The sequence below is a fragment of the Hirundo rustica genome, chromosome 2, assembly GCF_015227805.2.
Source record: "Hirundo rustica isolate bHirRus1 chromosome 2, bHirRus1.pri.v3, whole genome shotgun sequence".
NCBI classification, from domain to species: domain Eukaryota; kingdom Metazoa; phylum Chordata; class Aves; order Passeriformes; family Hirundinidae; genus Hirundo; species Hirundo rustica.
In genome coordinates, this window is record NC_053451.1 from 14,038,442 (window position 1) to 14,099,389 (window position 60,948).

General features: G+C 39.0%; 1 protein-coding gene and 1 long non-coding RNA gene across 11 annotated transcripts in view; both read left to right on the forward strand.

Moving 5' to 3' along the window:
* The window catches only part of ROBO2 (roundabout guidance receptor 2), an 865,503-nt gene extending 843,321 nt beyond the window's left edge, over nt 1-22,182 (forward strand). For 5 of the 9 annotated variants that reach the window (XM_040055477.2, XM_058419278.1, XM_040055479.2 and 2 more), the window contains 4 exons: nt 6,932-7,102; nt 13,496-13,759; nt 18,141-18,341; nt 19,329-22,182. In XM_040055477.2, coding sequence (XP_039911411.2) covers nt 6,932-7,102; nt 13,496-13,759; nt 18,141-18,341; nt 19,329-19,330 — 638 coding nt within the window. In that variant the 3' untranslated portion in view covers nt 19,331-22,182. The remainder of the gene's footprint in view (nt 1-6,931; nt 7,103-13,495; nt 13,760-18,140; nt 18,342-19,328) is intronic. The other 4 variants (XM_058419279.1, XM_040055488.2, XM_040055490.2 and 1 more) reach the window with 2 other exon arrangements.
* A 9,231-nt stretch (nt 22,183-31,413) lies between these two features.
* On the forward strand, nt 31,414-40,607 carry LOC120749101 (uncharacterized). 2 transcript variants are annotated; one of them, XR_005699532.2, is made up of 5 exons: nt 31,414-31,555; nt 33,123-33,281; nt 36,206-36,347; nt 38,045-38,256; nt 39,255-40,607. It is a non-coding gene; the product is annotated as an uncharacterized LOC120749101 (long non-coding RNA). The 2 variants fall into 2 exon arrangements; XR_005699533.2 differs by lacking the exon at nt 33,123-33,281.
* The last annotated feature ends 20,341 nt before the right edge of the window (nt 40,608-60,948 follow it).

Below are 60,948 nucleotides of genomic sequence, written 5' to 3' on the forward strand. Positions count from 1 at the left end.
CTGCATCAGGTCGAGTCTGTTTGGAAAATAACAATTTCATGTGTGCTTTTGGCAAGCAAAATCAAACTCTGTCACTCTCTGTTGCACTTAACACACTTTCTGCCTGTCAGACCTCCACAGACTTCTTTGGTTTCTTTTCTTTTATCTGAGGAGTGCACAGGTTTTTGTTATTATACCCTGCCACTTCTCTGACATTAAAAGGTTTGGTTACTGCAGCATCACAAAATAATCCACTGTTCTTGGGCTTTGTGGTGCAGCATGCTACTGAATTCCAGGATTCATTTATTGTACTCTTGACCTATTTTTGCAGGACATTTTTAATATTTGACGCCACCATTAGTTAATTAGCCTATCAATTAACCAATAAGCAGGTCATTATTGATTTGCTACTTAACAATTTCAAACACAGAAGTGCTTTCTTGGACATGGATTTAAAAAAGGCTACTGTACTGCTACAAATTTTATGTGGATTTACAGAAATTCAGCTCTGCTAACTGAGTAAAGTCAGGGCCATGATGCATCCCTCCACAAGTCTCTTCAGGCCTTTGAAAACCAGTTCTCTGCAGATTCTTGCAGGTTCACTGGGATGTTTTTTGTTTGTTTTCTTTTTTCCCAACACATAGCTGTTGCTAAAAGCACATTTCAGGTATTTTGAGATGGGTGTGGTGCCTGTACTATCTCAGAAGAGCATGCTGTGTCCACACTGCACCATGAAATTCCATGCAGCAGCTCAGGTCCCAAAAGCACTCTGGCAGCTCTGCACCTCACCTGGGTTTGGTAGCTCCCTTCAACAGGGCTGCCCTGTTCCTGGAGCAAAGTACTTGTTGCTGGCTCTTCCCTTTGCCTCCTGCTCCACTGCACGATGCAGAATGACCCCGGGACATTTTAGAAGTACAGAACGCCACCATCTCCATCTGAAACCTTGAAAGAAACAGAATTACAGTGCTTTGGAAAAAAAATGAACCGAGCAACAGCTTTTGAAATTGATGGGTAGCTGATTGAGGCTTGATTCATGCTTCAGAAAAAACAAAAAGAAAATACAAGCGAAGAGCAAATAAGATTTATCCTTCCTTCACTATTTTGCTCTTTATATTATTTTATTTTATTTTATTTTATTTATTTATTTATGTTTATATATTATATGTGTATATTTTTACATTTTATTTTTATATATTTTATTTTTTTTAATGTATTTTAGTTATGTCAAGATTTCTGTATTTCTTTCATGTGGGTTTTCTGGTATCTGGTTTTCTGACTGCATTTTAATGATGTTGTTATCACCTTCCTCTCCTGCAGTGGTGGCAATCCATAGTTAGAAGGTACCATGGGGCCAACGCTGGTCTAGCAACTGACTCAGTGTTAGATCTGAGCATATATTTGCTCTGCTCTTGAATCTTAATTATTTCTAACCTTTAAAAAAAGTTACTTTAATCCACTAGAGTGAACTACTTTAGATCAGCTATTTTCAGGCCATTAAAACTGCTCATTTATTTTAAGGTTTTGATTGAAAAATTGCATGGTGCCAGTCTTGTTCAGAATAGCTCTCGAAGCCCACCCAGGTATGACTTTAGCCATATCTACTGAGACTTACATATAAGCAGTCCAAAATTAAACCTTGGTTTGGCAAATATCGAACTAGATACAGATTTGTAACAAGTCAAGTAAAACAAAAATGAGAAAACCAGACACATTCAATTCAGTCACAGGAAAAAAAAGCATTAATTCTCAAAGGAGTTTATTGTAGAGCCTTTGGATTTGTAGAGAATGTCTATTATTTTGTTTATAGGAGCAAAGCTACATGGAGCAAGCTACAAATGAGATCCCACCTAACTCTGATAGTGCTCTGTTGTACCAAACTCTGTCAGATAAACTTTGGGGTTTGTGTTGTGAAAGGACACAATAAGAGGGTCTTTAAGCTTTAGGTGAATATTGTTCTTCTGTGCCAATCTCTGTCAAATGCATTTTGGGTTTCCGGATGAGAAAGAATATATTAAGTGGGTCTTTAAGCTTTAGATGAACAAAGAATATCAAATGTGCACCACTCACTAGCCCCCTACATTTGTTTTTAGGTTCAATGGTAAATGGATGGGGTTCTGCGTCTGATGAGGACCGTAACTTTTCTAGTCATAGATCTAGTGTAGGTAGCTCCTCAGATGACTCCATCTTTACCAGCGGCACTTTTGCACAAGCACTGGTTGCAGCAGCAGATAAAGCTGGGTTTAGGCTGGATGGAACCAGCCTGACAAGACCAGGTTTGTAGACTCAAAGTTGATGCTTTCTGCATGAAGGGTGTCTCTGCCTGTCCTTCTCTCAGTGAAACTGCGTCTCAAGCTTGTCTAACATGCATGGGATAAGGTGGATGGAGATACTTTAATCACTATATTTTAAATGAAACCTTGCATTATGTTTCATTTTTAGTGATTTGAAGTAGTGGATAGCACAAGCTTTTAATCTGCACCTTTGGTCTGCTGCAGTTTCCCTCAGTGCTGACTCTGCTCCGGATTTACTGACATATACTCATTTAATATTTCAGTGAAGAGATTACTAATTCTGCCTTGAAGCCTTTGATGATTTCGTTTTCTGAAAAATCTCACAATCATTCACGTTTCCAGTCATGAACATCATGTTTAAACTATTGTCTCTATCCCTGCTCTTCTGTTACATTTCGTCTTGCAATAGTGTGTTTTTCTGTGGAGTTTTTCTGAGCATGGGATGAATCGGTGTGCTTTCATTGTTAACGAATACAAACTGTTTAAAGTTTAATTAATAGCTGATTTTAAAAATCCTTAATACAATAAGTTAATACATTTTTATAACATTTAATTTTGGTTATGCTGACTGAATCTGCCGAGTAAAATGTAACACAGGTAAAGTGGATATCATATTTGAAAACAGCCAATCTTCTGAAAATAATGAAAACTAAATATATTTTAGTTCTTATTTTTAAAGCTTCATATGTTTTATTTCTACTAAAAAATATAAAGAAATGTTATCTTTATTCTGGTAAAAAAGGATTCATTCGCATTTCCTTAGTCTTGTCAAAGTAGCAGCAATAACTAAAAATCCACAAATCCACAAATCTAATAGCAGAGTATGAACTTGGGTCATAATTTTTGTTACGTTTCCTCAGCTAAGTCTGGATGACAGGTCCCATAATATTTCTATTATTTAAATTTTTTAGACTATTAGTCTGGTATGAAGTCTCTCCTTCAGTAAAATGTGTGCATTTAAGAGAAAGTTTCACACGTTGGGGCTGAAAACTGTTGGCTTTCTGCGTGCAATAACTTCATGGCAAGGACTGCCTTTTAGGAACATTAAGAGTAAAGGAAAGACTTGATGGCAAAGTCCTAAAATCCAGCTTTTTTCAAATCACTGGGACTTTTACCACTGTCTTTGGTCAGACACTCTCATCCCTAAAAGTTTATTTCACCATAGCAGAAGCCCTCAGTTGTTTCCTTCTATTAATGGAAAATTGAGTAAAAAAAAAATAAACAAGAAAACTCATGTAGACCTTAACTTATCTAGTATGGACACATCTGGCCAAACTATAACTTAAAATGTACTCTTTTCCTTGAAGAGTCTCCCAGGTTCTGAATGAAAGGAGCAAATATTTTCCAACCTTTTTTTTTGGTGGTGTTTGCTCCAGTAAAAGTTAATGCAAAGATTCACCAAAACTACTGTCACTTGTATCAAACATTAGAAAAGTGCAGTTTCCACCACAAAGACATTCATAACAGAAGTAAATGGACACACAAACACAGACACTTTAGGATAGATATGATTTTTTATTGTAGTTATATGAGTGGGAACTAGAAGGAAAGGATGAGAGCCCTCTTGTCAGTTGTATTTTCCTAGCTTGATTAGATCACAAATGCACTTCAAGTGTATGTGTGTAATTCCTCAGACAGACCATTGGAACACAGGGCACAAAAAAGGATCCAGCAGTTGTGGTAGAGACTTTATGATTATTACCTTCTTACTCTCATAATGATCCAGCAGGCAAAATGGAAATAAAATAAAAACCCACGTGTAAACAAACAGCCCTCCCTTCTTTTCCTGGCAGAGACCCCAGGAAATAGAAACAATAGAAGCACCCCCGCCCCGGCTCACTGCAGTGTCATTAGGATGTGTCACCTCACAGGGCAGCGTGGCTGGGTCAGACATCCCTGTTAGAGCCCTGCTGCCCCACAGCAGCCCCCAGAGTGCAGCACAGTGTCTGGAAGCGCAGAAGCAGCAGTGTTATCCTGCTCATTGCTCTGAAGGGAGCCTGAGGGTCCTGACTCTTTATTCCTCTGCAGTCTGGACAGTTATTTTCACCCATTTAGAACAGCTGTGAAATGCTCTCAGCGGTAGATACTGAAGGAGATGTCCAGCTTGATAGCCTCACGTGGGAACGTTTGATTGCCAAGCAGGAGAGGCACTGGTGAATCCAGATGCAGTGTGTCTCTCCTGCCAGACACTTAGATTCCACTTTCCAGAAGTCATCATGTGATTTGCCATGAAGTTCAAACAGCTTTCCTTTTTAACACCCTTGGGAAATTAAATTAAGAATTAGTGGATTCATCCTTGTCTCCACTTAAACACACTAAATCTGCTGCAGAAAGTCTGACAGTGCTCAGCAGTTCTTACTGGAAGGGCTGCATACAAAAACAAGATGCTGTAATCTGTTATTAAGTGCATTGAAAAATGTGCTATGGGAGTCTGCACATCATTTATGTTTGCCCCATGTATGATTTAGGTCAGTGCTATTTTGCCTCATTTTCTTGAAGGGATAAAAGAGAATGTTTGGTGCTTATTTCTTTTTAAAACCAGCATTCTGAATGAATAATCCCATTTCTTTAATCAAAAGAGTAAGTGTGAAGAATCTGCGTCCTGCACTCACTGGTTGCACTTGCATGTTGTGAGTTTATTTTTGCAAAACATCTGCGCAGAGTGCTGTGAGCTAGGATGGAATTTCAGGCTCACATCTGAATTTCTTTACATTAGGAGTCTTTTTTAATTTTTATTTTTAAATGAAATTTTAATACTTTGTCTGTGTTCATCTGCTGTGTTATCCTTATCTGTGAAACAAGGGCTTGATCACTTGTCTTTGTCTGGCTGCAGCTGTGCCAGCTATAGAGGTTAATGTTCCCAAATGCTTATTCCTTGCTTTCTCCCAGATCCAGAATTAGCTGCTTGGGTGGGTGTTCTGTAACCCAATTTCAGTTAAAATGAGCTAGGTTAGCAAAGGCATTGTTTTCAGACTACAGAAATTCAATGGTGTGGTGGGGGGTTTTTTGTTTGTTTGGCTGGTTGGTTAGTTTTTTGTTGGTTTTTTTTTGGTTTGGTTTGGTTTGGTTTTTTTTGTAGAGGAGGATTAGGGAATGCCCAAATGAGGGCTTCAGACATGGTAAACTCTGATAGCTGGCAGAGATGTGCAGCTGGGGACAAGCCTGCCTGAGAGCAGTGCCCTCCTCAGGGTGCACAGCAGTCAGAAGGTAGAAGATCAAGCCTGAGACAGTCACAAAATCTCTGAAGTGAAACAGTGAAATATTATCCTAACATGTATGGATTAATGTGAGACAACATGTTAGAGAGATTATGGCTACTTTTTCACCTTGCCCTCTTGGCACTTGTTTCAAATGGGATGCTGAGCTGCATATTACTCCCGATGAGGCTTTTCTAGATCAGATTGCATGTGACAGCTTACTTAGAAGTAAGCACATCTGTTGGAAAGTTTTATTAGAAAACATAACCCACTGCAGGGTAGGCCATGGTCTAAGTTAACCAGAGAATAAAAAGACCTCCTTCCTCTTGTGGGCCCTGTTGACCAGAAAAATAGCAATCACCCATTTTGCCACTTTCTACCATCTCTTATATAAATTGGGCTTAGAACAGCACTGAAAGAGCAGAAGTTCAGACTGGATTATGCATTTTCCAATGCATATTGCATTAAAATATGTAGGAATTTTAATTAGCAATTCTAAATGAATGAAGATGCTAACATCTCCAAAATTTCACAGGAATGACATACATGTGAACAAAAGAAAGTCAAAGATGATGATTTTTAATTTTCATCAGTTAACATTAACTATTAAGTCTAGTTAACAGAATAAAAATATCAGGAAAAGAGGAAGTGAATGTAGTAAATGAACTGTGCTCTTTAAATTCTGAAGCTTTTAATCATCTGTTCCATAGAACAGGATGAAAGATATTTCTTTGAGATTTCTCTTAAAGATAAATAGTGTGTATATATATACCTATATATATACACACAACATACATATGTAGTCTGTGTATATATATGTACAACAGATATGAAATATATGTATATAAATAAATCTGAGGTCAGAATGTATATTTTTAACAAATAAAACTACTGAAAATTAACTGGAAAATTTTAGCATTTAAATATAACCTCATTTTATTTCTTGAGAAAAGAGAGCCCTTAAGTATACAGTGCTACAATGCTACATAGCTTGCAAAATCAGTTATATTTGTCTCGCTGGAGTTACTCCAGATTCACAGTGCATATGGGAGCCCCTAAAATGGGAATCTGGCTCAGAAAACATGAAAGTGGAAGGCAGGAGGAGATAAATTTGATATGATTGCAGAACAGTTTTCCTTCCCTGTTCAAGGCTGAGGAGTTGTTATGACACATCTGTTCAGCACACAGAGCAGGTAGGAGTTACATGGCATACAGCAGGTTTATCACAACAGATGGAATAATTTTAATTATAAAAGTTAAAGACAAAAGAATGCCAAGTTTCTCTACTTTGCTTGTTGTGGTGTGTCTAAAAGCAGTTGTTATCAGTGGGTACCTTGAGGGGACACTTGCCTGCCTCTGAGAATTAGACCTGATTTAGTGTTTTGGAGCAGACATTAATAGAACAGCCCATTTCAAGGCAATAACATTTTTTCATCTGGTTTCTTTTTTCTTCTTCTTCTTTAGGCAAAGCATATTCTTCCTCTCAGAGACCTCGGCCAGGCAGTCCTTTTTCTACTGACAGCAACACCAGTGCAGCTGTCAATCAGGGTCAGAGGCCGAGGCCCACGAAAAAACACAAGGGCGGACGTTTGGAGCAGCCGCCTTTGCCTCATCGCCGGGAGGGAATCACGGACGGTGAGTGTTGGGGGAGGAAAACCTGCAACGGGCAGGAGTGCCCAGCAGGAGCAGGCAGAACCATCTTTTCAGGAATATGGGTTACAGTCGATTACTGCTTTGGTGGAGTAGGGGTCCCCAGGTTGCTGCATGAGCGGTGTTGCGACTCTAGCAGTGTGGAGCTCGGGTGAGTGCTGGAGGAGCCTTTCCCTCTTTCTGCTCTGAACATGTCATCGTCTCTAAGGGTTTCTCAGGTCTCGATATAAATCTTACCCCAAAATGACTGCCCTGCACATGAATCTGCATTGAAACATAGCTTGTGGTAATTTTACATTTTATGAAAGTAGCCACCGCTAGCAGTAGGTGTACATCATGAATCCCTAAGGAGAAGCAGAGAGCTGCTCCCACAGGAATTGTTTGGTTAGTGCTGGTTTTGACGGACACCCAACAGCTACAACAACACGTGCCATGTTTTCCCATGATTCTGCCTCACCTCTTGTCTGTGCTGCTTCAGTCCTGACATCCACTGACCTCAGTGACTGTGTCTCCCTCTCTTACATCTCCACTTCTCTCTTACAACTACTTCCCATCTGAAAATTTCAGGCGTGTCTGTTCTGCTCTTCTAATAATTAAGATCAGCTCTGTCTTCCATTTTCTTTGTCTACCCTACTTGAGTCTAGCAAAAGTCTGGTAGTTTTTGAGGGAGACTGGACAGGAAGGTGGCCAGATGGCTACCTCCCCCTCATTTCTTCTGATCCCTGGCCTTGTACCCATAGGTGTTGAAGTGATCAGAGTGTTCACCGAAGAGGTTATTGATACATCTCCTGCTCTGTGGCTCATTCTCACTGTGATATTATTTGTGGAAACAGCTTAAAGTAGCTTAGATTCTGCTCCTATGGATCCAAGTTCCTTTAAACATTAATTCCCTCCCCTTGTGGATATATTACAGAGGCCTCTCTATTACACAGATCCATTGAATAGATGTGTCTGTGGGAACACTAACTGGAAAATTATAGACGTCACTTGTAGTGCTGGCCAAACTCTTGCAGTACGTGTTTTGTTAACCCTTTCTGAGTGCCCCATCCTGTCACCCTGAACTGTGAACATCTTAGGCCACAAATTCTGTGTACATGTGAGTTTGTAGTGCACTCAGTATGGCGGACACTAATCCTTCTGCTTCTGAATACTATTGCTACAGAAGTGTTTTACAATAATATGGGTACCAGAAAATTAATGGGGATCCAGTCCGTTCATGAGACAGATGGAAGTGGGGCTCCTCAGAGAGTGACTCCATCATAAAATTTGGCGTTGTTTTAAATTAGTGAAAGAGATAACATTTTAATATTAATTTTAAAAGAGGAAACTCCTATTGCCTTTTATTTATCATTTATAAAATACTAATCTTACCAGACTTTCTTTCATATGTTTAAATCAGAATACCAATGATATACTGTTTCTTTCAGCCTCTCAGACAAGAGCAATAACAATAACAGCTTTCAGGTGCCATGAGATTAATATTTGTCTTTTTTTAACCTAGTTAAAGTCCTTTCTATATGTTGCAAAAATTTATACTGTCTTGGAGCAATAGAGGAAACAGTTCCTATCCTGTATTAACACAGGAACAAACAAACACAAATGGTACAGTTTTCCGCTTCAACTCCTACTGAATATGAGTCATTAAAGTGTAATGTCAAGTCTGAGTCATAGTTAAATTTGCAAAAGGTAATTTCTCAATTAAGGAAGCTAAAAGTTGCTGCTGCCACCTGCATGTATATAAACAATTGAATTTAGGAATCTCTGGTTTGCAGAAATTAAAAATGGTAACTGAGTGCTTTCTGTGAAATATTGCAATGAACTTCACAAAGACAGACAATAGCACTATTGTTAAGCTGTAGCTAGAAAGAGCAATTGGGGAGCCTTGGGTAGGTCCAGCAATTCCAAGCCCTAATCCAGAACAGTCCATTCAGCCCTGGGCCATCCTGATTTCTGTGAAAAGCATCACTATACATTTTCTCTGGTTTTTCAGATGTCTCCAATCCATCCCCTTATAACTGCTTCCTCTTGTGAGAATATACTTGGTTTGCCAGTTGTTTTCAAATTCCCAAGCTGGATGAGTCCTGGTATCCTGTGTTTAAGTCTCATCACATACCGGATGTCTGTCATTTTCAATTTTCATTGACCAAGAAAGCTCCAGCTTTCTCTGCCCATTCCCATACACATCATGAGTGCTTCCTCCTTGTTAACTGTAACCATGTGGGACAGTGCAAAAGACCTAAGAAACTGTAATATTTAACACATAGCACACACATCTCAGACCGTGTCAGTGTTTGAGGGTTCAACTTCATGCTTAGTTTTGACAGCAATCCACAGAAATCCCCTAAAACTCATTTCCTTCAGCTGCAGGTCAGAAGCCTCTAGAGACTGACTCTAGATGGAGTCTTCATATTTCTCTTGCTGTACAACTTGTTTTTTTTCACTTCCACATCCTGAAAGACTATGGAGACAACAGCAAATCCACAGAGGAAGAAAATGTTATGAATCCCTCAGATGATCAAAACTTTTATTCTGAGTTCACAGTCCACCATAATATATATATATTAAAATAAAAATTAAAAAATAATTTAAAAAAATACCCAGGAGGGTTTTAGTATTAGTGCTCAAGAAATAATTTGTTTTCCTAGAAACAATGTAGTAATGAAATGCAAAACAGTGGAATCTGTCATATAGTTTGCAGCATGGTAACTGTGTGACTGAAGTTAAATGCCGTTCCTTAACTGAGCATGATATGCAAGAAAACAAAAACAAAAACAAAAAAAATCAAAGAGGAGGCAAAAGGGAAATATAGTTAGGGTTTGAAAAGAACTGGAACACAAGATTTATGTTACCATGCCTTGCTACTAATTTTCTACTGTATATTAAAAATAATTTTTAATGTCGAGAAAATACTTTCTGATGCTAGAAAGTGTTTAAGAGACTTATTAAATGTCCCAGTAATTATCACCCCTAGGAGAAGAAATCACTGACACAGGTAGAAAGGTGTGTCCTTATAGTTGTAGGTTCTTTAACTTACTGCTTTTTCCAGTTAATGGTGAGAGGCTGTGCCAAACCTCGAGTGGTGCCAGAATCATTTAGCCAATGCTCTGCCTTCTAAAGAAGGGCTGGAGTATTCCCAGACTGAATATCCCTTATCAGGCACTCTGCTGTCCTACAGCTCCTCAATCACAATCCCTGCATTACTGAATCAATAAGACCATCACCTCCCCACCAATGCACTTAGGAACTGCCTTGCAGGTTTGATAATCCTGCCATTAGAGGCTTCAAAATGGAAGTCTGGATGACATCCTACTGACCTAGGAAGTTACTAGCTCAGTGCAGGCTTTCAGGTATTTTCCAAAGCACCTGAATGATAAATGGGATTTAGATGGAAGTAGGGTGGATCAGTGTTACCACTCTGGGTATCTTCACTGAAAATCCCACTGAAGCCCCTACATTTCTAAATTCACAGCTTCTCTGAAGGGATTGACATGATGGAATGATTGACATGATTGCTTTTATGTGGTAATAAGTCTTCCTGAGGATCTGAGATTTCTAACTCAGCTGGCATCTGTTACCCCTTTAGCAGGTAGGAAAGCCAAAGCAAGGCAAGACTATTCTCAGTGTTGTTGGAGGAAGAAACTCATGACTCCAGATACATGTGATCTTTCTTTCAACCCAGGAAAGAGAGCAGAAAATATTTTGTTATTTGCTAAGGCACACAAGATTTACAATGCAGGATGTAAGTTGCAGAGCAAATCAAAAGCCACATTTCCAAATGAAGCTCTCTTCCAGCTTCTTTTATTAAAAAAGACAAGTAGGTGTTACTGTGGCTGTCAGCCTGAGTAAGGAGGTGAAGAAACAGTTTAGTCAGGTGATGTTTGGCTACAATTAGTAACTGTTCTTACAGATCTTCTCAGACACCTGTAACACGGATCAGTAAGTTTGTACTCAGGCCAGAGGCAGTTTATGTTAATTCCAAAGTTCTTCTAAAATTCTTTGAAACTTCATTACAAAATAATTTTTATTTTTCTCTTCAACTCACCCATAGGTTTAAAGCACCCAAGGAAAATTACAAACATGTTTCATTTCACTTCTATACATAAGTCAGTCTTTATGCTTGTTTTGTGGATGGATAAAAATAATAATCAGGTTAACAGTAGATCAACACCATAACTCTACAGTAATTCCAGGAGTTGCAGCCAGCTCTAGAGCATGCAGTATAGTTTAAGCACAAGTCTTCTTTTCTTTTAAGTATCTAATTAATAACAACTATTAGACAGATATTTCTGAAGTAGAGTAGTCATTTTATAGTTTAATACTGCAATAATTTTAACTATTTTTTTTTTTCTATGCTACTATTTGGAAATTTTGCTTATATTGAACGGTAAATATTTTATCTGGGAAAATTGCATAGTCCGATGTCATGTTATGGCTGTGTTTATTGGATTCAATGCATCTCCACAAAGTGCTTATAAATCACAGCTTCAGTAATCTCTATTTCAGATTGCATAAGCAGATGCCAGTGTTGTGGTTCTGTACATTAACTGGTTATGATCGCAGTAAAATCAATTATAAGAAATGCCATTTTGGAAGCCAGCACTATAAAGCAATTTTAACATTGGCAAGCTCCCATACCCTCCTGCTTCCACCTACAGTAACTCAAGTACAGTCATTGTCATGAAAGGTCGCATCTATATTCACAACGAAAAATTTCTCAGATAAATTAGTGCTGAACATAAAACATGCACCAAGCTCACTGACAGATTATTAAAAGGCTGCTCTTGCCAGAGGGTGCTTATCTTAATCTGGGCACAGCACTTCAGCTGTGAGCAAAGGGGCAGGAACATCACTGGATACAACTTTTTTCTCTTGCAAACACAAATAACCTGCACATCCTCATTTGTCTGTAAGAGACAGTGTTGACTGGAACAAAATCTCAGCAACTTCAGAAACATTTTTGCTCCATATATGAGGTATAAGTATCACCTCTAACAGAAAGGACATGAAAAAAATTCTGTGTAGCATTATATAAAGCATTATATAAAGCTGGATTAGAGACTTTGAAATAAACTCCCTCCATGAGCCTCCTGACCAATTTATAAAATGAATTTCAGTTGCACTAGAGTTATAATCATCAGACTTCCCTGCAGGCAAAACAGAGGTTTACTTTTCCATTCCTGTTTCTGAGCCAAGTTCAATTCCTCGATAAACCTTCACAACACAGTAAGATAGAAAGTATGAGAAAACAGGTCAGACCCAAATCTGCTGTAAGCTAACATGGTTTTTGTGAGGTTGGTGTGGCTGCAGAGATTTATTTGGGCTATCTATTGCCTCAAAACAGAATAATCAAAAAGTGTTCCTTGTATAAAATGTGTATATGATATAGAAAGATTTTCATTATGATACTAAAGGTGTTTCCATTTTCTGATTTTTTTTTTTTTTTTTTTAATAATCTGGACTATTGTGTAAATTATCATATAGTTTACATTAAAAAGTTGCATTTAGAATTGCAATTATCCTGAGTCTTTCATTACCTTGGGTTGTGGACTAATAAAAAAAGTTCACTTTTGCCCCCAAGAATGTGATTAGAAGGTTGACCTTCAATTCTACAAGCATCATAGTAGTCCAAGTCACAAACCTGAAAAGAACAGAATTTGTTAGAGACCAGGCAAGTGTCTTTCTGTTAGCCGAAATTGTGTTTTAATTGGTTTTGTTTGCTGCTAAACCTAAGAGTGGCCATCCTCTAGTCTCTGAAGACTAGCTCTTCGTTTTGTTGTCTAAAATGTTCACCCAGTGTTTGGCGGTTCCATTTAAACACATTGGTCAGAGATGTACTGATGCTTTTTCAATGACAGGAGGTTTCACAATTAATTTTTCCCAATATTTGTGGCATTTATTTTAATTTTTATTAAGTTCTATATTAGATTCTGAGTTTACACCTCCAGCTGAAAGTGTAGCCCAAAACCAGGATGAAGCAAGCCCCAGTACGGTGGAGGGAAATTGTCAACTGGTAGTGGTCAGTTTTCCACAACCTTTCTTAGTTCCTTGCAGTTACTGAACAAAACAGCTGGAATACACCCCACAGAAAATAAATTCCATGCTTGGAAGTGTAAGTCAGGGCTCAGAGTCAGGATTTTTATGGAAGTTAGAAAGAGGTAGAAACACAGCAAGCAGAATAAAGAGCTAGTGGAAGTCAAAACCCTTTTCTGATTAACGTGAAATTTCCTCCTTTTAAAATCAACCGATTTAGTGGCTCGTACCATTTGCAAGGCACTTTCCTTTTCAGAGTCGAAGCCAGACCTTCTGTTTCAATTAAAAAAAAATTAAAAAAAAAAAAAAAAAAAATCAGTTCACCTGAATCTTATTCACGTTTTTTAGATCTTCCACCACCACCCGACCCGCCCCCCGGTCAGGGTTTAAGGCAGCCCGTAGTGCCGGGCCAGCGTGGAGGCTCTGCCGAGAGGAAGGGGAGCTCTCTGGAGAGGCAGCACGCAGCAGCCAGCGTAGATGACACAAAGAGCTCCCTGGACCGGCCCGCTAGGACTTCACTAGAGTGGCAGCGGCAAGCCCAGGAGTGGATAAGCTCTACAGACCGCCAAGAGGATTTCAGGAAAGCCCAACACAAACAAGCCTTCGGATCAGGTGTGTGTGCGCTGCACCAGCCGAGGCGAGGCAGGCGGCTGCTGCACCCCGCTGCTGAGGGGTTCTGGGCCTGGCAGGGCTCTAGGATCACCTCACGCCTCTCTGGGAGAGCACTGGAGAGGGCCAGGCTGGAAAATAAGGAAAGCCAAAGCGAAAGGAGAGCTTGTGATCCAGCTATCTTCCCTCCTGCAACAATGAAATATCGTTAGCACCTGACTCAGTGCACTCTTTGCAATATTTTGGAAATTAATAATGTTCTCAAGCGTAGTGATGGAGAAAATAGGAGCAGTCTCAGACCAGAAGGGAAGGAGAGAGATTTTTAGAGTATCTTTTGTTAGATGTGTTTATTAAACATATAGGACCATATTTTTCCAAGTTCCAAGTTGGCAGCAGTTTTTTTCATGTCTACAAGAAGGCTGATCCTTCTGAGCTACTGACACTCCTTTCAGCTGTATTAAAAACCCTCTCTTCTCTTTATTCGAGGATATGACAAAGTAGCATTCATCTCTTAAGCCCAGCAAGATGACCGTGTATGTTTTCCCCTTCAAACAGGTCCTGCACCTTGCCCCAAGCTGACTTTAGCACCTAAATGGATTTCAGGTCTGCACAAATGTGCACAGGAGTTGATGCTGGGCTGAATCTCTACAGTATTCACAGTTTGCCTCTCTCAGCCTGACCTCAAGTAAAAGCTGCTGTTTCATCCTAGGTTGTTTTCTTTAACCCATTAATCACCTCATCCCAGTCCTGATTAGAGTGATATAAGAGGACAAACAAGATTTAAATGAAGAATTATACTGTGTGTGAACTTTTTTGTAGAGTTTCTTCACTTATGTATGTAGCTGCCACCGTTACTAGAATTACTCTTATCATCCATATTTTTCTTGATTTTACTCACTTTTAAAGTTCCTTGTTAATCTAATACTCTAATAACACTGATATACTAAAAAAATAGTGGTGTGCAGAAAAATCTGTCATGGGGACAGGAAAGTCCTCCTAGGGAAAATACTGCTACCTGTAATATTTGTAGTAAATATTTTAAATACAATTCTTATTTTAAAATATAACAATAATGGTACTGTTAAAACCCCATAATATGTTGGCTGCATAAACAAGTAAGTGGCTGTTCATGTTCTGGAATCACAATGTAAAGTCACAGTTTAAAAATAGTGTGTGAAATTCATGCTGCCTGGTGAAATGGCAACATTAATTGCAATTTAGAAGATGTACAAACACATAGAAAATAGCCCAAATATACCCTACACTTCTCACTTTCTTGGAAATTATTATTAAGGATGCTTCTCTGACCTGCTTAGAAAAAAATCCCTTCTTTTTCCTCTGCCTCACAAGTATACAAATAGAATTTGTCATTTATTCTGTGATGCAGAGCTTATACAGTAGTAAAATTCCAATCCCGCAGGGCATGCATTTATCTGTCCATAAATAAAGAGAATTTGATCTTGACACTTCCAGTGCCCTACACTGAAGTGGTTACAGGTATCCCGTTCTTGTCAAATTCAGGATGCCGAGAGCAAGTGCGTATCCTTTATGCATAAAAAAAGGATGCCTCTAGGAGATGTTATGAGTTTATCCTGGTGTGAGGAGTTCATAAAGTTTGTGCACAAGATAGGCCAGGGCTTCATATCTCTCTCTCTGCATTTTCATTCCAGCCTCTTGCACTGCAGCTTTCTTGCTCTGCATTCTTGTCTCTGGTAGATTTTAAAAAGGCTACTCTTGTGCGTGATGCTGGTTTGTATCACTTAATTTGGGTGTTTTAATATTAATTGTGCTTCTTCCCCTTTCCTTCATTACTGGCATAGTTCTTTGGAAATCTGCTCTGTCCCAATTTTTAATACATTTCCAAAAAAGAGTTACTATTAGCTATCAGCTTCCAGAAAATAGATAATTTGCAACTTAGGGGGTTTCATTCAGATGTTACCAAGCTGTGAGTGAAATTTTGAAAGCAAGACCTTTAGTTTGAAGTTGAATAGAATAAAAATACTTAAGTTTGGGATCTCTGTTTCCACTGGTTGCTTTCAGTACAAACAAGATCACTGAGTTCCTGGAAGTGGCTTCATTGTAGAACTGGAGTTAAAGCACATCAAACACGACATGCTCATCTGACAGAAGTGGTGCTAGACCCAGTTACAATCGTTCTGATAACAGGAAAAGCCTTTTGGTTATTTTCTGAGGTATAGAAGCATTGTTACGCACTCATATTCTGATTTCACAGGGGCCAGAACTGTATCTTCAAATTAATGGCTCAGTATTTCAAAGAGAAAAGCACCAGCAAAGGGTCCCCATATTCTTTGTAGGCTGGACATGGGGCACTGTTTGGAGAGTTTAATACATGTGAGCCCATTCTCAGGACTGGAGAAAACTACTTTTTGTGTGCTAGAACGTTGTGTGAAACCCAGCCTTTATTTTATGTCAGAATTCCTTATTTTATGGATTATGTTTATTTCTGGGGACACAACAGATAATTTAACATACCATATGCTCTATAATGATAATGCACTTTATGTTTATTCATGGTCGTTTTTCCTCAATATTTCATTGAACCCGAAGGAGGCCTTATCCTGAGTCCACAAGCTAGAAGAACAAATCAATTGACTATATATGTCATCTTCCAACTCTTTTGCAATGCTAGTGACTTTTGTTTTCATCCTTTAAAAATGTACTCAGATTTCTGCTAAACTGATTTATGTCTCTTGCTTTATTGCTGCCTTAATGCAAACTGTTTCATATTTTAGCCAGCCTTTGGAAACCAGGTTTGCACCTGACTATTGTTAGGTCTTGATGAATAAAAAAACAAGTAACATGATTTAGGAGAGACTGTGGCTGTTGAAAGCCATTTTACAGTGTTTTTCAAGCATTTCCTTTTATTTCAGCAAGGGCAGCACACAGTCATAGCACAAAACACTGATAATGCCCTTACGTCCTGCAGCACAAATATTCCAGTCCCTTGGGCAGGAGCAGAAGGAGGTACTTTGGCAGGGAAAGAAGTCAGCTGCCTGCCCTCTTCTGCAACAGATTTACCTTAAAAACAGGCTGGGTTCAACAGCAGCTCATGTGGGGAATCCCCACATCCTACTCTCTTGCGGCAAATAATGAAATCCTGAGTTTCTTCCACAATTTTTTTCTCCTTTAGCACTTCTTTAAGTTAATTATGCCTCTGCTGTAGTCTTTGCAAAGGCTTCAAGCTTGTGAATAAAAGTGGTTTTATCTCCTCTTTCTTTCCAACCATCCCCACCTACTTTTCCTTTTGTGTTCCTGCCCTCTGTCAAAGAAAGTCCATTTCTCCTCCAGAAGCTGCTTAAGAGTGAAGACAATTGGAAAACCAAAATAATGAAAAACCTTTTGGCCAAAATTCACTTTGAAAAAAGGCAAGATTCAAGCGGTAGACATCCCACTGATTTCATAAGGGACAAGGCTGGGTTTGAGGTTAGGCATATATACTCATATTCTTTCTTGAATCAAACTATATTTAGCAAGATCTCTTTCTTCAGCTTCTGAGATGGCAAAAGTGGATCATACATGGCAAAGAAATAAAATGGTTCTTCTATTTCAGTGTTAAATCAGTGCTGCTCTTATACTTCTTAGATTTGGATTATTACAACAATATCTCCAGGAAACTCTTAAACAGAAGTGATGTCTTGTTTTACTTCATGCTATAAGAAGACATACAGTCTTATGCCTTTTTGCCATTAATCCTGCTCTTGAAAGCAGTTCATTATTGCTGATCTTCATAGAAAAAGAATCCAAGTGAGCAAAAGTAAGCCTTTTGTTCATAATGGAACATGAAACAAGCTGCAGGTTTATTTATCCACCCGAAATATTACAACTGCAATGTGTAATATAATATTTTCCAATGTAATTCAACACCAATTTAAAAAAAAAGTCAGTGTACTTTGCATTGTTAGAAATTATTGAGTTGCTAATTAAATTAGCTGGTATTGCAGTTCTTTAGCTAGACTGATTGAGGTAGTGTTGCCATAATTTAAGCTAAAGAAAAAAAACCCACATTTATATAGGCTTGAAGCAAATATCTAATCATAGCTTCATTGTTTTGGAAATTGTGTGTTCACCTATTTTTATTAAAGTATCTATGATTCATGATCTCTTATTCATAATGAATCTAGACTTTTTATAATTTATACAAACTGACTTAGCAGTTCATGAGGAAGCAAGATTTAAATTCATACTGGCTTCTCTGTCCTTGGGATACAACTCTTGGTTGTGTATTTTCTCAGGTAAAATTGTTATGCTCCAAAGCAAGACAAAAGAAAGAGATCAATGAATATGATGTGCACAATTAATATCTTACTTATTCCTACTTCTAGGGCCTTATCGGTATTTATTTTGCTTTGTTTTGCTTTTCTAGAAGAGGCACTCGTACCATATAGTAAACCCAACTTCCCATCCCCTGGTGGCCACAGCTCTTCAGGAACATCTTCTTCTAAAGGATCAACTGGACCTAGAAAAGGTGAAGTCTTGCGAGGAGGTCACCAACGCAATGCCAGTGACCTTCTCGATATAGGCTATGTGGGATCAAACAGTCAAGGACAGTTTACTGGTGAATTATGTAAGTTTACCTCCAGCTCCAGTTAAAACTCTCAAATAGATAAAAGAAAAAAAATTATAAATCTGTTGTGAAGGGAGTAGGAAGTTGTGTGTGATAATCAGATTAAGCTTTATCCAGACCTTCTTGCCTTCTGAGGGGTATTGCATGTGGCGGCAAACAAATGTCGGCCTTCTGTTCCTTGCTTTGGACCAGTTCAAATCTGTACAGGCCATGCCAAAGTTATCTACATGGTACATCTCTCAGTGTGCAATGCTAGTGAAGCATGGGGAAAATTGAGAAGGAATTCTGGAAACTTAGAAATTTTTTTTGGCAAAGTGCAACGTGCTTGTCTTGGAAATGCCAATGCCAGATTTCCTCGGCCTTCTCCTTGATTTCCTGTTGCTTTGATGAGAAGTATTCTCTTAGATGGAGGTCCTCTTCTCTTGATTGTGTAGCCCAGTTTTTCAATTTTATATCTCCACTGTTTTCCCAGCATTCCAGGACAGGGAAATTGTTTTCCAAATTTGTTTTCTATTATCACTCAATATCTGTTAATCTTTGTATAAAACCATGTTGATGCTATGTTTGTGCTGGCAGTACCAGCTACCCAAAGGCTTGACTCTGTTGTTTGAAAAAAATACATCAAAACCCCAGCATTCTCAGGCATACTGGTGTGTTTAATAACCTTATTAATGGTAATAAAAGCAGTGGAGCTGTTGGCGTGTCTGCATCCTCCTGCTGCAGTCAAACCCTCAGCACCTCCTGGCAGTTACTGCCCCGTAGCTCTTTGAGAGCTAATGGTGACCCCCCAGCTCTGAAATGTGCAGTCTCAGATATGGTGTTGGTAAGTGCTAAATTTTAGCATCCCTGGCTTTTCATCTTAGAAGCAATTAACCCTGTTCTCACAACCTATTGAATATTCATCCTGTGCTGCAGTAATATTGCCATAGGCTTTATTTTGTGTGGTTTGTTACAACCTCTTTCTCTCTCTTTTGTTTCTCTCTATAGAGTAGTTGAGAAGACACATTGCAAGCTGCTCTGATGGACCATCAGGTCTCAACTCATGGAAGTGATGACACTAAACAGTGCAATGAACATTTTCTTTATTTATGTACTATTAAAAGAACTGTAAATGCAATGTAAAGACACACAGCCACACATATCCCACAGATACTTTACTTGTGTTCTTCTCTTTAATACACCATCCACCTTAAACTATTCCTTGTCAGGAGTATATAAAAAAAAGAAAGGAAAAAAAAATCACCCTCCAGGATTAAAAGGATTTCCTTCTGTATATAATTTTTTTTGTTGCATTGCTATGCAAGATCACCTTCCTTTTAGCTATGTTCATATTCATGTCTGTTTTTACTGGTCTGTTGTACTATATGTGAATTAATAGGCTGTGGTGCCATATATTAACTTTTAATTGTGTAACTTTTATGTTTAAAGTTTGCACTGCAATTTTATTTGGTGATAAGCACAAAACTCTACTCCTCATGACATGAAGAAAAAGGAGACTGAATGTGTGAAGTAGGTTTACGTCCTGTAAGCTACTTTGGTTAACGCTGTATGTAAAGGAGTATGTTAGGTGGTTTTCCATTGGAGTGTGGAAATGAGAAAGTGACAGGCAAAACTGATGTCAGTGAAGACATTAGAGACAGATTTAAACCTTTTAAAAGCAAGCAATTTAAACCTTTTAAAAGCAAGCAACATAGTTGCTCTTCCTATTTAAGAAGGGGTCAGAAAATGGAAGTGTGAGATTAAAGAGTGAAAATGAAAACCTAAGGTAGCATGAGATGGCCTAGACCCTTTCACTAGAATGATACCCTTAGTATCTGCTTTTAGCCATCCCATGCCACTGAGCAAAGGGGAAGAAAAACAGACCTTGCTACAAACAAAATAACTTAAGGTGTTTCACTAAAGCTGTTTTTATTTTGCAGTTTTAAAAGAATTATTACTGTTAATTTCTCCAGCCCAAAACATAGGACAGAGATTTTCCAGGAGAAACAAATCATATAAACACAAGGAGTACCTAGTAAGACAATAAGAATGCAATTTGTTATTAAGACATATTCAGGCTGCTTCCAGAAAATTGAAATATCGGCGTATATTATTTCATCTTTCCAATTCATGTACAGTACGATAGAGGATAAAGCTGCACCACTGAAATTCATGACATTAATTGTTCTGATGCAGTCTACACGACTCTTTCTGTTCCATGCCTGAAGTCTGCAAGAGCTGAAATTGGATCCACTAAATTTAAATTTGTAGTAAAATGTTTAGTGTTTGGAAGGAAAGCAATGGTCAAATTATTTTTGGCTTGCATTAAGTATATTTCTGGCAATACGATACATCCAAAAAGTTGGATAAAAGCAGAGGAAATCTTTGACCTGTGTTTTAGTGAGTGTCTTCAAACTCTACTATTATGAGGAAATAACGCATGTTTATACACTTTTTGAATAAACCAGACTCTGTAAGTGGACATTAGTGACAGCATCTTGTCTCTTCATTAATTTTCATGACTTTGTCCAAGTCTTCTTTACCTCTCCAATCTCAAAGAGTAAATTCTCAAGCTTTTCTTAGAATATTTTGTGTGGCTAACCCACCCATTACTTTGATGCTTAATTTAAATATTGCATCTTACAGCTTATTTCTGTTAGTTATTTGACCATGAACACAAGTTTTCATTGAATACCCTTTTCATATAACCAGTCTATGTTGTTTTATAGTTTGCCTTGGAGCTCACCAGTATTAAGAACACTTTTTGTCATGGCAGAATTTTAAAAAAGTAAATTACGATGCTAGATATGTGTTGCTTTTCATTTCATTAACTTGTTCCATGATAAGATAAAACACTACAGACATCAACTATTACTCAGCACTATTGAATATTGAAAAATGCTAGTTAACTCTCTTACGGTCAAGACGTGTTATTTAGCAAGTTACAAACAAAAAAAAAAGTTGATAAAAAAATATTAATTTATTTACATATGTGACCAATGAGTATATGCCTTTTTTCTGCTCGTTAAAACACTACAGTTAAAAACATAACTTTAAAATGTGCAAAAAATGTTCAAGTAAGATAAAGAATGCAGCATAATTACATATGCATGGTTTTTATTTTGGTATTACCATATGAAGACTATTCAGCGTACAGTTCAAATTTAATTCTCTGGAAAATGTTTAACTCAGTCACCGATAGTTGTTTTTTCCCCCATTTAATTCAGAAGCTTGTGCTGAGCTTTGGTGGAACACCTTACTCACTCTGTTCTATTAAAAATTCAGTATCATTAGAGGTTGATAAAGCCATTCCAATTACTTTCAAATATGTGTTTTATCTCTTCCACTGGAAAGTAAATGTGTGTCAGTATTAAAGCTGTTCAGTACCATGATATTCACTAACTTGTCCATCTGCTTCTGTACATTTTTGTTCATTAATGATTTGCTTACAATATTACATAAGGTGTTGTTGTGTATGGCAAAGTGTCTCCATTATCTTACAGGTGATGTCTCTTCTTTTTTTTCTCTCTCTCTTTTCTATACAGTGTACTTCCAATGAACCACAGTACATATTTTTTAAAATGCCATTTAATTTACTATTTTAAAAGAAGTATTCTTCTTTTTTTAAAAAAATGAAAACATTTATTGTGAATAATGTGTTTAAAGAAAAGGGATGTTGTGGCAGCACTTAGAATTGTTTTTTTAATTTGTTTTTTTTAAAAAAAACCTGTTTATTGGCTACAGTTTGTTCACGAAAAAGTATGACCTCTTAATGTGTTTCATTGGTATTGTTAGTGCAGCAAAGTTTAATTGGCATAAGAAGTTGGTTAATAGTACTGTTGAAGTGTGTATTGTATATTTACTGGGGAAAAAATAAAACGTATTCACATTTCAAATCTATGTTAAAAGACCTTGAGTAAGGAGTCAATATGTGAAAACCCAAACAGGGAAAAATCTGGCAATAATAACATAGACTGAGCTATAATCATCGCTGTCCACTTACAGGTGACAAGGAACATTTTATGCGCTGTTTTTTGAACTAAGCTACGAGCTAGTGGTAGACACTGCCTGTCCTAGGGGTTTCTGTTTAATGTCCTGTCTCTACTGGAACAGTTGTACCACTGTAATTGCACAGATACAGCTATTCCAGGGAATATTCTGCTCGTAGCTGTGTTCTCTCAGTGTGGGGTCAGCACTGCGGGGGCACAGCTGGCTCTGCCTGAAGCCCACACAGCAGTGGATGTGTCAAACTGGGTCTGAACCCTCAGACCTGGGGTTTGGTACTGGTGAGCTACTGCCAACCCAGTACAGAATACCCCAAAATGTATGGATAGGTGCTAGGTCAATTTTTCTCGACTTTTCACTAAATATATGCTCAATTTTAAATGCAGGAAGGCTGAAGAACCAAATAACGAATTGCTGCATGTGCTTCAGTGGTGTATTGCTGTATGGGCAGCCATTTAGTGACGCAAGGAACAGACATTTCCTTTTTGTATGCTTCTTTTTTGTTGTTTGTTTGTTTCTTTGTTTTTTCTTTATTTCTCAAATACATATCCAAGTCAGTAAACCTTTAGAATACTTTTTGGTTGTCACCTGAAATGCAGCAGAAACACCATTCCTTGGGAAAAGTACTAAAGATAAGGTGCATGGAATGTTTTTCATTGTATTAATTTAACTACACACCAGTGCAAAAGGAAGACATGACTGTTTGAAATAATTGTATGCTGGTTTATGCTTGCCTCAGCCCATGCATTGCCAGCCACAAGAAGAGGTGTATGCTGAGGCTGAGAAAGAGTCCTCACAGCTGAAAGAAGAAAGGGAATAGGGTTGGGGGAGATTTTGGCAGAAACTTTCATTAAAAAAAAAAAAAAAATTACAGGCAGCTCCTTTGGCTTGTCTACAATTTATGCAGTTTGGGGTTTTTTTAAATGGTTATTGGCTTTGTGGAGTTTTAGCAGGGGAACTAGAAAGAAAAAAAATTACCTTCTTTTGTAAAGATTGGGGGGTACTTGTTTGCTAAGGGAGGATTTTTTAATTTCATTTTTATTTTTTTAACATATGTTTTGTGTTCCATCTATCTGGAACACATTAGCTAAAAAATAAGTTGTTTTTGAAAGCCATGTGTGCAGCGGACAATTTATTTAGGAGGCACATTCAAATAGCAGGAAAAAAGGAAAAAGTAACACTGAAATAAGGAACGCATACTGGTTTAGAAACGGCCAAGTCCGCCACAGTTTCACATGCAATTTTGAACAGTAAATAATATGTTTAAACCTCATTGCTTTTCGTTTCCATACCTAAACAAATTACCCAAAGTCCATAGGAGGCCTAGATCCTCAGGACACTAAATCTGATGCTTTGTCCTAAATGTGTGGGTAATCCAAGCTGGTGAGAGTGGAGATTGCTCGGGCTTGAGCGAGGCCCCAGCTCTGGCGGCTCAGACCCCTGGAAGTCTCCAGCAGAGAAGCTTTAGGCTGGGTCAGTGGGTTTTAGTGGATCCTAGGCAGGTCAGCATGTCGAGGAAGGTCACTCCTCTGAGCATGGAATTTTCAGGGCAGGGAAGGTCTTCAGTGCCGGTGGCGCCACGGTGGTTTGCACTGAGCTCACTCAGTCAGGCATGTCTCACATTTTGGGACTGCCTTCCCCAGTTCTCTCTGAGTGCTCTCCTGCTGTGGTCTGTGCACTCGGTGCTGATGCTGCTCCCTGGAGCTGGGGTGTCTGGCACGGGGGCTGCAAGAGCAGGGAGGGCCATGGAAGTGCTCTGCATGCACTGAGTGGGTGGATACATGGATAAATGCTTTATTAATTCAGGGGGACCGGGGACACAGGGGAGCAGTGGCTCTAAACACCTGCTCTGCCGTGTCTAGCTTGTTCCCTGCTTCTCTTCAGGACTGAGCTCTTTCCTGCCCACACTCCTTCACCCAGATTAATAGATACAACTCACAGATATCTCATGGGACCCACAGGAGATGTAGGGCCATGCCTACACGCACAGTGGACTGATTATTTGGGGAGAAGTAGCCGTGAGTTCTACAGCAGATGTGAGGACTAGATTCCTCTTTAGCCTGACTTTATTTAACTATGTAGCTACATCCAGGAAGACCCGAGCAGAAAACAAGTTCCTAGAGCAGAGCTCAGCATTGCAGCATCTCTTCTTGTATGTGGCTCCTTATTCAGTCTGCTGTAAGCAGCCCTGAGTTCACAGCTGAATTCTCACCACATCCTGAGGATTCAGGTGGCTTATGCTGACATCCAGGCAAGTGAGGTTGTTCCTCTTGCTTTAGCAGAATGGGGAGAAAAAAAAAAATCAAACAAAACCCAAAAAACCACCAAAATTTAAAACTTTCACTTTAACACAAAACTTTTAAAACAATGCTCAAAAGTCCTAGAAAACAGCGTTCCAGATGGTTGTGGGTTTTGGGGGTTTTTTGTTTTGTTTGTTTTGTTTTGTTTTGTTTTTTTCCTTGGTATTTTGTTTTTGATACCATTGAAATGATCAGTTTGGTTTTTTCAGAGCTGTAACATTGTCCCTGCACCCCCCCTCCCCAGCCCCTGCATTTTCCAGTACTTATCTTTCATCTGTAAAGAAGTTATGGTAGAGAATAATGACATTTGTGTACTTACATTGTTCTAACTTTAAGCAACAAGGTGCACAGTTGCATTCAGTTCAATTGATCAAAGCCAGATGGGCACAAAATATTTGCGGGTTTTCTTTTTCTAAAAAGGCCTGCTACTATTTGTGCTGATATTTGTTCCCCATTTATGCTGATCAGTGCATCTTTTGCCTTCAAGGATGCCATTAGTATTTCTCCTTTGTGTTCAAAAGCAGGAATCCATTGTGCAGCACTTGGAGAGCCACTCGGATGCAGGTAAAGAATATAACAGCTTGAGCAAGTGCTAATTAGAACCAATTAAAGTTAATTGACCTCCTTTGGCAGTAAAATGCATAATAGAAGTTGCTCTGTCCTTGCAAAATGGAGATCTTGCCTCTAAGCATCGGAGTGAAGCAGGGTTTCCTGTAGCAGCCCGTAGTAATTATGTGGGTATAACAACCAGGAAGCTGCTTGCTACAATTTGTTCTAATAACTGAGCTCCACTGCATCAGGGCAGCACAATAAAAGTGAGATTTCTGCTCCAGTCTATTTAAAAGCCTAATTTTTACAGAGCAAATGAGCATCCCAAGATACCGATACTAATCTCTAGGAATGAGTTGGCAGAAAAATAGAGTCCCTTTTATAGGTAAGTAATGGTGTGAGCATAAAATAAAGGCATTTTTATGCCTGCTGGTTGGAAATAGCCCTGATGCTCAGAGGTTGCATCTATCTATCCTGGGCAGTGGGGGAAGCTCTGGCAGGCCTGCACTGGTGCTTTGTCTGGGTGAAGGAAGTGCCCACAGGTCAGTGGCTCCCTGCTGAACCTTGCCATGAGGTTTCCTTCTGCATCCTTCTGTTGGAAAAGGGGCACTGGCCTCCACCCAGCTGAGGTTCGTGCTGCTGCAGGACTACGCCACTGCCAGGGGCAACACTGTGGACATGGTCAGAGGTACCCAAATAGAAGAGAGAAAGAGCAGGGGAAAGAATGAAGGGTAGGAAATGCAAAATTGTATGGATTCAAAAGCATCAGTGGTGGGTGCTAAACTATACATCGCTGTGAAAAGCCATTTTTATTAGTAAACCAGAATTGATCCAGTTTCCATGACCATGCTTTGATGACTTTTTGCTTGGCAGGAACTGAATGCGACTGATTTTGCTGCTAACTTGGCCTTACTATGAACAGCAATAAAGGTGTTAGTCAGGTGGGGACTTTGATGTGACCAGTAACATCACTCTCCCTTCAGGGAATGTTCTGTGCTGGCTTGTTAATGAATTTTTTTCCTAATGAGTATCATTAAAAACCCTTTGATTAGCTATTTGTGTGAATGCCCTTCCTTTTTCCTCTAAGCTGCTATTTGCACAAGTGGCAGCAGGATTTTGCCCTAGGCAGAAAGCGTGCAGCTCTATTCCTCACCTCATGAATACAAGTCTGAGGCAAACAGCAACAGGAAAGAGGGTGAAAAGAAAAATAAGGAAAAATAAAAATGAGTTGAAGTTATTTTCTACACATGTACAACCTGAGCAGGCACCAGCATTCAGATGGGACTGTCATCAGACGAAATGAAGAGCAATAGGTGGTGATGTTGAAGCATGCAACAATAATTTACATACACCTCGAGTGCCAACAGGCAGAGAAACAAATAAAGCTGTAACCTGGGGAAAGGGGATGCCAGAGAATAAATGGACCGCAACGAGCAAACAAAAAATGCCATGTCATAAAATGTAGCAAAAAGCCTGGAAAACAAAATTAAAAACAAAACAAGGCATTTCAGATCCAAGGCACCTTAATGAGATATTGATGGCACAGAAATTGCCTACTCCTATGCAAGACGAAAGGAGACTTGAGAAACACAAAAACAATTAGGAAACAGATTTGGCCATCTAAGGTTTAATAGAAAGAGATGTGGCATAGCAGAGTACAATTAATCACCAATTGCCTGAAACACTTTCTCAAGCTACTGCAGACCTGTCTCCCCTGCTCCCAATTTTAAAATGACAGTCACCCAATCCAGTTTGTATTTAAAGTAAACCTTTGCCATTCCTTTCCTGTCCCTCAAACCTCCCAATGAATTGCAGACACTGATAAATAAATATTTTGTATTTGTTCTGGTGTCACAGACTTCAAACTACCTTCAGTCTACCCACCCCCTTCTCTTTTCCCACCAGGCATAAACTTCACCTGCATATTTTCCCCCTTGTTGTTAGACATATAATGAGGCTTTTCTATTTTTGTCCTTCTTTGCCCAGGAAGCTGTCTTAGCCACGTCACGCTCAGGGTTGTATAAAAGTTCACTTCATATTAGATCTCGGTGGAATATGAGGTTTAAGTTTAAACTAGGTCACCGGGTGCCTCGAGAGCATTTGTAACTAAGGGAGAGACACTGATGGATGGGTCCTGATTTGAGTGGCTCAGCCCTGTATTCAGAGCCTGAGAAATCCAGAGGAATGATCACAGCTGCAGAAAGATTTCTGTGTCGCAGCTCGTGTCTGCTGTGCCACATGTGATTCTCTGCGACAGCATGAGCACAGAAATGCACCTTAAAACAGCCGGAACAGTAAGTCACTCTGAACAGTGGTGACCTGCAAGCAGATCACGGGTCTGGTGAAATCTGTGGAAAAATGTTAGTCTTTCCTTTAATCGAGATGGAGGGTTCGTTTCTGTCACGCATGAGCAGATTTTTGCCCATCAAAGGACTGCCTTTCTACTCTCTGCACTTTGCAGACCTGGGACATTCAAAGGTGCTCTGATTCTCTCTACATGAATGTTTGGGTACATTAAAAACCTGTTCCCAAACATAGACCTTTGAATTCCCTTCTGTTCGTATGTTCTCTCAGATCTTTTGAGGGTTACCAAAACCCCAAGTGTTTTCACAAACACTTATCACTAAGAATATTCAAAGTATAACCCTTGTTATATTTTCATGTACTTTGCAGTCTCCTCCAGACCCATAAAAGAGAACAGATATGAATTTCAGCTTTTGATTGCTGATATGTTACACTTCTGATTTCATGGAGGGATTTAGGAGGCATGATTTTCATAGAAAAGGATGTCAATTAGTTAATTGGAAGCTTAACAGTAGAAATACTAGACCACTGAGATCTAGTAAGTACCCTTGTACTCTAGCTGAGAGTAAAAGCTTTCAGCACTTGTACAACTACTTTTTGCTTAATTAATTGGATCACAGCGTTTGGTAATATTTCTGGTAGAGTTTTCCGGGTGGAGGAACTTTACTTTGAAACTGAGTTGCTCTGATCAGAAACTCATCTTGGACCAATATATGGAATTCTGCGGGACAAATGAACCTCATATGCCTTTATTGCAGTAGCAGCACTCTTGGAGGAAAAAAAAAAAAAAAAATTTAAAAAAATCCAGGTAAACTCAGCGCCCTTTAGTGAATATATGTCATAAGCCAGGAAATGTTTGTTTTGACAGCAATGTCTTTGTGCCTGCCCTGGCACTTCACAGGTGACACTCAGGGCTGGAGCAGCCATGGGAGTGGAGGGCAGGGAGAAGAAAAGGAAAGAGAGAGGAGAATAAAAGGACATGCAGTATTTCAACAGCAGTTTTCAGGCCAAAAAATAATCCTTCTTTATTTTCCTAGAAAGTTCTGTAGCACATTATGGACCTAGTACACAGGAACTCTCCTTTTGCCCACAGCCCACTCTCTTTCTTTAGATTTGGATGAATTCAAATGCATCTTCAGAAAAGAAAATTTCAGAAAAAAACCCCTTTTGTTAAAAACCAAAAAAATGTGGGTCTGTTCTCAGTACAGGCCTCTGACTATCAATATTAGGATGTGTCAGTGAATTGATTATCGTTTGTAAACTGTTCCTAGTGCTGACATTAATAATGACAGAATGCTCTTAATTGGTCCCAGGGAACAAAAAAGAGACACAAAATTCTCCCCATCCCCCCCCCCTTTTTTTTTTTTAATGGAAAATAGATTATTTTTTTTTCCCCCTCTACTACTCAATATTTTCATTGTAGTCTGAAGGGTGTTTTGAAGCATCTTATGGTGCTCACTTCCTTAAATCCGTTTATTAAACAGAATGTTGTTGAGCATGAGGCTGACATTTGGTGGTTCTCACGCAGTTTCTAATAGCTGCAGGGTGCTCATTTTTGGAAGCAGTTTTATGATGCTACAGAATGTCTTCTCTGCTTTTGCTGGCACATTTCATGCCATATAGCTGAAGCTGGAGCTGTCAGGACAGCTAGTGTCTCTATTTAGCAGACCATTGTTTGTCATCGAACAGATATTCTTGGAGTTTTTTCAACTATAGCATTGTTGCCAATGGTTAAAATATCAAAGCTTCATAAATGACTGTGCACAGGAAGATGAATCCAGCTGGCAAACTTTCTACTTTTACAATTTTTGTAGAAGTCATCAACAGACGAGCCAATAATTTTCACTCTCTGATGAAGCCTTCATTATGGAGCATCTGAAACCTTGTAATGTGGACGACTTTGACATTATATCTATAGTTAAGCGCTTGCATATCTAGTAGCACTCATACAATGAGAATTAAATACCACAAAGAGCCTCTGAAAATAAACAGCTAAATTTTCCTCTGCATTTATACAGTGTAGAGGTTTAGGGAGGTTCTCTCACATTATTTACAATGTCTTTGTCAGATTCCTTTTATTTTAATTTCCAGGTATATAAAACCTGACAAATATCAGCACTTGTAACTATCAGCTCTTAATAAATACAATCTCCAAGGAATGAGAGTCATGTTGGGCACAAAAAAGAGTAAGTAATGAACAATTCCATAATGAACAACTGCAAAGGAAGGACAAGTTAGCCCAAGACCCTTTCTGTGTTTGTCAGATTTAATTTGAGGTTTTGTCTGTGTACACATTCAAGAACACTTGTCACAGGTGCTCAAGACATGCAAAGAACAACTGCAGTGAATAATAAGGTTATTGTGCTATAATGGTATCATAACACCTGAAGCAGTCCTGATGTTTTTTCATCCTTCTTCAGCATTGATTTTTTATTCTGAAATGAAATTGTTACAACTTTGACCTGCTAGTGGATTCTGTGATATTGAGGAAATGTTAATAACATTTTGTCCTCTGTTCCTCTCTTTTTTTGTCTTCTACTTCCCTGCAATAGACTCAGGTTGATCTTACTTGAGGTGTAGCCAATTATCAGCACAATCCTACTGATAAAGCACTCCTGGATGGCTGCACTGAAAAAAGAAGCCAAAACCAATAACAATTAGCCAGTGCTGCTAAAAGAAGTTTTATCTCCTAGTTCTCTTTATAGAACTTGAACTTTTGTCAATTTTCACATCTCTTCAGAAAGGAATTTCTTATTCAGAAAAACAAATAAAGTTTTCCTTCAGAGAAATAATTTGATCCAGGCATTAATTCACTGCTAGACAGGGTCTGATCCTTATCCTTTCCTACACTTTTAGCAGCGTCCTACCTACAACAATCCCAAATAATAAGTGGGGTTTGCTCAGAGTGCAATGTCTATCTCATCCTGCTCATACAAACCACCTGGACCTTCCTTACTCACGTAATTCATTTTTCACACCACTGTTATTAAATTTATTATTTCCTACCATCTGGACTGTAGCATTTTAATGTATTCTGGCTTCAGTATTCTTAATTTTCTTATCCTCAGTTTTCCTTTTTTTTAAGATATGATTTTGTTCATTGATCCCCCTCTACTTCTTTGCTGTTTGCTTAAGGAAAATCAGAGCCTAATGTTCAACCACAGCAGACTAATTTACAGATTGGTTGCACCTATGTACCTGTTAAGATACCTGTTTCCACTTTTACAGGCGTACCTGGTATATGTTCAGATGTCCCTTCCTTAGGTAACTTGTGTGATGTGAAAAATCCTGGCAAAATAAAATTCTGACTTTGAGAAGCTTTTTCACATCTCCTAGACCAAACTGTCTCCCTTTGTGATATGTCGTGTTTACCAAGTGCAACGCAGCTATGAACAGCTTCACATTTTCTCTTCCAAAATTGTCCTTTAAGTACAAAATTTGCACCAAGAAATTCAATAAACAGCTTCAGCCTCTCTGAGCGTGCATCCACACAGCCCGTATGGGATTTGGGATGGCTTGAGTTCAACACAGCTAGTTAGGGAGAGACAGAACATGGCCAGCATCCTCACTCAGCTGTAGTCATAAATCATCATACAACCTGGCATTGACAAATTGATCTTGGCCTAGAGCATCCAGGAGCTTTGTGAGAAACCTGGCCAGGGCACGGGCTCAAACAGTAGCAGCAGGCATCCTGGGATATGCTTTCAAACTTCTGTATGGAGGGGGATATGTAAACAATATGCTTTGTAGGCAAATTTCCAGGAAAATACATTGAAATTTTTATTTTCACTTCAATTACTTTTCCTGGAATTTTCTTTCAGTGCAGTTGATATCTCTGTTGTCCAAACGAGCGGGAGCAAGGTGGATCTCGGGTGATAATCAGGCTCATCTGTCAGCACTGATACGAGAAAAATGGCAGGCCAGTTACAGCTGAGAGCACCAAACGTGGCTGGTAAAGGGCAACCAGCTCCTCAAACTTTGCTGAAAATTATGAGGCTTTGGGGTGGCACTTCAGGCTGCTGGTAGCTGGAAAACTGTTCTAACCCAGACTCCGAGGCTGAGGAGCTGTCACGTATGGTAAATCTCCGCAGAGACTGAAAATAAGCTGAGAATTAATGAGCTGCTAATTTCAAGACTGATGTATCTTGAATGTCTTCTTTTTTTCCCTGAGATTTTTTTCCTTATCCCTTCTCTCCCCCTTGCCAGTCTTACCCTTTCCTTTATACAAATTCCTTATCTCCCAAGCAGCCATTGCAGCACTTTTCTGTTCATGTGCCTGTGTGTATGTACAATAGAGCTTAACCTGAAAGGTACAAGGAGGAATTTTGGCATCTTAATCTACCAGCAAGTGACTGGTACAGCTGGAGGGCTGGGGGCCATAGCCCCAGTAAGCTATTCTGTGAGAAAATGGCATCAGCTTTGTCCATAAGAACACATTTCTTTTTAATTAGTGTCATTGAAATGCTGCTTTCTGACCATTTTAATGTTTCTGCTAGCTGCCAGTCTCTATTTGTTCACTATAGCTTCCCCCCAGATTCTTTATTACATCTTCCAGTCTTCTCTTTTAGGACGGTTTTTCTTCTTTTTCTAATTTTATGGTTTTACTTTTACCATTCTGTCTGCCCTCTACAAACCTTCTGCTCTGCTTTATCTAGGATTTTCAACTCTCATCCTACTCTCCAATACCAGCCTTCCCACCACCTAATTTTCCAAGATTATTCCTTCCTCCATCTGCATTGCTAATGTGAAATTCGCTACTTTAAATATGTCATTCTAATACATGAATAGCTAAATCTCTGAGCATGCACAAACTAGATGTCTTCAGAAAAATGAGGAGAATCAAATTCACTTGGCTGCTAATGTGACTGATAGCCCTGTTTTATCATCTACCCGATTTCTGCTTGCTACAAAACCTTAAAGGATTTTTTTACACCTTGTATGTATGTGTGCAACCGTAGGAGAGGAATTACAAACTTGCTAAAAACATACTAGTTCTTAAAAAAGTCTTGCAGGAAAAATCAATCTTTTTGAGGGGTGGGGGACAGAGCATGCTGGTAATGCCTATTTCTTTTTTGTAATCTCCACAGTGCTGTTACAGAAAGATTTAGAATTGTTTACAGTCCTTTTGGCTGGGTAGTGTAAGATGTGAGTACAGTAAAACAGTATTCTTTTTCCTCATTAAAGTATTATGGGTCCACTTTGACATAAAATCCATAAAACATATGGATTTGGGGAACTCTGAATCATTAATAACACAATGGGTTTTTTGTGAAATAAATATAAGGGAGAGATGAAGTGGAAATTAAATGTAATTGAAAAGGAAGTGAATTTTTGCTAAGATAATATACCTTACCAGTATGGTTTAGTCTACTGGTTTTAGGGAGGACTGAGAGGCTCTCAGGGTGTTGGAAACAAGGAAGCTGGATCTCCTTCTCATTGTCCCATGTGCCAGATCTTTCTTCTTCATTCCCGCTGCATCCCCTTCCAGATCCTGTGGGGTTTGTTCCAATTGGTGTCAGTTATAGAAATGTTTCCTCTTCTGATTTTTGCTACTTGGATGCTGAAAGGTAAGCCTGCTTGGTACAAAGATAAACAAAATCAATCACAGCATAGAAATGCTGTGTTCTCATTTTCTCTTTTCCAGCACTAGACAATGGTTTCTGTGTAGACTGGAACCACAAAATTGCATTGACAGTTTCTGAGGTGCTCTCGTCCTCTGGCACTGGTGGCTGGGAACACAGAGATTTCACAAGCAGATCTTCATTTCCACAAGTCATTTAAGTAGTCTGCTAAAATCTTTTATGTAAGTAGGTAATGGGATCTTTTTTGACCATTTGTCTTCTTGAGAGTTGCACTGCTGAACTCAAAGATTGGATGGATTTGTTGCTGGTATTTGTTGTTTCATTAATTTCCTTATTCCAACCCTTCTGAAAAGTCCAGTATTTCATATGTGTGTATTGCAAATTGCTGGGCAAGTGTTTTCTATTGACACCAAAACAGTGAAATGGCAGGTGAATTGTTTCACAGAGTAGATTACAGACTGGCAGCACTGTATGGAAGGCTGGCAGAGTTACAGAAGCAGCCAGCTGATCTTCACAGCATCATTTATCAGTAACAGATGGGATCAGGTTAAACTGGATACCTCAAACTGGTTTTGGTCAAGGTTATACCATGAATGAATACCAAATCATGAAGATAAAGGAATATTATATTACTAAAAAATACTTTCTTACTTGTGAAAAACATGCATTCTAATAGATATCTGAATATATGTTATATGTATATGAACATATATGTATATGAATATATCTATAATATATTAATACAAAGATTCACAGGTAAAGTATGCAACAAAAATTGTTGCTCTCTGTTGCTCTGCTGTCAAGACCATGACTAACAAAAACATACGGAAAAAAGCCCTCACAACCTGAGTAAAATTTATATTTTGACAAAATAATGCTCCTTGAAGCAGGTTTCATAAACCGATAAAGCAGATAAAGATGTGTGAATTTGATAATTACCTATTAAATCAAAAAATAAATGCCATAGGTTTGGGGGAACATTATGTTTGGTGTCATTGTCTGATAAATCTGGTTTAAAATGTAAAAGGATTTAAAGAGATCATTACTTAGGCTAGGATTAGTAGTAAATAAGCAAAAGCTTTTTTGCTAAAGCCCTGGGTGAACAATGGCACTTGAAAATGAAACTCTGGCAAGATGCCCATCTCCTCTGGGAAAAGATGGGAGAGCCAGCAGTTCCTCTTTGTAAGCAAACAGCCCACAGAACACCAGCACCTTCCTGGTGCATTAAGAGCATGTCAACAGGGCACACTTTTTGTGTGGTTTTGTGATTACCTGTTTAATCATAAGTGATGGTTAAATTCAGAGGCAAATACGGGGCTGCTGCGTTTTTTTCCAACTGCTCTTTGAGGGTCATATGTTTACATCTAAGTTCCTTTTTCCCTCATCTGTGTGTATTTGGTTTTGGTTTCTTAATTTCCTCTTCCAAATGTGTCTCGCAAGAATGAAAAATATTGAAATGAGACCACAGACTTTAAGACCTGATTTTTCTCCCACATGTTTTTAATTTTTTTAATATATGTCTTACTGGAACCAGACACATTCCAGCACAAACACACACACACAGGGCAGAATTTTCCTACTGCAGTAGTTCTGGCACAAGACACTTGCACAGCTCCTCATGATGATCTATCTGAGTGAATGGGGTGGAGAGGAGTCACATGTTAAAAAAAAAAAAAAAAGCCAAATTCAGCATTTTGAGTATGAAATATTTAATATTAGGAAAAATTCTCTACTGGGAGTCACAGGAAGAGGTTGTCCATAGGAGCTGTGGATGCTCCATCCCTGGAAGTGTTTAAGGCCAGGTTGGATGGAGCTCTGAGCAACCTGGTCTAGTGGAAGGTGCCTCGACCGTGGCAGGGGAATTGGAACTAGATGATCATTAAGGTCCCTTCCAACCCAAACCCTTTTATGATTGTATGAAATGGGAAAAAATGGATCATCCTGTGTTTTTTGGCAAAATGTACCTTGGATTGTTGCTTGCATCCATAAGTCCAAATTAGGTTTTTGTGCAGAAGTAAAATTTTAAGATCATATATTTAAGTTTTTGGTGAAAACAGCTAACAGGCCATTTGATCCACCCCTTTAAAAAGATCAGTGGCACCAGCATGTATAAACATGGCAACAGGTTCCTGGAATTCTTCCATATGGAATACAAGTAGCCCATTTCATAAAGTGTATATCACTGGCATTTAGACCCCATGAAATTAGAGACAACGCTTGCACCCATCATCTATTATTTATGCCTGGTACTATTTAAAAGAAAAACACATTTTCTTTTAAAAAGAGAACTTAGAGAACTTTAGAGAGCTTAAAGACCAGGTTCCTCAGGGAGCTGAACACAAGAGGAAGGAGCTCCAATACCCTGTAGCTCCTGCAGGTACCCGAGAGCCTGAGGAAATCAAAGGCACAAGGTTTTTGGCAGCCATGGCCATTGGGCCGGAGCAGACTAGAAACAGCAACAAGAGGAGTTCACTTCATCATCTCTAGGGATTGTAAGGCAGGGGGAGCTGGTTTATCCAAAGTTTAGGTCTGGCTATCCCATCGTGCAGGGAAAAGGACTGCTGGGTTGCTGTGCTCAGGCCAAGAGTGAGTCTGAGGGGAAGGACCCCCAGGGGCACAGGTCCCACACAGAGTGTGTCGGCAAAAACCTGTGGCTCTTCTCCGAGCAGGAGCTCTCTGGTTTCTTATCTGGGAAATTTCAGCCAGAGTTTTCAACCTTGTTTGGCTTTTCAAGAAAAAAAAGTGGGTTTGTTTCCACTTCCTGCAGGATTCTGAGCATCTGCTGGTGCTGTAGAATCACCTCTACAAGGGTAACCAAAGCTGTAATGCTTGGGATCTGTTTTGGGGAAAGGCTGCATTTATTTGTACATAGACAATGTTCTTGGGAAGCTCATGCTTGTGACTTGCATACAAAAGAGGGGATATGCCACCTTGGTGTAAAAGTGGCTTGTACTAAGCATTTGCAAGGGGCACATCAGCTCTGGGAGCTGCATCCAGGACCAGCAATTCCCTGTCCTCAGGGCCAAGTGATGCAGAACAGTTGTATTTGTGCTGCTCTGCCCCAGCCTCCCGCCGAGCCTGCAGACCGCTCCACTTGGCCACCCATGGTATCTCCACAGTGCTGAAACCTAATTATTTTCTGCAGGTTTCTCCTTGAGTTTACAGTGCCCGAAACACAGTGAGAATTGGGCTGTACCACGGATGTCTTCATAGTCCAAAACCGAGGCACTTCCTGGGAGCCACAGGACCTGCAAGGAGGCAGAAACACTTGGGACAGTGGTGAGAAAGTATGTTTGTTTCAGTGGGAATTTTCTGTACGTTGCTTAACCCTGATAGGGAGCAGAGTAGCAATCTATTTAGATTATCCTTACAGGAAAAAAAAAAAAAAAAAAAAAAAAAGCGCCCAACAATTTTAAATCTCCCTGAAGTCAAAATGCATCTTTTTCTGAATTCATAGTGACAGATGGGAGGCTGTGTTACCCTCCTGGCTGTGAGGGGGCCTCCAAGGGCATCCAGGCTCTGCAGTAATAAGGATCTGAGTAACCTCAGAGGATTGTCTGGCTCTGCATCTGCAATAATAGTCTGAATGCAACAGTGCTTTGGTCACCGTTGCTCCCATTTTTCCCCAAAATTGCTCCTATTTTAGGTTGACAATTTACAGACTTAAAGCACGCTGGCTTTGTAATGGATACATAGACTCCCCAAGCAGATAATGTTTTCAGATAGAAGATCTCAGCCCGTTTCTGAGCCCAATGCACCTGGGCGACAGCGGCGTGGCAATGCATAACAGTAGATTTTGGATTACCCTTAATAATTTCTTCTGTAACTGGGTGCTTTAGATATCCCAAACCAAGGAACAAGCACAGGGCTTTTTGCATTCCATGAAAACGGCTAGATCTCCTTTTTTTTGTGTATGTGTGTGGTATGTTTCTAGTTTCTAAGGAAAAAGTCAGTGGAATGCTGTTATTAGGCTCATGGAAACACATTTATATTTTCCACATGCATCTGGTCCTACGGATTAAGAGAAGGTTTTAACTTTTTTTTTTCTGTTAAATTCAAATAGTTAGCTGTTTGTTGTGTTGTTTGTTGGTGGGGTTTTTTTGTTGGGTTTTTTTTTTAATGGAACAGAATAATTTCTGTATTTATATTCTGCATTTCTGAAGCTTTTGGTGTTAAGTATGCGTTGTGTGTGTGTTTTACAATGACTGCCCCAACGCACACACTCCGCATATGTTTCCTCTCCTGATTTGAATAGAAATCTAACACTGCAAGTGAAGTACACTGAACTACTGTTTCACAAACTGTCATTTAAGTGATAGATGGTAAATTGGAATTTTGCCATGCAAATTAGTTAATGCTCAGATGAAGCCAGTGTTTAACTATTCAAATAAGATCTCAGTCTTGATCAGCTGTTTCAGCTTATATCTCCAGTGAAGCAGACAACTAGCTTTCAGCTGGAGCAGACAACTAGAACTCCACAAAACCATCAACTCTGCTCACTTAGAGTCATTTCAGTAGATCAAATGATGTTCAAACAGCACTGATCTGTAGCTATCAGCAGGAAACAGCCAAAGATGCTGTTTCTTCAGGCAAAAAATTGTGAGAGTTGGTAGTATTTTGAAGGGAAAATTTACATCTCTGTAATCCACTACATCCAGAAATGTAAAAATAACAGCAAACTCACAGTGTGACCTTTATTTTAACAAGAACATATGTAAAATTCACACAAAAAGAATAATATATTTAGAATCTTAGTGGGAGCCAGGAATAACTCCTATAGAAAAGTTCCCTAAGCCTACATTTTAAATGCATGTAACCTTTCTTTCAGCAGTTTGCTACTGCTTTTGTGCACAGGAGACCTTTGAAATCTGTGAGGAAGAAAGCCCCTTGGCTATACAAAATGCCCTGTCTTTACCTGAAAAAACTCCACTCTGTTTCACATTTATAGCACTTCATTTCAACTTATTTTTCTTGGATTCCTTAGGGAAATTTCAACCTGTCAAGTAACTGAGAAGGAGACCTCTGCAGAGCCAGTCCTGCTCCCTCACCAGGAGACTTGCAGCAGCCTTGCTTATCCCTGAGAGGTACTGAAGTCTTAATAAGGATGGGGGGAAGGAAAGCATCTGTCCCACTGCAGATCTTCCTCATGGCCCTTCACTGGAGTCTCCTGGAAAGAATTGCCACAGTCTTTTAGAGGTGAGGAATAGCTACAGCTGAATTTAGCTGTGCCTGGCTCCTCACAGTTATTCTCACCAGTTCCAGTGTTTGCCTTTCTCATGGGCCAGGGCTGGCCTTTTCCAGCTAAGGCACTTGATCCTGCAGTACAGGTGATAGTGATCTTGCTGGGAGTTCATAGCACGCTGCAAGTGATGATGGATGAGGGGAGTATAGCAAAAGTGTTGTGCTATTTCAAGAAAAGAGGGCACAGATAAAAGGGGTTTCTCTTTACTGCAAAAAAAATTTGAAATCTCATCACCTCTGCCTCCAAGAGTGTGAGTGCCGCTATGCATGTGACAGTAAGGGTGACATTTTGGCACCAATGCTGCTCTTTTCAGCCTCCTCAAAAAACATCCAAACTTTCTCTAGAGAGGTTTGTAGCACATAGCTTCTAAAATTTTGAAAATATTGTGCACAACAGAGACACACCTGGTCTTAAGTCCCTCAAGACAACATCTAAAATTTAGATGCCACAGAGTCTGGTGGGGACAGAAGGACCAGTGCCATCCACTCGTTCTTCCTGAGGTGATGTGTGTGCTGGCTGCCTCAGCTGCTGTCAGCAGGGACAAGCTAGACAAGTTTCTGAAGAAAGACAGAGTGGTGGATTTTCCAAAAGAATGAACCACTGAGGGAACAATGGCTTTAAAACTGTGAACTGGGTTTGAGATGTCTATGAGTGGGCAGAGAAGTGGGAGGAGGAAGCCAAAGAGTGGCAAGAAGCACCAGAAGAAAGGACCTACAGAGTGTGGGGTTACAAGAATCAGCTCCAAGTTTTGTAAGCCTCCAAGGGGAGGGAGGAGACAAAGCTAATGATGCTTGGAAAAGAACTTGATTTAAAAAGGAAGGCTGTTAGTTTATACAGTTAACAATCCTAGCAAAGTCCTTTGAACAATTCTTTTTTATGTAGTGTATATGTATGGAATGGGCCGTTTTCCTGTTCACTAATGTGTATTCTCATCACATCCCATTCTTTATAGGCGTTTTAACAGCATCTACTCTCTGAAGACATCTGCTGAAAGTGATGTAGGTACCCAAATCAGTTTGGGCTAGCCTGGCATTTCTCCCAGTGTTCTGACTCAAAGATGAAATGTGCTGCTATCATTTACAAGATGTTCACAAAGCCACTCTGCACAAGAGGAGACTGCACAACGTGCTACCATTCGAAATCTATTTATAGTGTTTTTCCCCATTAAAACAACAAACCTTGGCAGCTACCATCTACTCTTTTCTGTTTTGCAGCCAGCCAATTATATCACTTAGAATGCACTTAATTAACAAGTATGCAAGTTCAAGGCACTGCCTTTGTGTGTAGTTGTAGTTGTGCCTCAGGAAAAAGTTACTTTTGTCTTCCCTTCCGTGTGTTTATTTCCTCCACTGTTTTTGTTAATTCTTCCTCCATGCAGTAACTTCCTCGTAAACATTATTTTAGCAGTGACCTCAGAGTATTCTGAGTGCCTTCTAAAAGTCAGATATTAAAATAATTCAGTTGCCTCAATCTCTTAGTGTGACCTTCAGTCACAAGAATAGCTCCGATGGTTTGAGTGGGAAGATCTGCAAGAGTGAAAATTGCTCCAGTGAATCTGGGCCTGACAAACCATATTCTGTTTTTGTGGATTACCAGATGGAAGAGCTCCTGTAAGGCCAGCAGTCATGATGGGAGACATGCTGGCTGTAGAGGGGAAGGAAACAATGGGATGGCCTTGGGCATGGTCTAACTATCCCAGCACAACCAAATGACCTTGCAGAGCATTTATGATGCACTGAGCCCATAGCAGCAGCCTGGTTTCTTTGTTCTCAAACTATAACTGCTCTTGCTGGTGGGGTGTGTCACCCTCTAAAGCTCAGTAAAGAGGAGGCTCACTGGGATTTAGGTATTTAGGTGGCTCTGCCCACAAATACACACAGAAACACACCAACACCTAGTGAAATGTGTTAGAATTGGTGCCTGACATAGTTAGTCACAATGTTTACAGAAACTAGGCTGTGATGATTCAGGATTGTGATGCAAATATCACAGTTTCAGGGTGGCTCTAGATGAAAGGCTTTCCCATTATAATGTTTTTTCTCTCTAGTGATAAATTTCTTATGGCATTGACATTTTTATGCTTAACAAAGTGAGTGCCACAAAGCGCAAGTTTGGAACTTCATTTTCCTGTAGTTTCAGTAAAAGCAAGACCATAGATTGTGAAGAACAAAGCACAGATACATCTAATGAGTGTTAACAAAATTTAGGATAACAATGAAAGTTTCAATTTCGTATGATTCAATATGATTTATTGAATCAATGGGTTTAAGATTTTGCATTGAGTCCTACAGATAAAATAAATTAATATAGGCCTTCAGGTTTGCTCTTTATCTAATCTGTTTTACAAAAATACTTTTTTTTTTCCTCTCAAAATGTTTGTAAATATATGCTTTCCTGCTCCACTCTCTTGTCTGACACATCTGACATCCATGTCATGTGAGATTTCAATTTTGCCGTGGGAATTAGGCTTTTAACTTTGCTTGAGTATGCTCAAGACTTTTTGATTTAAACCAATTCTCTTGCCTCTAAATAAGATTTAAGTATTAAACACTCTTAATGAAAACTGTCTTTTCCACAGGGGGTCCCTGGCCAACTTTTTCTTTATTCCTGTTCAGATTATATCACAGTTGCCCCAGGCCCCGTCTGGTGACTGCCATAGGAAAATATGATAACAGTAATAAATTTCAGCTATGCATTCAATTCCCCATGAAACCTTTCATTAGTCTCTCTCCCTGCTGTAGGACTGCAATGGGAATGTTAGAGTGAGAGCTGCCAGGAGGAGCAGAAACTAAAGTCTTGGCAAGAACCACAGAAGTGCTTGACTGTGGATGATGGCTGGGATGAGGGCATGGGGGCTGGCAGTGGTGCTGCATCCATGGGGTTTGCTTTGCACTTACTCCCGCCCAAGACCATGGACACACAGTCCGACCCTCATGGTTTTGTCTTCTTCCCCTCTGCCTCACAGCTGTCAGTACAATATTCACCGATTCCAGGCAGTCACAGAATGGGCAAGGCTGGAAGGGAGCACTCTCCAGCTTCCTTGCTCAAGCAGGATTATCCTAGAGCTCGTTGCACAGGACTGTGATCAATGGTTCTTGAATATTTCCAGTGAGGGAGACTCCACACCCTCTCTGGACAACCTGTTCCAGTGCTCAGTCACTGCACAGTGAAGAGAGTCTTCCTCATGTTCAGGTGGAACTTCCTGGGCATCATTTCCTGTCCACGGCCCGGCACCACCAAGCAGAGCCTGGCTCCATCCTCTTGACACCCTGATACCTTCAGATACGGGTACCTCCTTTTGTGCTGCTCATTTTCTTCAGCTAATATGCCCTAGGAAAGAGAGTTGGAGAATCTTATTTTTATGAAAGATGTTAACAACAATGTTAAAGACACCACTGAGCTTTCAGATGAAAAGTATAAGCTGCATGAAAAGTACATGCAGAAAACAATTCAGGTGCTGGTTTCTTTCTTTGTTCATGACACCTTTCTTCTGCCTTCAGCAGCAAGAGCACTCTGCAGTGTGAAGTTTTCCTTTGTTTGTGGCTGCCTTCTGTACCATTTTTCTTCCGTGTTTCCATAACCAAGCAGAACAAATATGCTTACAAGTAAAGGAGGGAAATAGACTGGATGGTTTGGTCTTAAGTTTAATGTTTTCAGAAGTCCAAATATCATAAACAGTGCAATTTTTGGATAAAATTTGACTTTATTTCATTAAAAGGTTCAATCAATTGATTTAGGGTAACTTCTTCTATACTTGCTTTAGAGGTATTTCCTCAACAGATGGACATGACACTTTTCCATTTTATCTAATGTTTCTCATGAATACTGTAATAGTTTGATCAATTGTCACTAGAAATAACTTTGAATTTTCTCATTACTGAAAGACATTAAGATGTCAAGATATGATTTACTAAGGCAAGTGTCTTTTATGTCAACTATTTTTCAGAAATCCTGTGACTAGTTTGAATTTCCATTTCCCTAGCATTTATCTATGTGTGTAGTGAAACAAAGAAAGAATTGACTAACACACTGAAAGCATTAAACATTTGAACCTACCCTGCTAGAGAAATACAACAGCAGCACAGTACTCCCTCCACATGAAACCGAAGCAACCACCTGAAAGAGAAGGAGAGAAGAGCTTAGGCTATTAGCACAGTCTTTAAAACCATTTTGTCAGCAAAATACTCTTCTTCAATTTGACTGCAAAGATAAGGAGTGACATGGAAGTGGGAAAATTAGAATATTCAGATGTCTTGAAATTCTGAAACTACGCAATGTATTTCTTCTGGTCTTTTGCATCTGACATAACTTCTTTTTGACTTCCACACAACAGGAATTTCCCCTTATACAGCTTGATTAATAAAAGTGCAGTGAATGGCTATGTAAGAGTCAAACCATACCCATGGGTTAGCACACATCATACGTCCATTCCTCTGGAATGGCTATAAGGCAGATTCCTCATGCTGCTCTTTGCTGGAGGAGGGCTCTGAAAGATGAGGCTTGTGGCCACTGGTGTGCATACCGCATCAGGTGCACGATACTTAGCTGAGTTCACACAAGTGAAAGGCAGTGGTGTGGCAGGAGCCAGGTGGGATTGGTGTAATTCGTTTCAACAAATGTCTCTGAGGGGAAAAAAGTTTAAATGAGAGAGTTATCTCTCATTGTAAACTCAGACCTCAATATCTGCAAAATCTCTTGCTGATTTGCAAACCAAGCACACTCTGTTGCTTGACAGTCTGGTGTGTTCCAGTGGGCACCTTCTTCAACCTCACAACCATGAAGCAGTTCTGCTTGGTGGCCTGGAAGAGGCATCCCTCCTGTCTGGGCATGTGTGGAGAGCTGCTCTGCCAGTGGCAGTGCTGGCCGACCCTTCTGGAAGGGGACTTGGTGATCTCAGTCACTGGGCAAGACAGAGGTGACTGTGGCAGTAATAAAGAGAAGAGTTGTGCTCCCGGCACCCAAAGGTATTTTATCAGGGAGGTTTCATTTAAGAAACAGGCAGGCTGGTGTGTAGTGGGATGATGCACTCCTGTGAAACCAATAAACAGAATAACAGATTTTCTGTTCAGGGTGATTTTCAGAAAGAGGAACTCAAGTGCTGTGAGTTTTATAAGACTATTTAGCAATTAACTCAGCAATGGCTTTTCATAGCTGCCTCTGTGACTTGCATATCTGCTTTATTTCACCAGCCAAAGCATTTAAGTCTAAAACCACAGGCAGAACCTTTAGAACCTGAGCAAAGCATTATTTAAAATCATGTAACATCTTCCCAGTTGAAAAATAAACTTAAGATTAATAAGGAAGCCAACTTTTTCACCAAAATATAAAGTAACTATAATAGCACAGAAACCTCCTAAAACATTGTACCCTTAATTGGGTTGCAGGTGTACCTCAATGACTAATGGATTGCTCTGGACGCTGCTTTCATAGAAAGTTTTCCCTATGGCTGGTGGAGAAAATGGCTTTTTGTCCCTAGTCTCTCTTTTGGTGAGACTGCACAGCCACATGTGCAAATAGACACATAAACCAAGGCGGAAATAGTAACTGAATGATGAAAGGGTATGCCACAGTGCCATGCATCCACAGAAGAAAGGCTGGGCCAGACCTTTGCTCTCTGACATGCAGGCAGAATTAGCAATTGGGACAAATTAATGTTTCCATCTGAAACAAAACTGGACATGAAAGACACTTTCAGTTTTCTCCTGTCCATCAAATTCTCACCCAGGAAGGGTGACTGCAGGGTTTGTCATGGAGCAACACTTACTGTTCAGCATGGAGAGAGGACATTTGTGGCTTACTTGGAGCTGCACAAATTGACCTGCCGAATGAGCACCTGGGATAGTGAATGTCTTAATATGTTTCACTTGCTTTTTATTTTCTCCTTGACACTCAACTTTTTTTTCACATAAATACCACATAGAAAATAAAAGCTCTCATTTTACATAATTTTAGTGTTAATGTGGCCCAGAACAATTATTTTGTAATGTACATTTCAAAGCATTTAAACAGTCTGAAATACTTTGATGACTCTCTGGATATATTTAGTTTGCCTGAAATATAGCCAAATGAACAATTGAGACATATTTGGGGGAAAAGTCAGCTATTAAAATAAAATTAGAGTGTTATCATAGTTAAATATGGAAGAGACTTGCAGAATATCAAATCAATGCATAGACTTCATATATTGTTCATGAGGAGCTTTCTGTGCTGTAAAACTGCAGAACAGTGAGTTAGTCACCTAGAGAATTTAATGGGAAATACTGCTCTTGGGTAGGACATAATTAATGCACTGGCTTTTCTTCCCCTTACGCCCTTGGAATATCCCCCAGAGGTTGGGTGAAAGTCTCTCCTTTCTAAAACCAGTGAGGAATTAGGACTATATTGTGAAACACGGGTGTGGGTGCTCTCTTTGTATGGTCTCTGGCTGATAAGGACACTCGAGATGCTGTTCAGCATCCTTTATCTGAGAGGATTTGAACTGAAGCCTCCCAGGGGAGTGCCCTAATTAGCACTCTGTGGGCTAGGCTGAGGTTTCACACTCATTACCTTTTGTTGGAACTGCTCTGATGTCTGTCAGATTTTATTTACGTTTAAGCACCTGTCCGTGTCCTGACCATCAGGCCAGATGGTTAAGGTGTGATGTGAGACTGCTGCCACACATCAAGGTATGTAGGGGATTATTCTGCTGGAAAGTTTGGGTTGCATGGTTGTGCAGCGTCATTAGGGCTACGGGTAGTTTTTGAGGATATAAATCAGGCATCTAATTGATAACTTTAGATGCCCAAATCTCTTTCAATTCCCTGTGGGGCATATTCTTGAGGTTTTCCCAAGAAAGACCTTCTTTTTTCAGCTGAGTAAGAAAATTATGCAGAGAAACATTACCTACGGGGTTATTGCAAAGTCCTGACTGCGCACTACAGATGCAGCTGCTTGCAATTCATCATCTAACTTTCCTGAAGTTCTATTGGAGGTTGGCTTTAATACACACATAGGTGTGCCAGTAGATGCAATACTGCTTGCATTTATACGCAGTATTTGAAAATACATGTGTACCTTCATGAAGCACACAGGGTCTGAGTCTTTTGTGCTTTGTTTGGGATTTTTTTTGGTTTGGGTGTGTTTTTTTAAATCTAAAGACTTGCATAAAATGGCACATTTTTTTCCACTTACAGAATGAAGCTCTAATTTTGTGATCTACATGGAAAACCTGACTGGTATGGAGATTTCATGCTACTGAGGCCTGGCTGTGTTTAAGTCCATGTTCCCTCACTGTTATCCTTATGCATGGTATAAGTTCTGTTTATTCTAGTTGAGGTGAGAAAAGCCTTCCTATCAGCCTTTTACTAAAGTGGCTTTTTTTATTAGAATGGACTAATCAGATGATAAAAATTTCTTCTACTGATAATACCCCCTTGTGACAAAAATTTATTCTACTGATACACCACACCTCAGTGGCTGGTTTTGAAATTTGAAAAAATAATTCAATAATTGTTACACAATTTTTGTAATAATTTATTAAGAACTCTTCTGCTGAATGATAGCACTTAAAAATGAGACATAATAATTCCTTATCTTTGCCTCTGTGACTTAGATGATTTGTGAAAACTCCCATGCTATGCTTCAAAATGGTTTCTCTCTCTGCATGTGCTGAACCAAGAGACTCCTTTGCTCAGTCAGACAAAAGTAACGTGGAGAAAAATGCCATTCTTTTTCTTACAGTAAGTCTGGTCCTCTGACTATAATAGTAGCTTCTACAAACAATGAGCTAGATCCTTGTTTCGATTTGGTATGAAAAAGGAAGTGTTTGTGGATGCAAAATTGGGTATGCTTTTCGGTTAAGAAATAAAGTATGTTAGTTCTTCTTGCAGCCCTTGCTCATTTAGCACAGCAACAAGATAAAGTTAAATGGAGATGATGATAACTAGCTTAAGTGTACAAGCTTCCTTTTTTCTTTTAGTGCGATGCACAGTGTGCAGACTGATGCAAGCTGGGGCTTCAGAGAGCTTGTCTGATAAAGGACTTCATCTTGACCAGAAAAGAATGATTTGGTGATGAAGCTAGGAAATATTCTTAGTGTTCATGGCCTTTCACTTCCACATTTAATTAAAAAAAAAAAAAAAAAAAAAAAAAAAAAAATTGCCAATTATCTTTGGATGAAGCATTTTCAGTACAGATTACGACTTACTCAGAAATCAACCCCAAACTTAATTTCTGTGATTAATCCTTCATGGACTTTCCTTTGTTATTCAATGCAACTGGCTAATGATTAATACCACCTGGGAGAAGGAGATTATGCAACACTAGAGTGGCATGGTGTCCATACACTAGCTCTATGTTAATTCACCATGCAGCTGTCCAGAAAAAAGCCAACCCAGCAAAAAAGCATATGGGTATGTATATGGAAGGGAGGAGGAGAATAATGACAGTTGTTTTGACAAGAAATAAAGCAAACCATTTGACATCTATGTAGGCTTCTGCTGGGTAGGCAACTACTGCACAGCCAGATGTCATCGGTGGTTTTTTGATATGGAGGAGCATTTACAGTCATCAAATACCTGCAACATTTGTTCTTACACTTACTGTGGAACAGAAATCTTACCCCACAACTTTCCTACAAAATAAAGCCACAATTCAGCCACAACTTCTGCAGTAGCCGTCGTGCAATAAGCAATAAGCATTGTATAGCATTTCTATTGTGAGAAAGAAACACTTATTGTCACGCAGCCTTAGTTTTAAAATCTCAGAACAGATGGCCATACTTCGAAATCATGAGTATTCTCCACAGACAAAGGGCTTTTGTCCAAATGGATCTGAGTGCCTATATATATGGAAATACAAACTTGTACAATATTATACAACAGGGTCTGTTGGTACCCAGGGAGTGTAAGAACAGAATTCAGTGCCGCAGTCTAGGTGACAGTGTATATGCCTTGAAGACTGTGCAAAGCTTATTTCTGTTCCAATATGAACTCTCTTCATCCAGGGAAAAGTCTTATTGTGAGCTAGAAATTAGGGAAGAAGTCTTGCTGAGGAATTTTCTCTTCTAAAACCCAATTCAATTATGACAGAATTTGACTTACAAAAATAAGTCTATAGCAATTATGACGAATAAAAGGGATTGTTGAGATTATAAATATGAAGGTTTTATGCAAAAATGAATACCATTGTTTTTCACATTCATATATACTGTGCTTCCGTCCCTTGAGTGGAAATGATATAAAGCCCTTAGATGTTTTTTTTTTTTTTTGTTATCACCTTTTCATTTTCATCAAAGAAGTCATTATTCACCACAAATGTCAAGTTTTGCTCAGTGTGGTTTTCCCAGCTTTAGTGGGGAATTAGAAAATACCTTGAGTTTTAAATGTACATGGAAAATTACCCAGGTGTTTGGTGGGGTTTTCTTGTTTGTTTGTGTTTTTTTCATATTTTAGGGATCATGAAGGACATGTGAAGGAAATATTTGGAAACTAGAGGGAATAGGAATTGGTGAATAAAAAGGGGGATAAACCAAGCTGACCAAGTTGTGACTCTGAGGAAACTGCATGGTTAACATTGGTATTACAGTTGGACTCTTTTTCTCTCCATATGGTCTCTTAAACATATCATAAACCAGTGATATTTTGGGAGAACATTTCCTATCAGTGATAGGAACTGCTTTAAAATTCCTAAGTAAAACCACATAAAAGTTCCTTGATCTGTGATTCTTGTTAAATTAATAACCAACATCAAAATGAAAAGGAGGAAACATGACTAAAAATGTTTGAAGGTCTTATAGGGCAAACATCTTCTGATAGATGAAGCAATGAGTTGTGTCAACAATAAGTTTGTTTCTTTTAAATTGTAGAACTGTAAGAGACAGAATGACAAGCCAGTTTAAAGATTTAGACAACTTCACAAAGTGTTTCCAAAGAGTAGGCAACATGCTTACCAAGGTGCATTCTTACCAAGAAAATAACTTCTTGAAGACAACATTTTTTTCACGTTCATAATTCTGTGAACTCCATGTATGCTTCAAATAGTGGCCTTTAGTGGTATGTGAATTTGGGATGAACTTCTGATTTGTGACTCAGCTGAAGAAAAAAAGATATGCCATAAATGACAATTCATTTAACTTTATTTTCATCATTCTTCCTTGCCAATAGTCCAGCACCATCAACATGACTTCTCATGTCTCACCTCCAGTCCCTGACAGCCTATGCAGTTGGATCTGCTCAAGCTTGTCAAATGATACTGTAGAGCTTTATAAATATTTTGTAAAAAGATCATAGACAGTGAAATGAAGACAGTGAACATTGACAGTTATTTTTATAGCACAGAGAATAATGTTCATACTTTTGGGAAATTCCTGGAAGATTCTGTTATGATCCCCCAGCTGAACAGCATTTTATAGAGTTTTAATTCTTTGTCAAAATAACTGAAGTTCTTCCTTGTCCCATGAAAAACGTCTGAGAATTTGCTGCTTTTCAGCGATGACAATCTAAACAGAATCTCCTAGTTTTATTTCAGGAACACAGTCCTTAAAATGTCAATTCACAAGATGTCTTACTAGAAAAAAAATGAATAAAAATGAGTAAGGGATACAAGTTAGTGGGTATTCAGCATCAGGCAGGTAATTTGATTGAAAGCTATTAATATTATCTCATTAGAAACTTTAGAAGAAACAACTCCCATTATTAGACTTCTAGTTTCTGAAAAGGACTATGGCTAGGCAAGAGACACTCTTTTCCACTCCTGCATTTATTAAAATCTTCACTGCATACCTATTTCTATATTTAGGTGATGATATCACAGCTCTTTGCAAGTGAACAAATTAGTTTGAATCAGAATCCTATCTACCTGTTGCACAAGGGAATAGCGTGCATGGGAAGTGTTCTCAGTGGTGCTCTGCAAGGGATCACCTGCATTTTTGCTCACTAGAACAAGTCAGTAAGGGACAGGAAAACACCAGTGATGTACTGCTTTTTCCTCCGACCTGGGACATGAACATTTTGAACAGAAAAAATGTTGGGTTTTTTTCTCATCAGTGTAAACTTATTCTCTTTGAACTCTCTCCCTTAACATTTTCTAGATCAATCAAATCCTTTCTCAGAGCAAATATATTGGTCCTGTTTGGGGAATCTTTAATTAATGCTAACCAGCAGAGATAAAGACATGGCTATAGGTGCAGGGACAAAGCTGTAGGAGGTTGGGTCAGCCTAGAACAGAGGTTATTAAAAAGTTGGAGACCCAAATTCATTGAGACCAGGCTTGGGGCACTGACATTTCAGCATCTCCTGCACTGGAGTAATTTGTCATTGCTGAGAGAGTTATTTTCATTCTTCTGGGCCCAGTAAATATGTTATTACCCCACACCATGTAGGAAAGCTGTAAGCAGGGGGTCTTGTGAGAGATGGCTTGGGTCTACCTGGAGCAGCAGATATGGGTCTAAGTAGAAGAGCAAAATAAACTTTGGTGTCTTCCACTTCCTCCACAGTTCTCCCAACCACAGCACTAATAAAACAGTGTCCTGGGCCTTCTGGCTTTCACAGGGAATGTGAATGTGTATCTGTGTGTGTGTGAGGGAGAGAGAAATCCAGTAGAAATATTTTGATGGATTTGACCCAGTTTTGTGACTATTTTTCAGGTCAGCTGAACCTGTTCTCTTTTGATGAATAAATCATTTGTCTATATTTTTCTGCTCTGCTCTAATGGGGTGAACAATTGATGGTGGTGAGGTGATGTATAACATTCATCCATCTTACTAGATGGTCACAATAACTGAGCTAAGTAGTTAATTAAGGTGGATGTACCCCAGCAGTGCATCTACTTCAACCAGTACAACCTCACTCTGAGCAAAGGAAATTAAGGAATAGCTGAGGGCTGCCAAAAGTTTTGGAGCTTTTGAAGGTTACTTAAAGACTGAGTGAACATCTTGACCAGGATTTTCCCAGTCTAAGCCAGTTGTCATGCCACAGAAAATACTCCTGTCCAACTTTTCCTGAACAACTGATTGTTTGCAATCAAAGGCACTTTTTCTTTGGAACGGTGGTTCTCTCTTAATTGGTGAAAAAAAAAAAACAACAAACCCCACAGGATTTCAGTCATGCAATGAGTAAGACCTTTGCTAAAAGTTGACCAAATTTAAACATTTTGTTCTTGGGGTAAGTCACTGTGTATTGCAGATCATCTCAACTGAGTTACTAAATTCCTCTTCCAACTTTTTGCATTTCTTTGGTTTGGGGATGAAAAAATCCCGGGAGAAGTTGCAGAAGAACGCTGATTTTATTTTTCCCCACTTATTTCCAAGTAACTATAACTGGAATAAGGTCTTAACTGGTTAAAACCTGATGAAAAAACCAAAAGGAAAACTGGAAACAGGCACAGTCAGTGTTTGAGTTTTATTCTAACAGGCTATTATTTAGAGTAAATGTGTGTTGCAATTGACAATTACATCTTACATATCCACAAACTTGAAATTGCTATGGAGGTGTTTAGGCCTTATCACACCTTAATCTTCCTTTTTACAGTTAGAGTGTAATGATGCATATAATGCAGTGATGTACAATGCAGATAGATTAGTCTTAAAGTTGATGGAGTAGTATTGTGAGAACACTGTGGGGTTTTTATGCCAAGCAAGTTATGAAACTATCATGATAAAGATGACTTATGAATTTATTACTTTTTTGCAAGTGCTGTCTGTCAGATAATGTCAAAATAGACTTGTAAAATGAAAATAACAACAACTGCAATCTTGGTAATAAGAATTCTCTTGGAAGGGTAAAGGTGTTTTTTTGACTAAACCAAATAGACTACCCATATTATATTGTATTGTTCTTGGTCCATGCCCCTTCTTTACAAAGAAGGGACTAGACTAACTGCTGAAAACTAAGGAAATGTCTATTTGAATCTCAATTTCCATATCTCTTTTAGTTTGATTAATCTGCTCCTGTAGTAAAAAAAAGTTGATTTTTTTGTGCTCTCGTATCACAAAAATGTAAATGGTTTTTAGGCCCAAATCTTAATGTAGGATATTTACAAGCCATGCAGAAAGAAAGAAAAAAAAAAAAAAAGACAATTAATTTTGATAACAATATCACTGATGTTGTGTGTCATGATCTTTTATATTTTTACTTAATTTGCATCCAGAGATCTGATTTAAGGACAGCACTGTGGAAAGCAGAGTATGAACACACATGGCACTGTCCAGAAAGAGGTTATTATCTGAATAAAAGTGTCAATAAAGGGTGAAATGACGAGCCATGGGGCAACTATCAGGGTTTTTGATTTCCATTTGTTTACTCTGACTCACACCACTTTTTGCAGCACACACCTCATATCTGCTCTGACTAATTTCTTCTGGGGAGGCAGGGGTAGCATGAAATCATCTGTGCGTTACACAAGTGATCCAACCGTGGCTCATTTCTCTGATTTCCCTCAAAATAATTTCAATGTGATTATCCAAGCATGTAAAATGGTCAATAAGTAGAACATAGAAAATGTAGTTTCAGATACCAAATTCAGTTGTTCCAGTGATTATGAATAAACTTCTGAGTGAAATGAAATTATTTAGGTTTCTCTTGAGAACAGAACTAAAGTAAAACAATTAGCAGTATTCCAGAGAATGCTGAATTCAGAACATGTGAAGAATGGGAATTAGTTGTTGATGTTCCAGGAGCGATTGCTCCCAGGGACCCCATACCTCCTAAATCAGCCAGAAGACCATCTGCTCCAAAAGATTTATCAATTACCATATTCTTTTTAAAGCAGTTTAAAATATACAGTTATATTTCTCTGTCTCCTTTCTGTTGAAAATCTTTATAGCTTTCATGAAAATTTTTAATGAAAAACTTTCATGATGAGCATCCAACTGAAATGTGACTTGACGTGTCATCACCCACCCAGATGCAGACTCCATTTATAGAATGATTACAAAATCTGCAGTATCTGAAACATAGAATGTACAAAATTTACAACTGTTGTGAACTAAAAGAATACCACATTCTTTTTGCATTTTATCTTGTATTAGGCAGTAGTACAAGGAAAACGGGGCCAACTTCTTGATTGGGTGCCTGGCTTACAATTCTTAAATTCACGGGAAAGTGTATGCTTTCAAGCATCTGCTATTAAAATAATCTTGGAAACTTTTCCACTAAACTTCTGCCCCAAAATTATTTCAGCCCACAATTATAAGATTTATACATTCTTACAAACTTACTTAAGCTAGACTCCTGGCCTCTTGTCAGTGCTGAATATTATAGGTCATATAACTGGATTATAAAGATCTTTATATCCTATCATTAGATCTCAGGGAACTAGGGGATTGGGTAATAATAAAAGCACAGTCCTAAAACTATTTATTATATAAAACGCATATTTTATACATACAGATCTGTTGTTTCTGCCTGTAATCGTTACATCAACATCTTTGCTATAAGCACTCCATCTTCAGGATATTTCTCTTTCATCAAAGTTTTTGTGCTTGATCTCACTTCTTGTTTTAGCAGAACAGCAAAGGCATGTGCCCCTCCATACTGCTTGGGGCTGGGCTCTGGACTGCACCAGGAATCCAGAGCCATCTGGGTTTGTCCTGGCACTGAGATGACTTCATCCCCAACCTGTGTAGCTGGTTGTTCTCTTTTTGCTGAAAAAAAAAAAAAAAAAAAATCTGTTTATTAGGAAATGTGTGTTTGTTTGACACTAGAATTCGGCGCATGTCTTTGGGTTAACTTGGCCAAAGGGATTTATAGCTGTTTGTTCATGACCAGCATCCATTAGTGGAAAATGCTGTCCAAGTAAAATCCCATGGGAGAGGAGCACAACAGGGCACTGTTAGAGCTATCTGCACAGCCAGCACTCCAGCCACCACTGAGTGCAGACACAGTTGCCTGATGGCCTTGCTCTGGACATGCAAACACACTGTTAGGGACCTTTTAAATTCTGTTCCCATTCTTGCTTTGTCTTCCTGAATTTTCAGAGGGGGATACAATTCAGTCATCAGCACAGAATATCTGCTCTGCAGAAGGAGTGAGCCGAATTACGGACCACAATCTGATGCTGTTCCAGCGATTAGCACCTGATCCTCCTGTAGTCCTATTAAAACTTCCTAATGCAGTAAGCATGAGTAAGCATATCATTATCCAATCCTGGCTGAACATGCATCCTTCACATCTGATGGCATCTCATTTAGTACAAATGAATGCTTCGTCCTGTACATTAAATATGAGATGAGGGAGGACAGAAAAGGGGAAGTAAATGGTCTTCCCCATGGTAGGCTGAAGAGAATGGTTGGATCATAGCCTCTTTATCCTGTGGTAAAGTACTTTGTAAATAATATAGGAGCTAAAGTATACTACAGGAAATTGAGGAGTTAAGAATGAAAATAGACCTCCTGAATAGATGCACATTACAGTAAGCACTGACTGCCAATTTTGAGACAAGCTAGGTCATGACTGCCTTTCTACTTTCACCATTTCATGACTAGGTAAAAGATTCCAGCAACACTGGAATTCACTCAATATATTATAATGGAGTTTTCTCCTGCAAAATTGTGAAAGCAAGTGGACTGATGCCTTGCCTATATCAAGGGGAAATTTCTGATGTGACAGGGCACTTCACATCCAGGACTATAAGCCTGTTGGGATAGCTACTGGGCCTTAAAAATAAACAGGCACAAGGGAAAGTGTAGGCACCACCATTTTCAATTCTATGACAAGCTATTATTCTGAAAATATGGATAGTAAGGTCCATCTCTATAAGATTTGGTAATTTATGAAACCCATTGGTTTGGGATTTTGGGCTTCTTTTCGTTTGGTTCATTGGATTTTGGTTTTTTTGTGTTCTTTAACTTGTTTGGGAAATTCTGAGCCAAAAAAAAATTTTGATCCCAACTCCTTTAACCCTCATCTCTGTTTAACTCCCCTGCTAATCAATACTAAGCTGGTTTTCAATTAACTTTCTGGAGCTACAGATGTATTTTGAAACCATGGTACCTGTAGTGGTACCTAAGACACAGAATTTAAAACCAGGCTTAGAAGATTTAACAAAAAAGAGTGTTTCAAGGAAGAAATGAAATCACTAACCATCTAGTACCCTTCTCTCCTGGGCAAAACTTGCATGCCATAACACTGGCCAGCTTACCTTCTATTCAGACTTTCTATAAGTATTAAAACATATCTATGTGTAATAATACAGAAATATTTTAATAAGGAAAACAATTTAAAGTTGAATAAAGATACCCACTTAAATATCTATATTTAATTTTTTTTCTACAGTTCCTTTATATTTAAGGAAGTGTGCTACACTTGAAAAATAATTTATAAGGGTTTTTTAATATCTTTAGTCTCAGTTCAAGGAAGAATATATTTATATGGTAGTTTCTTAGTTGTTAAACTCTCTCTCATCTGTAATCTAACTCAATAAGAAAAGCATACATAAAAATAATAAAAAAATATTCTTTTGTCTATATTGTGGTCAAAGAAGCCCTCTCTGTAATGTTTTACGTATTTTTAGCATCCGTTTTTGATACCTGACAATATTTCTTTCTCCTTTGCTCTCTCTTCACACATGAAACTAAGCATTGACAATAATTCATCTTGGTGTTCATGTTAAAAGCAACAGGTTTTTTGGGGGGGGGGGGTTGTGGGTTTTTTTCTTTTTTTTTATTTTTTTCTTTTTTTTCTTTTTTTTCTTTTTTTCTTTTTTGGCTTCGTAGAACAAAGTTTAATTAAAAGGAGGGAAAAAAACCACCCAGTTTTGAAACTAAAGTGTAAACACCTGGTGCACACAATAAATACCTCTCATGTGTGCAGGAAAAAGAGAGAGAATGACTGGAATGGTTTCAAAAGGCCACCACATGAATAAAGGTGTCATCAAGAAACAGCAAATCATTTTGAGCCCGTTACGGGAATACTTCACCCTTCTCTGAAACACTAAACATAGACCACTTTCAAGAACCTCGCCAGAACTTGTTGTTAATCTTCATTATGTGCCTTAGATTACTTGCTAGGAAGATGGAGTCTTCAGAAATGTTTGGAGCTGATGGCAATCACAAAACAAGAACACCTTGCACACCAACGCTGTGTAGCCTTGCTGTGTGCAAAGGTCTGATACTTTCAGTGGAAGATTAGTCTTTATTTTCAAATAATCTCAAGAAAGATGTTATTGCTGTTATTACACACACCTGCTGACTATGCGACAGCAGAAAAATTGCATGGGAGTTTTATGGTATGTTGTGGCAGAAAACATAAAATTCAGCACAATGGATGAACAGTGTGTGTATCCTATTACTTTGGTATGCAATTAATAGAAAACCTTGTGCTTTGTGTTTGATTTAGTGAGTTGTAATGCTTTGCAGTAGATAACTGGCTCACGAAGCCTTCTCCACAAAGTCCTGACAGAACAGGTGCAGTGGTAAATCTCACTTTTGTCAATGAAACCTATTTAGGAGGAAAGATTTATGTTAAGCTGCCCTGTGCATGTAGCCCTTCTCAAAACTGTAACCAGGTTTCTCTCATTACCTGCTTTTCACATTAGAGTAGCTGTTGCTATCATAACCCCCCATTCCTGCCCCTTCCTCTCTGCTGTCTATTGTCTGTGTCCACACTCCTCCCTGCTTTATAATCGCTCACTCACACTCATTTATCACTGGCTTACTCTGTCCTGCCTACACTATCTCCCATTTTTGTCACGGTGCACTGGTACATTACAAATACAATTAAACCTTTTACGATACCGCAGCTTTTGGCTAATGCATCCCAGCTTCAAGGTTGAAAGATTTCTGATATTACCACTGATATCAGTTCTTCCCCATTTATCGGCAGTGTCCGGACTAATGCAGAAGTGTTGCATTAATTAAAGGAAGCATCCAGTAATGCTGCTGTTTTTGCCAGTCTGACACTGAATTGGAGCTTGATGCCTGCTCATGTTTTAAGAGCCATTCATCACACATGTCATCCCAAAGCAGCCAGCTGTCTGAGAAAAGCCTAATTTGCATTTCATCAGCTACACTCTCCCTCTTCTCCTACCTTTTGTATGGAGCTTTGGCTTTTTTTTAAAAGAGCATAGTCTTCAAAAGCAGCTTAGCTAAAATTAGTATTCCATTTACAAAGATGATTTTCTTAAGTTCAGAGGTCTTAGAATTGATCTGAGTGGGGAAAAAAGTGTCATACAAACATAGCCATACAATCTGTCTGTATAAAGAAATTAATGCATTATGGGAGAAGACAAAGATTTTTATGATGAATGGACTACACCTCTATTAGTTCTGTACATTAAGCTGTTAGAATTAATAAAACATTTCATTTATTTTGAAAGTTTCTCAAAGGGCATGGGATTTTAAAATCCCAGCAGATCTGAATGACTCTGCATTATGTATTTTGATTTCCTTTATTGTTAGACTGAAATTGTCTGTGTCAGGTTATATTGAAGCCATTTTAGGAGTCCAAGGAGCACGTGAAACTCTCTCAGTGTGCTGAAACCAGCTGGAGGAGAGAGAAAAAAATTAAATTATATGCTCACACTTTCATTCGGTGGCTGACTTGACAAACTAATTTTTTTGCTTTTTTTGCCTTAGTGAATAGTGCAAAATCTGTAAGCAAACATATCTACCCTGTCGCAAAATGACCAAATTGCAAATCTGTCTGAAATTATATTTTTATTTTAAATGCAAAATGTTGTGCACATATGTACCTGTGTATGGTCATGAGCCTTGACTTCAATTTTTGTGCACTGTCAGGTCATGTTTAGGGGAAAAGAAACCAAAACCAAAACACTTCAAGTTTGGCTCCTATATCCCTTTAACTAAACAGCCATTATACAGAGGTGTTGTAGTTCAATATGGTGTAGTTTCCAATTGAAAAATAAGGGTATACGTGCTTCTGAACTCTTCAAGATCTCCAAATATATATTTTTTTTTTCCTTTTCAGAAGTATTGAAAATCTATTCTTCCACCCAGCAGAGGAGATACATTGTCCACAACTATTGTGATTGAAGTTGTTATCTGTCACCAGCGGAGACAGACAGGGCTGTGCACATACAGTGGATGTCTACAACTGAATCTAATTGGGGGGTTGGAACTGGGTGATATTTAAGGTCCCTTCAACCCAAAACATTCTGTGATTCTGTAATGCTAGGGGCAGGGTGTTGTAATGCATTAATATTGTGTTTCATCAGATTTGTAATCATGTGGTTTGTCCTTGCTCAGCTGTAACCCAACTCTGTTCCCCGCCCACTTTATCCCTGATTGGGTAGAGGTTTGCCCCTGCCTCTGGGTCCTGTCCCCTGGGGAAAAAGCCCCAGTACAGGTGGGGCCTCGCTCTCTCTGGGACTGGTGAGCCATCGGGAAGACCTCCAGCCAAGCAGGGCAGGACTCGAGAATAAAGCTGTTATATCCCACCTGGTGAAAGAGAGCAGGCTCTTTTGCTTTTGCCATCGGTGGTTGTCTAGTCTCATATAGAAAGACAAAATTAGGGAGTGCTGGGCTGTGACATGTGCCTTCCAGAATGTACCTTCAGTCAAAACTAGCACGCATCTTAGTTCACTTGGAACTTATTCTGACTGCCGCTGGAAATGGCTGGCGTATGCGTTTGGGAAGGTCCTGAGGTCTTTACGTAACTTGGACTAGATGCTGAATTGTTAAAGAACTCAAGATTCATTGAGTGTCATGTGAATGTTTTATGTTGAGTTATTGGTCAAAACCCAATACTTACCTCAATCTACGTTAGTATTAGCCAACAACAACAACAACAAAATTATATATATATATATATATATATATATATATATATATATACACACTTCATATGTGCACACTAAACTCCTGTTCATCTCAGTGAGGTTTAGGAAATGTTTTGTTACATAGGCTGTATGGCTGAACTGTTAAAAAAGAAATGTGTGTTTGCATTGTCAATACAAATATTAACTTTTTCTGATTTTTCTTATTTTAGCTGCCACACTTGACACTGAATTTGAAATACTTGCAGTTAATTTAAATCTTAGCAAAACTTTCTGTAAGTCAATGTCCAATCCCAGGAGATGTAAAAGAACAGTAAACATCTCAGAAGTCTGGCTTGTTTTATTAGTAAATGTGGAAGGGATTCCAGTTCAGAGCATCTTTGTGGTGGGATTCTCTGTGCTTGCTTGGTCACAGAGAAAATACAGGATACGGAATCTGGCCTCTCTCTTCTCCACAAACATGGCTTATTTAATTCTGTCTCCTTCTTGACCAGTCAAGCACTGTCTCTACCCTCAGGGAGCCAGAGAAGAGACTGGCAACAAAGTGAGACATAAAGGACGGAAAGTGTGGAAACAGCCAGGAGCCTGTGCCATTTCTTCTCTCTGGGAGTCAGAAAGTCACAATCAGAGCTGGTGTCTCCTTTTCAGAGAAATGCTCATGATGCACTTAATCAGAGAGTTGCAGCAGGGCCTTAGTTTTGTATGGAGATGATTTAGCTGTGTGTTTTGTCAGCCATGGGAAAAGAGTCAGGTGAGCATTGGACTCCATCTCTGTTCCTCAGTATACCAGGTTACCGTGCATAAGGCATGGGAGTACATTGCCTGTCATTCCAGGAAAAAATTTATTAAAAAAAAAAAAAAAAAAAAAAAAAAAAAAAAAAAAAAAGAGCGCAAGAAATATGTCTATACACAGCTATAAGATGTGTTCTGTTTATATTTCAGAGTGAGAGAACTGGAAAGAAATATAAGTCTGACATACATTTTTTATAGAACATGATTTCTTTAAAGAATTATTTATCATTTTTAGTCAATAGGAAAAGAGACCCTCAGAGATATAATTTTTCCATGGTGCTGTTGGTTGCAGCCACTCCCTGTTCTATTCTTTCTTTTGTACAGTACCAGAGCTGTTCTTTGTGTGACACTGTATCTGCTCCTGCTACGTCTACCACAGACCTGGATAAAAACCAACAATAGTTGGCTTAGACGTTGTACATGGATAAAACTTAATACATTTGTGTCTGTTTTTCCTTTTATAGCTCATCCACAAAGTTATTTAATATCACATTTGGGAGTGTGAAGGGCAAAAACTTGAACATGCACTATAGTACTTTAATGTTTCTTGTAATTTCTCAAATGACTGTCTTTTAAGTAGAGAAAAAGATTTTAAAATTTATTTCAGTTTATTTCAATTGCTGGGTTTTAGCATGTTAGGGACTATCTCACCAATGTGAGATACCTATATACACACTAACCATGTGTATATCTTTTATAAAAAATAGTAAAACATATTATAAGGGCATCTTTGGGTTTTGACACCTGCTGTGAATTTAGAGCTTTTTTAAATTTTTTTTTTTTTTAAATCCAGTTGTCTCACTGGGTAATCACTTATCTGTCCCGCAAATGATAGAATTTCTCCCTTGCTCTGACATGCACTTAATTTACTTTACTCTTTACAGATTTTTTTTTCTGCTAACGTGATTAGTGTGGTTTTTTTTTTTTTTTTTTTTTTCAGGGATTATTACCGAAATCAGATCTGCTTTTAAATTCTTTAAAAGTTGTCATCTCTCTTTTGTCCAATTTATCAGATACATAATTATAGAACCTTTTTTTTTTTTTTTTTTTTCCTCCCCAATCTCAGAGCAAAGTACATATACCACAAGCTTATCTCTATTTCCAGCTGGAAAATGGGAATTATTTGTAAAAGTAATTAAGGAGGATTGATTCCTAATCAAATTAAAATACTTGGAAGCCATATCCTGTGAACCCAATTGTCATTTAAATAGCGTCTGAATTGGTACCTGAATGGACTGGTGGTTCTGAAGGCAAAGCAGTGATTTTGGTCCTTTATAAAGCAATGACTTACGGGACTGAGCAAATATGTGGCAGCAGCAGCAGCAGTAGCAGCAGCAGCAGAACCAGGACAAGCCACAGAACTCCCATGGATGCTCCTGAATGCTGCAGGTTTCTGCGCGAGGTGATGCTTGTGGGGAGTGTGTCCCCACTGCCTAAACAGTGTTTTCCCCCAAAGAACGGATGCAGAGCAGCAGAGGAAGGTCGCTTCACTGCCCCCTGTGAATGCACTCAGGGTCCCTCAGGTCACAGGGAGGAAGAGGAAACTGTGGGTAGCCCCCGAAATGAGGAGAAGAGGATCCTGATCAGAACTGCTCATGTGTTTACAAACCTAGAGAAATTCGCTGTGTTCCTATCCAAGCAACTTTGTAGTGAGATTTGCAGGGGGAATTTCCCCCATACAAATGTCCGTGGAAGACTCAAATGGTGTTGAAATGGCAATAGATGACACAAGAACCGAGACTGAGGGGGAGCCACAGGTGTGGCAGGGGGTCTCTGAGATAGAGGAGGGGAAGAGAAGTGTCAGAGTCTGTGCCTGGCACCAAAAGAAGAGCATCAGGGAGTTGTGGACGGAGTGCAGTAGCACTTCCTTCCCACCTTCATGCAGATTTTTGTTTTGTTTTGTTTTTTGTCTACCTTTGTCTGCCCTCCATCTCTTTGCTGAGGAATGAGAATAGCCTGAACACTCCGGCAACACAGGGAGAGTGACCAAGAGAGGCTGAGCTGAGGTAAGAAGAGCACCTACACTATGACAAGAAAACACAGAAGACACACTATGACAGAAAAATAGAGGTGCCAGGAACCTTACATTCAACTTAAGAAACTGTTTCTCTTGCCCACCCCAAGGAAGCTGTTTGGCCCGAATC